Here is a 72,089-nt window from a genome sequence, read left to right as displayed (position 1 = left end):
TCACATATGAAAACATAGAACCTGCAACAATAATGTATTTCCACTAATACAAAATTAAGTATTTTAGTCAGGCATGCATGAAAAATACTGTTATTGCTAAAAGATTCATGAAGCAACATTGATTAAGGATTTTGGTGACTTTGATCAACAGCAGGAATCATTTTGCTTTGAGAAAAACAAATTCATACTGCTAGAACTTGTTCATCTCTTTGGCTATCAACATAATTAAGATACAACTTATAAGATGTTAAACAGAAGCTGGACTCAAGAAATAATAGGCAGAGGGACAAAGCAAAAATTCATCCTTTTGGGTTCAGTTATTAAGTTATTCATCTCATGTACATATCTTACAATCTTCCTGCAGAGAGAACTGGAGAAACACTGGAATTCATCAGTTTTTCTTTCAAACATTTATAGGAATTCTGACTTGAATTACAATACAAATTAGTGGAGAACAAAGAAATGTTTTATTAAATTTTGTTTCTTGATAGGTGTTAAATATCCTGTAAAGTTTTTGACATACGGCAAACACAGTATCCTAGGAGTCTCCTTCAAACTAGCTCTATGACAGCAGCTCTCAACAAGAAGCAATTCTCCCCCAGGGGACATTTGGCAATTTCTGGAGATATTTTTGATTGTTTCAACTAGAAGCAAGAGAACAGGGTGATACTAGTATCTGTTGGGTAGAGGCCAGGATGCAGCTAAACATCCTAAAATACACAGGACAGCCCCACCACCAAGAATGATCCAGTCTAAAGTATCAGTAGCATGCACTGGCTGTATATATTATGTATTTTTAGGCAAATTACTACAATTACTACATAGAGTTAATACTTCAGATCTGTCCCAATTAAAGTTTAAACCTAGAGTGCAGGCACATGATAACAAGGATAGAAATATACTCCAGCTTAATAGGGCCAGATTAAATAAAAACCTCCATCTGGCTTCCATGCTGAGGCCTGTGGAAGCCTTAAAGAATATGTTTATTATGGCTTGTGCAGGATCTAGCAGTGGAGAGCTCCAACTGAGTATTTATTGAATTTGGCACAAGCCCTAGTTTTTGTTGGATGTTTGCATATAATTTTATTAATTCCACTTTTGCCATATTCCAATATTTTTGGTTAACATGGGACTTTAAAATTAGTGGGCCATCTGCTTTAGATGTTGCAGGGTATTTGTTGCCAAAGATTTGGAAAGATGCAAAGCATGAGATGCACATATTGTCTCCGTAAAATAAATAAAATAATTAAAATGTTGCATTTACTATTGTCCAAATGAATTTCCAAAACTCTCATTTTGAATTTTTGCTAACAAGCCTTATGAGCATTTAAATGAATCAACACCAAGTACATTTTGATATGCTGTTTTCTACAAGAATCATCTGCATGTGAATTTTCACATTTATTAATTCTTCCACATGAACAATACTTTTCATTTAATGTGGATTGTAATGATGTTGACTGCATAAGATATTTTTAATTTGCTGAGACAAATATTAAAATGCAAATAATGTGCACGTGTTCAGTACAATTTACCTCCACATGTCAAGGGTACCTTATTGTTTTAAATGGGTTGACTTGATTAATGAGACCTGGGCACACCTTAGGATGTGAACACATGGCATTTTCATGGAACTGCCTTGGTTCAAGAATTCCAGTGGGACTTCATTACAGCATCCCTGGAAAAGACTCTCATGATATATAACCTGTAGGTAGTTTCAACTGGAGACACAATTCTGCTTTCATTTTTCTTTAATAATCCATGCTTGTAATTAGAGTTGGGACTGACTCATAAAGTCTGCTTTTCAGCAAGGTTTAAATGTATTCGTAGGTGAGTGTTTTCTAAGCACTAATTTCTGCTTAAGTTTTAAGACATCATGTCTCAGTAGTATAAACAATAAACTATGATTTAATTTGCTGATGGTTCAGTTTTGCTTTTCTGGTGATCCACTATATAATCCTGAAAAATCTCTCAATAAGAGAGATTTTTTTTGCCCCTTCAGGGCAACTTTCCAATGGCTTCAGATGACACATAGAATTAAAATAAAGTAATAGTTATTCATCACATGGCTGAGGGCCTTCAATTATCTACTTAAATCAGCTTTCCATTCCTTAATTGCCCAAATAGTACATATGCCTCAGGATCTTTGCACTTGCTGTTTCTTTTTCCAGGAATTTTCATCCCTCAGATACCCATGTAATTCACCTCCTCAGTTAATCCTCTGCTCAAGTATTTCTTCCACAGAAGAGATTTCTCTGAAAACCTTCTTAAATAGTACTCCTGGCTACTTTTAATCTGTCTTACTCTGCTTCATTTTTTTTTAATTTAACTTAATTTTGAGATGGGGTCTCACTCACTCTGTTGCCAAGGCTGGAGGGCAGTGTGCAATCACAGCTCACTGCAGCATTGAACGCCTGGGCTCAAGTGATCCTCCTGCCTCAGACTCTTGAATAGCTGGAACTCCAGGCGTGTTTCATCGCACCTAGATTTTTTTTTTATTTGTTATAGAGATGGAGTCTTGCCATGTTGCCCAGGCTGGTCTCAAACTCCTGGTCTTAACTCCTTCATTTTCTTTGTTGCATTTATTACATCTAACATTATGTTATATATGCATTTGCTTATTTTTGGTCATCTGTTTCCCCATTGTACATGCACAAAGTCCCTTAGAGTATAGTAGCAATTTGGCTCCAGGAACTAGAGCGTATCTGGTACTAATTAAATCTTGCATTAAAATGTATTGAATAAATTAATAAATACATTTTAGTATTAAGTTTCACAAGTGTTTAAGAACATAAACTGTAATAATGATGGTTTAAATATATTGACCACTTCCCATGAGCCAGGCACATTATGTTTGTATCTTATTTAATGCCTGTCATGACTCACTGACCTAGGTGATGTTAGTATCTCAAAATTACCCATTAAAAATACAGGCAAACAAAGTTAAGTAATTTTCCCATCTTGAACTTGCTACTCTGATTCTTGATCCTATGATTTTATCCACTTCTGCAATACTCTTTTTCCCTAATGGATGAGATTGACTACCAAGTTAGAGCTTACCTATATGTATCAAAATACTAGAGGTGATAAACACTTATTTGCTTTCACAACAAATATTTAATGAACACGGTATGAAGATCTTGTGATTGGACAGTGATAATGAATTGTGGTTGTATGTATTCTCTCTTCATGTAAAGAAAAACAACTTAGCTCTGATCACCAATAAACTTTCCAATAATGACCCTTTCGATGAAGCATACAAACACTGTGAAACTGTGTGTGTGTGTGCATATATTTTGCATCAGAATTCTCTGATATGTTTCTTTCTTTCTAAAACCTGTCCCAACCCTACTGAATTAAAGGCTTCGCAGGTAAGGCCCAGGTGATTCTAACAATATTTAAAATACTGGCTTAAAAAAAACATTTTTTGAAAGGTTACACCAGTTTTGCTGACAGACGTCCAACAAATATGTGATTGTTTTGATATTCTAGAGTAAAAATACATTGCATACTGCTTTCCAGACAATTTGGGTCAGGGGTCAATTTCACAGCTGCAAACTGTTCTCTCTGTATATATCCTTTACTAGCGTTGCTCTTAGAAACAATGGTAATACCATTAATACCTACCGTTGCAAGTGTTTATGGTCAATTCAATACTGCCAGTGCTGCCTGCCTCCCATAAACACAAGTAGCAGTTTATAGAAAGCAAGAGCATTTTAAAAACTTCTAAACTTAGTGCTATTTCTTTAAGCAAGATCAATCAGCTGAAGTTCACTCTGATACCCCAATAGCATGGTGGAGATTTAAAGAGATGGCTGCCTAAAACATGCTTGAATATTTTGACTAACACATCTAGAAAGGTTCATTTAACCCCCTATTAAATGTTCTTTTAAATACTCATTAATTTACATCAATATTTCATTGCTATAATCCCAAAATGAGTATGTCATTGCTTTTTGAATTTGAAGGAAAGTTATTTCCTTTGCTGTGTCTGGCTAGTTCAGTTTGGTACAAAAATTGCCAAGGTCCCAGTTTTGATTTGCTCCCCAGTCATAGTTCCAATTACTGGTCTTCAAAATGTGACCTACTACTCACAATGAAATTAGACAGGGGCATTAAGAGAACCTGAGAACTACCAACAGAACTGGAAGAACAATCAAAACATGTGCTGTGCAATTACTGTATCAGTAGACACTGAGTCACAGGTATGTACACAGTAATTATGGTAATAAATGAAATCAATATAGTATGATCAAACCTATTTTTATACATATTATTGAACAAATTTTCCCAGCTTCTTTTCTAATAAGTATGGTTTCTTTTTGCTCTTGGCATTACAGTATTTAAGACTTAGTTGCCTATCATTACACAACTTGCACATGGTAGAAAAGAGACTGGAAATCTTGTTGTTTTAAATCAACATATTGGAGAACTTGTTTATCTGAAAACTAATAATGTTTTGCAAAAGATAGACAGACAAGTAGATAAATAAATAAAAGTTCTTTTTTTCTCCTATCTGTAAATTCCTGCAGTAGTTGGAAGTTTTTTCGTTTGGTCAATGTTCAACTTTATCAATCAATTTTATTGAACTATGTCAAAGGAGTTAGAAAACTAGTCATTTAATCCACTTGTTTTTCTAATTAATAAAACTCATCTTTTTATAAAAACATCTGCATTAGAACAAAAGAAAAAAGTCAGACTGCATGAGTTTACATCACTCTTCCACAACTTCATATAATTTTAAATGATTTTATCATTATTTTTAACTATAGATCCAGTTGAGGTTAAAAAAAAATTGAGGGAATGAAGTTTCCAAAAGTAGCCAACTTCGTTTCTTACTATTGTAATAAACCTTACCAACTTAACTGAGGGAAGAAAGATGGTGTAATTCTAAGAATAATCTAAATTTCTTTGACCATAAGTAAAGTAAAAGTGGTGGCTGTATAGGCAGTTTTCAAAGTGGAGTCTGCAAACCCCGGCAGTGGGGGGGTCCTGGAGACACTTTCAGGGGACCTGTGAGGTGAAAACTCTTCATAATAACACGAAGATGTAATTTGCCTTTTTTCGTGTGTAGGTACTTGCCCTGGCGGTGCAAAAGTAGTGGTGGGTGAAACTGCTGGCACCTTAACATGAATCAAGGACTTGAACCCAATCTGCAGTGCTAGGCATTGTAGCCTTCATCTACATGGACCGGACAAAGAAAAGCCTGTTTCATTGAAGAACATCCTTGAAGCACTAAACATTACTTTATTAAAACTCAGCACTAAGAATATATCTTTTCAATAGTCTAGGTGATGAAATGGGGCTTACACATTAAGCATTTCTACTGTGTACTGAAATACAATAGTCGTCTCAAGAAAAATTACTTGTGTGATTTCATTTCATACTGAAGCTACCACTTTGTTATGACATTTAATTTTAATGGGAAAGAATGAGAGATAAATGGTAGTTATTCAGAGTGGAGTATTTGACAAAGATTGTCCTGAAAATGAATGAAGCAAGCGTGCCACTTCAAAGAAGGGAACCAAGAATATTTGCTGTCTATGATCAAGTTTGAGTTCTCCAGCAACCATTAGACATTTGGATAACTCGTATCCATAATAATTCAAAATAACGTAAAGATTCATTCAAAAGGCAAGATAGACCAATGGATTGCACTAAGCGATTTCTGATATGGTTTAAGATTCCATATTTCAACTAACCTTGTTAAACTGTCACTTGTTGAGTTTTGGTACAGTATTAAATCAGAAGAATATCCACAATTTTCTGAAAAAGGGGATTAAAATATGATTCCCTTTTCCATTTACATGTTATTGAGGTCAAGTTTTCTGTATAGGTTAAAACAAAACAACAATTTTTTTATTAAAAATAATCAAATTTCAATCTAATTACATAGAAATTTAATGGAGAGGGAGTTATGAGAATCCAGACACTAAAGTGATTTACGAAAGCCTAAAATGCATACATATGTTGAGGTTGGTAATGATTTTTGGAAATGTGTCCTCCTATCAAAGTAATATAAATATATGTCCTCCTGAATTCCCAACTTATATCTTGATACACCAAGTTCACCTACTTTCATATTGTTGGTGTGACACACACCATTGCATTTTAAAGATCAGCCAATCAGCAAGAAAGAGACACAGAGACAGTGAGAACCCCATACACGTAGAGGCAAAGAGGAACCATGCCTCTGGTTTCATCTATGCGAATGAATTGCTTTTGTTTTCTTAATACTCTATGAAAACGTTTTCACACACCCTCGAGTAAACCAAACAGATCCTGATTCTGTTCTGCAGAAAAGAATCACTACTTCCCTATAAAACGCAGGCATTTTGCCTTGTTTGGATGTTACACTTTGTGAGTGAATCCTGCATTGTTGTATTTCTCATCTGCAGTGATCTTAAGGAGAAGACAACTAGTCAAAAATTAGTGGTTCCAACCTAAATGTCCATGGACTGATGAATGGATGAAGAAGATGAAATAATCCAGGCACAGAAAGGCAAATACTGCACAACTTCATTAATATGTGTGTGGTAGTCAAGGTTCTTCAGAGGAACAGAACTCATAGGATAAATGTATATATGAAAGGAAGTTCACTAAGGAGAATCGGCCCGCATGATCACAAGGTGAAGTCCCATGACAGGCCATTTGCAAAGCTGAGAAGGTAGGAAGCCAGTAGTGGCTGAGTCCAAGTCCAAAGTCCTCAAAATTAGGGGAGCTGACAGTGCAGCCTTCAGTCCATGGCCGAAGGCACAAAAGCCCTTGGCAAGGCACTGGTGTAAGTCCAAGAGTTCGAAGCCAAAGAACCCTGAGTCTGATGTCCAAGAGCAGGAGGGACAGGAGGAAGCATCCAGCCCGCCAGAAAGAAGAAGGCCAGAAGACTCAGCAATCCAGCCTATCCCACCTTCCTCCCCCTGCTTTGTTCCAGGGACGCTGGCAGGCGACTGGATTGTCCCTGCCCATATGGAGGCTGGGTCTTCCTTTCCCAGGCCATTGACTCAAATGCCCATCTTCTCTGGCAACAACCTCCCCAAAGTACCAAGAAACAATACTCTACCAGCCATCTAGACATCCTTCAATCCAATCAAGTTGACACCTGATATTTACCATCACAAGGCGGAATCCAAAAAAGTTAAGCTCAAAGTAGAGAGTAGAATGGTGCTTACAGGGGCTAGGAGTGTGTGGGAAGGTCAGAAGGTGCTGGCCAAAGCATACAGCATTTCACTAATGCAAGATCAGGAAGTAACATGTACAACATGGTGGCTACAGTCAACAATGCCACACCGTACACTTGAAATTTGCTAAAAGGGCAGATCTTAAGTGTTCTCACCACTGAAGTCTTATGACTATGTGAGTTGATCACAGATATGACTGTGGTAATCATTTGTATATCAAAACCTCATATTGTACACCTTAAATATATGTACTTTTTAATTTAACACTGATTTCTCTATAAATCTGGGAAGAAATAGTGCTTAGCCAGGGCTAACAACACTGTGAGACTTAAAGACACAGAACTCAAGTCAGACTGTTAGTGTCCCTCCTCCTACCCACTTTTTTGAGTTAGTCTCACTCTGTCTCCCAGCTATAGTACAGTGATACCATCATAGCTCACTGCAACCTCCACCTCCTGGCTTCAAGTGATCCCCTCGCTTCAGTCTCCTGAGTAGCTGCGACCATAGGTACAATAATCTGGGCACCTAAAACAATGCTTACTTCCACCTGCAAAGAACGTTGACCAAAAAGTTTATATCTTTCTAGAAAACTTCCACCTAAGCAACTCCCACAGCTGTTCATTTTGCTATGAATTTGTATATGGCAGGTGGCCTTGGAATTTTTGGCTGTGTTTCCCCTCAGGGTAAAATGTGTTGCTGTTTTTACACCTCCCATCATTTGAAAATTAAAACATGTACTCAGATGCCATGAACCTGTCTTCTCATGGGTTTCTCCATTGTTTCATTGCATAGTTTGGGTCAACAGCTTACATCCTAATTCAGCCTGTGAAGACTAGGGAACAGGGCTCTCACTATTCTGCTGGCCACATCAGATACACACTGGAGGGAAACCTTTCAATCTGATTTAGGGAAACATAACTACCTAGCATCTTACCTTTGTGGGTTTTGCCACTCTGGGTTGAAGAAAATGAAAAGCAAAAGGTCCTCTGAAATCCCCCAGAATGTATGTAATGTCTCGTGTCCAGAGGAGGTAGACATATTTCAAGAATGTATTACTCTGGAAAATGTGATAATTCTGATCTATAGCCTAATGGTACACATGTGAAGTAACCAATGTATGACACATGGTTTTCCCAACAAGCCTATTAAATAAAAAAATTGTCCTACTTTGACCTGAAGATGTTTTATTCATCTTTATCAAAAAGAATGCATTTATAGGGCTTCTTTCTAAGAAAGAGGACATAGAACCACAGGTCAGGCAGCTCAGAACCTGAGCATGGACAGTCTGCACGTTACTGTCAGCTAACCTAGGTGCACACATCTGACCCAGGTTTACTAGGTGTGAGAAGTGTCTCAAACAGGGTCTGGGCAGATGCCGAGGAGCAGCCAGAAGACAGAACCCTGTGGAAGCAGAAGAGAAGAAACCAGATACAACCTCAACTACTAATCAAATAAGTATCTAATAATAAAAAGTATCAGGAGACATGAGATCAGGAGATCCGGCCGGGGGGTGTCTACAGTGGGTCTGAGATCTGGACGTGGAGTTGAGAGGGAGAGTATGAACACTGGGAGAGGCCAGAGCCTCATTTTCAGGTACATCTTGCTCTTTAGATTAAAGAGTTCAGTTATGATTGTGTCTGTTACCTTGCTACTTCTTTAAATCAGAGACAATTTTTTAACCTCCTCCAAAAGTTCTCAAATAAAATGACACTATCAAAACTCAGAATTACAAGTAACTTATTCAAGAAATGAAATTTTATTTTCTAAATGTATATGCAATATTTAAATTTTCAGAGGGGCAAGAAGGACAAAGGGATTAACTTTTGTGGCTTATGCCACTTAAGCACATCTAGGACAGGCTATGTTCCCTGTGAGTATGCGGAATTGAGTAATAGGACACCGAATTCACTCTAGGAAAACCTGCCTGAAGCTTCACTGGGGGGCATCTGTTAAGAACAAGCATCACCTTCCAATCAAATTATTAAGCACCCACTGGACTTTGTTACTTACAAAAATAATAACAACAATATTCATAATGATTAAACCTTGCCTAAAGAGATACTACATAGTCATATATTTATTTAAATGTACACTTCAATACAAATTTTACAAAGCAACAAAAAGTAAATTCAGATAAAATGTCCTTTATTTAATAAAAGATAAATGATTAATATGGAAAGTACTTGGAATCCAGGGAACAAGAGATTCAAGCTCTTGCAAAAAGATCGACTTGAGGAACAAAAACACTTGGAATAATATTTGTGGACTGAGTGAGTGACAGAGAGGTGAGTAGGAAAGAGAGACTGACACAATTCTAGTAGAATGGGATGCTCTTGGATTCACAGAGGAGGTTTTAATTGAGCTGAGACTGGAAATAGAGAAGCATGAGATTTTCATGGGCGATTGGAGTGGGGTCCCAGTGAGGAAGGAAGGGGTAAGCAAAGCCTCCTGGCCCTTCAGGTAGGAGAAACGATCATTGCAGGTTTTGTGCAGCGTGTGGGACAAAGAAAACAAGCACATGGGTGAAACATGCATGCCACGGCAAATGCACATGAAATGCCTGATTTTTTTTTTTTTTTGAGTGGCTCTAGTTAACGACTCCTCTGATTTAATATGAGCTGTTAAAAAGAATCACTGCATTTCAACCAAATTATCATGCCACTAAAAATGTTCGTCAACCTGTCAGTGTTGTGCCTGCAACTTGAACCCTCTGATGATTTAACTTTCATGCAATATTCGATCTTTTTATCAAAAAAGTGAAGATAAATAACTCAAGTGCAAACAGAAAATTCTTTCAGCTCTCTTCAGAAAGCTGCTTTAAGGGTTCAGGGCCTCTGTGACCCTGGCCTCAGTATGAACAGCTTAGCATGAGAATATTGGCTGAAAAAACCCCAGCATTCTGCACTGGCAGATGGAGTGTGTGGCCATTTTTGAAGAGGAACAAATGTATGAATTTAATTAGAAAGGGATTTGACAGCTCCTTTCCTTTAGTTGCATAATTTTGGAGACAATTGGAATAAAGTACATGTTTTCTTCTTACAAAGATACACTGTTGCAACATTTTCTCATTTCTTCCTTTTTCTCTGATTTTCTATATGCCTCCCCCAGTTTAGGAGCTCACAAATTGTATTATTTATGCATTGTTTTCTAGATTTGTGATAAAGACCGCTTATTTCTATGAGTCTTTTAACAGAAGACCCAGTTGGCATGCATGCACTTAATTTGTGGCTGGCCCAGTGCTAACAGCAGCATGCCTTTAAGACCACGTGCCTCACGCCGCCCTGAGCAGTTTATTAAGGACGTTGTGGAGCAGAGACAATGCAGTCTTTTCAGAGAGCAGTCTCAATAAATTACATTATTTTTACAGGGAATTTTAATGGACATAATCCTTGACCTCACAATATATTAAAAGAAGAACTAAGAGCAAAGAAAGTGTCCTTAATCTCAGTCCAATTCTTGATATTAAACAGCAAAAGTCCCGCAAAGGGTCAATGCAAATAAAATACTTGCAAAAGCCTGTGTAGACCGCAGCCCTTTTCTGAGGCATAGTATCCATAAAAAGATTAAATGAGAACCTTAGGGCACAGAGGTACCTTAAGCCAGCGGTCCCCAACCTTTTTGGCACCAGGGACCAGTGTAGCGGAAGATAATTTTTCCACAGATTAATGCGGGAGTGACGGTTGAGGAGGCGTTAGATTTTCACAGGGAGTGCAACCTAGATCCAACCCACGCACAGTTCACAATAGGGTTCGCGGTCCTATGAGAATCTCAGCCTAGATCCCTCCCACGCATAGTTCACAATAGGGGTCCTATGAGAATCTCAGCGTAGATCCCTCCCACGCACAGTTCACAATAGGGTTCGCGGTCCTGTGAGAATCTGATGCTGCTGCTGATCGACAGAAGACAGGGCACAGGCCCTAATGCCCACTTGCCTGCCAATCAACTCCTTCTCTGCAGCCTGGTTCCTAACAGGCCACGGACCAGTACTGGTCCACAACCTGGGCGTCGGGGACCCTTTCCTTAAGAAATAACGTTCTTGACTCTTAGGTACACCTTTAATATTCAAAATGGAGAAAATACCAACCCTACTATCAAGTTGAAGTTGATTAAATTCAATAATATATGTAGAAAACCGAAAGCTTTCCAGTGTAAAAGATTACTACTGCTACTGTGATGGACTCCACAAAGCCGTCTTTCCACTTAAGGTTACGCTATTTAGTTAAAGGGTGTTACCTGGTGAGCCTTAGACCATGGGCAGTCGCTCAGCTCTGTGCCAAATAGAATCTTAAGGTGTGCACATAGCCATGTGTCAGAGGCTCCTCAAAACCCTAAGCAGAGCCACCTGTTCTTCAAGGAGTCAGGTGCCCAAACTCCATCTAACAAGGTCTTTGTTCTATTTGTGACCTATCCTCCTTTCTTCATCTGCCTTCTGAAACCCGGTCCTTCATGGCACTGGAAGGACTAGCAGAGGTGGTGCGGATGGAGGACAGCAAGCACAGAGTTCCTGTGACCGGGTTTTCCATTTTCTCCCACATCAAGTGAAATAACAGAGAGACCAAGTGAGACACACCATAGCCCTAGTTACCCCTAAAACAGAGGTGGAGGGATCATTTTATTTATTCATTGAAAAAATATATGTCAAGTAACTGCTACATATCAGGCCCTTGTTCAATACATAACAGAAGGTGGAACACACATAATTACTACTTTTTTGAGTCAGACGTTAACAATAGACACCTACAATAAAAAAGTAAAACAACAGGTTGGGTGTGGTGGCTCAAAACGGTAATCTTAGCACTTTGGGAGGCTGCGGAGGGCAGATCACTTGGGGAAAGAAGTTCAAGACCAGCCTGGCCAACATGGCAGCAAAACCCTGTCTCTACTAAAAATACAAAAATTAGCCGGGAGTGGTGGTGCACACCTGAGGTTTCAGCTACTTGGGAGGCTGAGATATAAGAATCATTTGAACCTGGGAGGAGGAGGTTGCAGTGAGCAAAGATTGCTCCAAAGCACTCCAGCCTGGGTGATGGAGTGAGACCCGTCTCAAATTAAAAAAAAAAAAAAAAAAAGTAAAACAACAAATTCATGTGATCAGGTGAAAGCAGAGCTCCATGAAAGAGAAAGAGGCACGCGGCATGCAGGTTGGGAGTGGTTAAAAGACATCACTGTGGTAATAATTTTAAAGTTGAGATCTCAAAGTATAAAAGAAATCAGCTAGAAGAGTAAAGAGGAAGAACATTCCAGGCTGCAGACACAGCATGTGTGTGGGCTCTGGGGCAAGAAAGTGAGTCCCACATCTGAGGAAATGAGAGGCAGAACCTTGGGGCATCACATGGGCCAGAAATGCCACAGGGAGCAATGGATTCTAGGAGCCAGGTCACACTGTGCACCCTTAGGCATGGAAAGAAGATTCTATATGAAAATGCACTGGAAGGCAACTGAATTATGTTAAGCAGAAGAGTGACATGATCCAAGCTGAACTTTAAAAGATTACTCTGCCACGTGAATGATGGACTTGAATGGACCAAAAATGAAATCTGAAAGACTACTTGGGGGCTCTTGTTATATCATAGGAAAAGATGTTTTGGATTAGGGTGATGGCTATGAATTGGGAGATAATTGGAAAGATTCAAGATTTGAGGAGCATGACTAATAGGACCTGCTGAAGTGAAGGAGAGGGGTTATTTGGAAATGACTCCAAATTTTTTAATCAAATTTATTTCAAATGATTTGAGATTGGTGCCATTGTTGTTTCAGAGACAAGAAGCCTGAAGAAACAGGACTTTCAAATGGGTAATGCATGAGTGTGTTGAGGAGGGTAGAAATTAAGATTCAATTTTAGTCATTTTAATTTTGAAAATCAGTGAATTGTCTGAAGGTAATGTCCCACGGCAGCTGGACATGGACTTTGGAGTTGGATTGTGTCTGGGTATAAAATACACATTTTGGAACTGTCAGTACCTAGCTGGTATTTGAGGTCCTCTGAGACAATATAAAATGAACATGATTAAAAAGGGACAAGACCAAGCTCTGAGGAAGAAAAGCGTTCACAATTCCACTGGCTTCAAAAGTGACCAGGAAAAATTGGTCCTTGGGGAGACAAGGGAGAGAAATGCAGTGGGAAGTCAACTAGCAGAACATGAAATCATGAAATGCAAGGACAGAGAATGAAGAAAAAGAGATGGTTTTCTGTGACAGAAACTCCTGTGAGAACAGATGAGTCAGATGAGATGAAATGGTCTAAAAGAGCATTCACTGAAGTTGACGACACGTGAACGTCTACTGACTTTCACGGAAGCCCTTTCAGTGAACGCAGGCTGAAGTGGAAAGAACAGTCAAAGAGAAGTAAGGAAACGGAAAGAATTGACTGGAGAGAAATCTGGCAAAAGAGAAGATAACAATAGGAAGATCAAAATTTGGAACAGGGAAAGGGAGAGAAGTAGTCTTAACTCATGAGGATGTAAAGTCCCACGAGAGCTGTTTGGGAGGCTCTACGGTATACACTTGTTGTGCTGGTGAGAATGAACCAGTTGAGAATGAGAGGATGCCCAGCTGGGAGCAGGAAGGTATTACAAAGAAAACAAAGCAATGCTATCTTCAGCTCTTAAGGAAGAATTGATCTTTGCTCACAGGAAAGAAGAAAGCTTGCGTGGGTGCAAGTGTGAGAAGGTGAGGAGACATCCAAAGCAGTGGCTTCCAGAATTCTTGCCACCACAGAAACCCTTTTATTTTCGCTCTATAAATTCTATATACCAAAATATTTTATGTGCAACACTGTTTTAATTAATTCATTTACCCATTTTTTCAAAGACCAATGAATCAGCAATCAGTACAAAGTAATTTTTTTTTTTAACTATTGAGGTATACACACATACTTTGGATCATTTCTGGGTAATCCCTATTTCCAACTTCCCTCTCATGGGAGTATCTGTGTACTTAGAGGGCATCCAGCAGCTCAGAGCAAGAAGGATATGAAGCAGATGGACACCGGGGAAAGGTTGCAGATGCTGACTGAAGTCAGCACCCGACATTCAATACTCAAGGAACTCCTCTCACCACCCCCAGATTTGCTGCTGGCTGGCAGCCCTCAGCTGCAGAGATCTGTTTCCCTGAAGCTTTATCCCACTTTCTAGGGATGGTCTGAATTCAATGACTTGTTAACGTCGGTGGCATAATTTCTCAATCCCTTTTTCCAATTTAAGGCAATTCTGAGGGGTCATCCCAGATTTAGAGAACCCTTTCTGGTTGGCTGACACCTTTGCTGTGACTCTATTGCAGCCTAAATTCTCCCTCTGCAATCTTGAATTTTCAGAGCACTTTCAAATAAACTTCTTACATTAGAGTCTACCACCAAGAAGATCCACTGTTATTAGTTGAAATGTGTTCCCTAAAAAATATGTGGAAGTCCTGACTCTGATACCTCTGAATGTCACCTTTTTTTGGAAATAGAATTCTCACAGAAGTAACAGAGTTAAGATAAAATCATTACGGAGAGCCCTAATACAATGTGGCTGGTGTCTTTATAAGGAGAGGAAACGTGACATGAAGAGAGAGAGGCACCCAGGGAGTATATTGTATAATGATAGAGGCAGGAATTGGATGTAAGTACAAGCCAAGCAATGCCAAGGATTGACAGCTACCACCAGAAGCTAGCAAGTGGCAAGGAAAAAATCTATTCAGAATCTCAGAGAAAGCCTGGTCCTGGCAACAACTAGATTTGGGGACTTCTGTTCTCCAGAAGTGTAGGACAATAAACATATGTGGTTGTGGTTTTGAGCTACCCAGTTTGGGGTACTTTGCTTATGGCAGCCATAGAAAATGAATACTTCATTCTTTAACACTTGGTAACAATGGTGGTCAGTGAAAGCAGACACCAATATTGCATTCTAAAGCTGATGTAACTGCTGCGTGGTTGCCAATAAAGAATGCACCACTGGTGGTAGATGGGGCACAGTTAACCTCAAGTACAAGGTGAAGTACAAATGCTAGAATTGTCACTGGGGATGAGCTGTGTTGCAATATCAGTAGAAGGAAATGGAGTTAAAGATTGAATTGGTAAAATATTTATGAAATATGGGGCAGATAGTCATTATGATGACAACAGAATTATTAAATGTTACTTGAAAAAATATTATTTTGAAAAAACATAATAAAAAATTCAAACATTCAACCAGTAATTGAAAGCAAGATGTGAAAACCAAAGACCTACTTCATAGATTATGACTTTCAGTTCCCACAACTAAATGGCACAAAGAATGTATGACTTGGCAAATAACTAAACTGATATGCTTGAAAATTTCGAATTCTAGATTCTCCTGAAACTACTGACCCCAGAAGATCCCTCCACCTCCTGTTAGAGGCTAGGGCCCTCTCCCCATTTTTTGAAGAGGATGCAGAGGCCTGTGGTCTAACAGACACAACGTGTCATCATCAGAATCTTGCACAACATCCATTTCTGAGCAGACAAATAACTGGGAAAAGACAGAGACTGAAGAGAAGAACATATGGTCAATTTTACAACAAAGACAAGGCACCTGGCAAGGCATCCATTGGTGACTTCCCAGGCCACCACGCTGAAGCCTGGTGCCATCCTCTTGAGGACAACAGAGGCTCCATGTCTGTGATGATGCCCTGTGACAGTCACAGCCAGCTTCCTTGGATCTTTGCAGCATGGTAGAGATTGCGCTAATTTGCACTTCCAGTGTGCCATCTCTAGGCTCACTACCTAAAATCATGACTGTTATATGAGGCTGAGTCCCCAAGAGTTGGGCTACTTGGGTCTAGGAAACAGAGGCTGAAAGTACTAATGGCTCAGTTTTAAAATCACCGCCGGTGACCTAATTGGGAGAGGTTTTGTTTTTTTTTTTTCTTTCCTGCAACTCTAGTCTTTGCAGGGTTATAGATTCTAGCTCCCAAAGGGGGAAAATATTTCATAGGGGACACTATAGGAGACCCATTGAATTAAAAATCGATGGCTTCTACTCAGACACTTAATGTTCCTCAGGGCAAGGTACCAGCAAACAAACCAAAGAAAGGACTCATATTAGGATGACAGATTCTGAAAAATTGCCATCTCCTTTCCAAATTTTAAAACAAGTATATTTTTAACTTGTTGTGTATAATTCTTCTTCTATAAAAACTTATCTCAGAAATAAAATCAAACAGTATACTATATAGAGAGCCATTCTGCTTGAACTTGCATATAAATAAAAGAATTGGTATTTTACTTTAGACATGAGAAATATATGACCAGAATGGACTTTATATGTTTATATCTTTATATGTTCCCTTCATGCTCCAATTCTTAATATGAAGATGGTAGACTTGAGGATGTGGTTAAAAAGTTAAATGCTGTGGCTAAGCATGGTGGCTCACGCCTGTAATCCCAGCACTTTGGGAGGTCGAGTAGCTAGATCACTTGAGGTAAGGAGTTCAAGACCAGGCGGGCTGACACGGTAAAACCCCTTCTCTACTAAAAATGTAAAAATTAGGCAGGTGTATTCGCAGGCGCCTGTAATCACACCTCATCAGGAGGCTGAGGCATAAGAATCACTTGAGCCTGGGAGGTGGAGGTTGCAGTGAACCGAGATCCTGCCACTGCACTCCAGCCTGGGATACAGAGTGAGACTCCGTCTAAAAAAAAAAAGTTTAAAAAAAAAAAAGTTATATTCTGCAGTATACTATCAAAAATCACAGACACACAATACGTACATTGTTTAGTTGTGATTTTAGAAGCATATAAAAACCAAAACTATGGAAAATATTTTGTTTTTGGCATGTATTATGAAATAAGCTATTTTGGATATTAAAATGAATAAAAATTACAAAATTTTTTTAAATGGCAACTGTGAATGTATTTTTAGGTACTATTAACTGACAGTGCATCATGTTCAAAGTGATCTTTAGCAGGTGTTCTCATGAAGCAAAAGCTGTTTCTATGAAAAGTAAATAAGAAAAAAATGATTCTATTAAAACAGCATATGACAACACTGAAATATAAAAAGAAAAAAGAACCCAAGATAAGCATAATTATATTCTTTTGGTACCAGGATATATTACAATCCACACCAAAAACCATGTTTGGGGTAATGTTTTTTCCCCTAAATCTAAGTAAATTTTTTTTGAAGTTTAATGGTAGAAAATATGCAATGAAATATTATGAAAAGGAGACAAGTTTCAAAATAATGCAAATGAGATATAATTATTCCAGCAAGGAGGTGCTACTGACGTGGTGATATACAAAATGTCTTATAACTTTTTCAAACAATTTAAAGGAGAATAAAATAAGTACCTTTTTATAATTTTATTTTTTAAACTAGCACAGATGAAATAACGCCCGTCTTTACAAAAATAATTTCAACTTTTATTTTAGGTACCGAGGATACATGTGCAGGTTTACTACATTGGTATATTGTGTGATGCTGTGGTTTAGGGTATGGATCCTATTACCCAGGCACTAAGCATAGTACCCAATGAGTAGCTTTTCCACTCACACTCCCCCTTCCATTCTCACTCCTCTAGGAGTCCCCAGTGTCTACTGTTCCCATCTTTATGTCCATGGGTAACCAATGTTTAGCTCCCACTTACAAATGTGAAGACGCTATATTTGATTTTCTGTTTCTGCCTTAATTCCCTTAGGATTATGGCCTCTATCTGCACCTATATTGCTGCAAAATACATAATTTCATTATTTTATATGGCTGTGTACTCTCAACAGTGGATTGGATAAAGAAAATGTGGTACATATGCACCATGGGATAATGTTCATCTTAAAGACAGATTGATTTTCTGAGGTTGAGTTGTAGCCTCACATTCCATTAGAGACACGCACCATTACATACTTAACTCATCCCCTACACAAGGATATTTTACTCGACTTTAGCTTATTACAATGATGAACGTTGCTATACTAAAGAGATTTCTACATATAACTTTGTGCATTTCCCAATTGTTTCTTTGGCACAGGGTCTTGAACTGTTGACGTGGATGCTCAAAAAACCTTACTATGACTGCTGCTGAATGACCTTCTGTGCAGCAGTGCCTGGTGAATGGAGGCCTGAAGTTGTGCGGCATGGTAGTAAGATTGCACCAATTTACACCTGTCTATACCTTAGGTTGTGTATAGGAAAGTTTATTCCCCTACTGTGCAAAAATTAGTACAAATTGCTCTTAATCTCTACCAATTTAATAAAGAGTACTAGTTTGAAAAAAAATTTTTTTAATATTTTATTCTATAAGCAAAAGATAAAGTCAAGTCCTTAAAGAGAAAACATTTTCACTAGTAGTTTAGAGGTAATGTATAATTGTATAATATTCAACAAGCATTTTGGGTCTATTATGGATAAATGACAAGGCATTTTTATGTATCACTATCTCTCAATGTATGGCAGTTGATATGGAGAATGGCCAAATGGTCATTAGGATTTACCTTGAAGAATGTGCTTAGTTTTTTTATATTAGGAGGTTTAAGTGGCGGGTATACAGAAGTTGCCATAAATATTGACTGACATATATTATAAAATATGATTAAAATGGAAAGTATGATACTTTGTAGACTACTCTAGCTAAATGTTGTAATGACTTGAGTAAAATGACATACATGGTAATTATTGCCAATTTTGTTTGAAGATAATATTGAGCAATTAGTGAGGCTTAGATCGTCAGAGTAGAATTTTAAGAGATGCATAAAACCCTGTTTGCTAGTGTGTTTTGGGGTTTTGGTCTGTATTTTTCATTGTAAAATATTTCATTTATAAAATTTTTCAGTCTTAGAATTGGAGCTGTGTGTCTTGCAGTTGCTCCCAGATGATGCGGTCAAGTCCTCACTCAAAGCTGGTTCCGAAGTTAAGACTCACAGTGAGTGAGTAGGAACAAACTTATGTGCTGGGGTTTTCTGGAGAGAGCAGGGCACACTCCCAACCAGATCTGAAGTGGTTTGAGCAGAGGACAGCCAAGGGGCTTTGATTTGTGTTGTGCTTACGGAGTGGGGTTAAGGTGCTTTTGCAGGAGATGGGTTTGTATGGTTTGAAATCACCTACAGATGTCAAGTGGGGGAGCACATGGGCTATTTTATGGACTTGACCAGATAGGGGGCAAGAAAGGAAGGGCAAGGTGGGGAGCTTGACCACGCTCAGTGATGAAACATCAAAAGTGGAGTCAGTTTCTTTCTTATTCTGTAAAGAATCTAAGAATGGCTCTGGATCCCACTTTCTGTATCAATAAAAGGTGGAGCATGAAATAAATGATAAATGAATGTCCTTTCCTCTTTACCATTCCATGGTCACTAATTTTCAGTTCTGCTACTTTACAGTACATATCTGAGAAATGTCCATCAGTGACAGATTGGATTAAGAAAATGTGGCACATATACACCATGGAATACTATGCAGCCATCAAAAAGGATGAGTTTGTGTCCTTTGTAGGGACCATCCATATGCAGCTGGAAACCATCATTCTTAGCAAACTATCACAAGAACAGAAAACCAAACTCCGCATGTTCTCACTCATAGGTGGGAACTGAACAATAAGATCACTTGGACTCAGGAAGGGGAACATCACACACAGGGGCCTATCATGGGGAGGGGGGAGGGGGGAGGGATTGCACTGGGAGTTATACCTGATGTAAATGATGAGTTGATGGGTGCAGCACACCAACATGGCACAAGTATACATATGTAACAAACCTGCATGTTATGCACATGTACCCTACAACTTAAAGTATAATAATAATAAATAAATTTTTTTAAAAAAATGCAAATAACTGCCCATGTGATTGTTGTACCAAAGTTAGCACCAGCTGATTTGGAGCTCTCCTGGCTCCTAGTACAGTATTCCCTTGACATTCACAATTACTTTGGAATGTACTTTAAAGACATTTTCAAATATATCACCTACTGCTGAAGTGAAAACACTAATTTCTTAAATGTTCACTAATCTACTATTAAGCCTGAACTGCTGTATTCGTCGATTTTCACACTGCTGTAAAGAACTACCTGAGACTGCATAATTTATAAAGAAAAGAGGTTTAATTGACTTGCAATTCCACATGGCTGGGGAGGCCTCGGGAAACTTACAATCATGGTGGAAGGCAAAGGGGAAGCAAGGCATGACTTACCCGGCAGCAGGAGAGAAGGACAGTGAAGGGCAGGGTGCCAAACTTTTAAACCATCATGTCTCATGAGAACTCTCTCACTATCATGAGAACAGCAAGGGTGAAATCTGCCCCCATGATCCAATTACTTCCCACAAGATCTCTCTTCTGACACATGAGGATTATAATTCAACATGAGATTTGGGTGGGGACACAGAGCAAAACCATATCCGCTGTCTTTGTTACCAGAACAGCACCGTGTAGTATTCATCATTTAGAGGAAAGTGAGACAGCTCTGCTCTGGCATAACACAGAGTAAACCTTAATGCATGAGCCCTCCAACTGTCAGCCCTGCAAAACTGGGCAAAACACATGAGGCAACTCTATTCAGACAATGGAAAGCAGACAGAGCCGAACTCCAAACCCTGCGAGCAAAGAAACTCATGCAATGAAACCAAGGTTGCCCAGGTTTTTGCCTGGGGATGGGTATTTGGTCATGGTACAGTGAGCTGAAGGGTACAGAGGACCCACGAAGTGAGGTGCTAGGGATCATAAGTCAAGGCAGCCGAGAGGCGGGAGCCAGCAGAGCACAGCTGATTCACAGAGGACAGAGCTGTGCGGCAGGTCTGCTGGAGGCAGTTTTCTGACCTTTTATGATATGTTCATTCTTGTGGTTGTCTTGTGCTTCCCTAAGCCTTTTGGTTCCTTCTTGTACCATCTGATAATAGAAACTTCATGTGGTACGAGTTCTTCTTTAGCCTGGCTTCCAAAAGCCGTCCTAGCAAAATGTTAGAATAGTCTTCTGAGGGCCTTGACAGAGTGCTACATCTTGTGTTTATCTCAGGAGACTTCTCCCATATGGATAAATTATGTCTTATCCACCTTCATTTTGCACTCCTGTGATTCAGCATCCTCAATGTGCGGTCCTGTCCACGCTCTTCGGGTTCCCCCTGGTGCACCACAGCTGGGTCCTGCGGCCCTGATGGTGCATGGTCTCTCTCCTCCCCGGCAGGCTCTGCTTTTCCCCAGTGATTGGTCTGCCGGCCAGTCGTGCAGGAGAGACCGGCTATTGATGGGGATCCACATTGTCTTGTAGGGCAGAGGTATCTGCAACAATTTCAAGTGAGGGAACAGCACTATCTTCTAACAGAAGGGAGCGTGCTCTTTTCAACCACTGGACTCTGTTCTACACTCAAACCCCAACAACCACTATCTAACAGTTTCACATAGCTTTTCCCTGGCACATGCAGCTCAGCTTTCGGTGACAATGTGCCAGGTATTCCCATGGACTTAACTTTGTCTTGGAGATCCTTGCCAATTCAATAACACTGGGGACTCAGGTGATGTGCACATTAAAAATAAGGAAATCAACTTTATTTATTTGCAAATGATGTGATTGCATGCATAGAAAATCCAAAAGAATTTACATAAGAGCTGTTAGATTTAAGAAGTGTTTCACAAATTTTCAAGCTACAAGATCAATATATCAAACATCAAATGCATTTCTATATACTGCCAATAAAGAGACGAAAACTAAAATTTTAAAAATCGCATCATATATAGTACTATCAAAATCATAAGATACTTAGGTATAAATCTAATGAAAGGTATAAATCTAATATAACATTGGCATGACTTGTAGCTCTAACCTGTAAAATATTGATAAGATGAATGTTTTAAAAAGATATTATCTCTCTCTCTTTTCAGGCAGAGACAATAAATGTGTTCATGAATTGGAATATCCAATGTCGTTAAAATGTTAATTCTCCCCAAATTAATATTGACAGATTAATTCAATACACTTTCAAGTGAAATCCAGTGACCTCTATCATAGATATTGAACAGCCTATTTTAAAATTTATATAGAAATTCAGAGGACATAGAATAAGCATGGCAATTAAAAGTAAAAACAGTTTTAAAAATTTAGCCTCCCTAATTTCAAGGTTTATTATAAAGTTACAGTAATCAAGACACTGGTGTATAGGAGTGAAAATAACCACATAATACAGAAATGGACTCATACATATATGGTCAACTGAATTTTGATAAAGGCTCTGAAGTAATTCAGTAGATAAATATATTGGTGCCACAAAAACTGATCATTCACATGCAAAAGAATGAACCGCTATCAGCATCTCAGATCCTGCATAAGCTTTACCTCAAACTTAGGCCATAGGTCTAAATGTAAACATCTGTAAAAGTATAAAACTACAAGAAAAAAATAAAAAATTTTAACTTTTTCATAAATATAATTTTTTATATAAGACACAAAAGCATGAAACATAAAAGGCTTAGTGACTGTACTTAATTAAAATTTAGAAACTGCTTTTTGAAAGGCACTATTAAAAAAATGAAAAAAAAGTCATACTGAATGAAAATATATCTGCAGAAATACATATCTGATGAAGAATCTAGGGAGACTATCGAAAACTTTCAAAATTAATCATTCTGCTAAAAAAATGAAAAGGATGGGTAGATGTTTCACTAAGAAGAATTCAGATAGAAAATGAGCAGAAGAAAATATATTTAATATTATTAGCCACTAGAGATCTCAAAATGAAAATGACAACACGATAGCACTGCAGACCTATTAGAATGACTAAGATAAAATAAAGCCCTGATCATGCCAACTGCTCTTGAGGATGCAGTGCAAGTAGAACTCCCATGTGAGAGAGAGGTTAGGACACATTCTGGCAGTTTCGAGTGAAATCAAACATGCACTTCCCATATTACTCAGGATCCCATTACCAGGTGTGTACCACCTGCTAAATGAAGACAAATGTCTACGTTAAACCTTATTTACAAATAAGGTTTATACTGGGCTTTTCTACCTTGAAAATTCAATGAGTGAAATCATATTTTCCCTCATTATTAAGTTACTTTGAGATTTGGGTTTTAGATAATAAAATGGTCTCTATCATATGCAAATACCAATTACCTAATGAGGAAATTTTATGGCCGATCTTCAAGTTAAAGTGCATTCCAGCCTTTTACTCTAGCCTACATGAGAACATTGAATAACTTCTTTTTGGACTCAACATGGAGGACGTGAAAATATTTGTATAAACTTTAGAAAGTATATTTTTAAAATGCACTTTTTAAAACTTAACACATAGATCTTAAAACGTGAACATATTTGTAATACCCACAAAAGAATCTGACTTTTCCAGTTTCCCTGTTTATGTTGCCAAATATATTTTAAAACTCTGATTCAAACAATGAGGTTTTATTTGCCTTAATTTAGAGTAAATGCCAATTACACCATCTAAGGCCTGCCCTAGCAGGGTAAGAGAATGATTTGTAACGTGAAACTGGTAAAGAAGCCACCTTCTACCTCAGTCTCATGTAGCTTCTATTTCTTGCTTCCACGTCACACTTCAGTCATTGCACAAAAGCAATTTGGGGAAAGGATTGAAGATTGAAGCCTCAAATATAAACCTGCATCAAGCATTAATACTCCAAATACATTTTCTAGTGATAAGAACAGCAGCAGTTTATAAGTGCATCATTTGTAAGTTTGTTCCACATGTTTTCACCATTTCCATCATATTGATATACGACGAGCTCCAAGAAGGATAAGTGACTTATCCATCTTGCAGAGCCAATGGCAAAATTGAGGCTGCTAAGCTTGTTCTGAAGTCTGACCCTTCCACCCTACAAGAGGTGAGCTCAAATGGTGCCCACATGTTGTGTTGTTCCTCCTTCTGTCTATGACAGCTTGTCCTGGGCACCAAAGCTATTATGTGAGATATAGAAAATAATAGCCTGGAAAAGGAAGATGTGTATTAATCACGAATTATCATCTGAATTTGTATCCTCATTTCACTATTTAATTTTTACTTATGAATTGATTCAAATTATATAATATATAAATTATACTATAATGGTACCTGTAATAGTCAATGATCAAAACTGTTAATATTTTATCATATGAATGTCATTTTTCTTTTGTTATAATTATTACCTATGTAAATTTGTATCCATATATTCACTGTAATAATAACAAGTATAATGATAAATGACACCAACTAATTATAAAAATTTTGCTAGAGGAAAATACATAAATTTTGTCACTGAAAAATGAAAATGAAAGAACTCTTATTTCTGACTAGGAAAGCTTAAGATGTTTCAGGATTGCTTCTGTCCAGAAAAGAACTAGAAAACTGAAAATATTTAAGACACAACTATTTTCTGATATTAGACAATAGGCAATACAGGTCTGTGATCCCAGAAAAAGCAAGAACACGTGAATTGAATCTCAACATTGTCCTGGGTTTTGTTCCAGAGATATTTTCTGAGTGCACTGTCAGAATGGAAGGAATGAAAATAGTCTGCTACAAAATAATACTTACATATAATTCAATTCATATTAAAATCTACAAAGCACAAATCTACTCCACAATGACAGCCAGAAGTTCTGAATGTGATAGCAGAAGATTTACCAGGAAGGGAAACAAAAGCAACTTTGGTTTGTGATGGAAATATTTCATTATATAAAATGTGGTGCTGCTTAAACAGGTGTAAACTTTTGATAATTTATCAAGCTCCATTTAGAATTAAATCATTTTGTTATATATAAAGTATTCCTCAAGAAGATTTGTTAAATTAAAAAACAAAAAATGAATACATTTACAGTTAATTCAAGTACTAAACACATGTAAATAAAGACTAAGGATACATTCAAATACATTTTCAAAAAATAATAGAGAAATTAATAAGTTATAAGACAGAAAATTAATAAAACTGACAAATCCAAAGCCCATTTTCATATCCATAATAAAATACATAAATCTTTATAAGTGCAAAAAAGAATAAAATATAAACACACCATAATGAAATTGAGTAAGCATATATATAAAAAGCCTAAGATATACAGGTAATAAGAAATTTAAAGACAGTAATGTGCACAAGTAAATGTTAGCAAATCTTAAATATTGTTCTGCTAATATAAATTTAAATTAATGGAATATGACACAAGAGACTGTTAAATATTAAATGTGGCAACAAGCATAGAAATCATTTTAATAGTTTCCAAAGAAATACCTCAAAGATATGTGTGTACATACACAGTTATGAATGAATACAAATAAAACATTATAGAAGACAGAATTCCTATTCTATCTAAAAATAACTCAGAACCTTGAAAATTGGACCCCTCCTGGGACTGTTTTATAAACCATAATAAAAATATGACAAACAATAGAACACTCTAACATCGATATGAATGCAATATCCTAAGGAAATCAGCAAGTGCTGAATAGATTAAAACAATAAAACCAAGTAAGATTTATTCCAGAAATCTAAGCTTATCCAATAAAGAGCACTGCTTATCATTCACGTAATAGGTCAAAGAGGTGCCAAAACATATTCATAAAATCATCAATCATTATTTTTCCTAAAACGAACTTATTAAGATATACTTCACTAATTCTACAACTTATTCTCTTTTTTTTTTTTTTTTTTTTTTTTTTTTTGAGACGGAGTCTCGCTGTGTCGCCCAGGCTGGAGTGCAGTGGCCGGATCTCAGCTCACTGCAAGCTCCGCCTCCCGGGTTTACGCCATTCTCCTGCCTCAGCCTCCCGAGTAGCCGGGACTACAGGCGCCCGCCACCTCGCCCGGCTAGTTTTTTTTTTTTTCATATTTTTTAGTAGAGACGGGGTTTCACCGTGTTAGCCAGGATGGTCTCGAACTCCTGACCTCGTGATCCGCCCGTCTCGGCCTCCCAAAGTGCTGGGATTACAGTCTTGAGCCACCGCGCCCGGCCAACTTATTCTCTTAAAGCAGGGGTGCGCAACCCCCAGGCCACGAGGGTGCCTCTTACAGAGACCTGTCCATGGCCTGTTAGGAACCTAGCCACACAGCAGGAGGTGAGCGGCAGGCAAGCAATTGAAGCTTTATCTGTGTTTACAGCCGCTCCCCGTGGTTCTCATTACTGCCTCAGCTCCTGTCAGATCACCAGCAGCATTAGATTCTCAGAGAAGCACGCACCCTATTGTGAACTGCTCATGTGAGGGATCTAGGTATGTGCTCCTTATGAGAATCTAATGCCTGATGATCTGTCACTGTCTCCCATCACCCCCAGTTAGAACCATCTAGTTACAGGAAAACAAGCTTAGCTTAGGGCTCCCACTGACTCTGCATTATGGTGAGTTGAATAATTATTTTATTGTATATAACAATGTAATAATAATAGAAATAAAGTGCACAATAAATCTCATGTGCTTGAATCTTCCTGAAATGATCTCCCTACCCCAATCTACAGAAAAATTGGCTTCCAAAAAACCAAAGAGGTTGGGGACTGCTGTCTTAAAGTATTCAATCCAGTGTTATGTATTATGGTCACAGAATTCTGGAATCCTCATTCTCATATATTTTATTTTACTTTATGTCTACATCCTCCATATAGCTCAAAACCAGCACCAAACTTTAGAACATTTCTATTTCTCATACGGGAAATCCTGTACCATTAGCAATCATTCCCCAATCCCTCCAGACTCTCCTAGTCCTAGGCAAACATTAATCTACATTTTGTTTTACATATTCATATATACTGAATATGTTCATATAAATGGTGTCATAGGTAGTTTTGTGACTAGCTTCTTTCATTCAGCATGTTTTCAGTATTCTTTCACCTTGCAGCATGTATCTGTACTTCATTTGTTACTGCTGAATGACATTTCATAGTATGGATATAAAACATATATATCCATTCTTACTTGATGTACATTTGGGTTGTCTCTGCTTTTTGACCATTATAAATAATGCTTCAGGCCAGGCATGGTGGCTCATACTTCTAATTCCAGTGCTTTGAGAGGCTGAGGTGGAAGGATTGCTTGAAGCCAGGAGTCCTAGATTAGTCTGGGCAACATAGTGACATCCGATTTCTAAAAAACAATGGTTTTCTTTTTTAAAATTATTTCTTAATTAGTTGGGCATAGTGCTGTGCACCTGTAGTGTTAGCTACTCAAGATGCTGAGGTGGGAGAATTCCATAGAATTGCCTGAGCTAAGGAGTTGAAGGTTACAAAGAGCTGAGATGGCACCACTGCACTCCAGCCTGGGCAACAAAGTGAGATCCTGTCTTTGTAAAAATAAACAACAATTTTAAAAAATGCTGCTGTGAACAATCCTGTACAAGGTTATATCTAGATGTAGATTGTCATATTTCTTGGATATGTATTTTGGCATGAATCTAATTTCTCTTGTGATTTCTTCTTTGACTAGTTGGGTTTCTTTTTTAGTGTATTGTTAATTTTTAAATTGCCTTATATTGTGTTCTAGTTTAATCTGGTTATATTTGGAGAGTATACTTTGTGTGATGTCAGTATGTTTAAACTTATGCAACTCATTTTATAGCCTGAAGAATGTTTTACCTTGGAAAATGTTCCATGCATACTTGAGAATAATTTTTATTTTGCTGCCATTGGGTGAAGTATTGCATGGATGTCTATTAGTTGTAGTCATTTTATAGCAATCAAGTCTTCCATAGCTTGTTGATATTCTCCACAATTGTTTTATCCATTATCAAAAGTGGGATAATGAAGTCTCCAATTATGATCATCAATGTGTCTATCTCTAATTCTGTTAGTTTATGATTTATGTATCTTGGAGTTTTGTTGTTGGGTACATATATGTTTGTAACTGTTTTGTATTAATGATAGACTGTACATTTTATTATTATTAAGTACCCCTCTTTAACTCTAGAAATATTCTGAGATTTGTTGTTTTAAAGTCTGTTACATCTACTATAAGCATATTCACTCCAAGTCTCTTATGACTGTATAGTGATCTTTTTTCATTCTTTAACTTTCAGCGTGTTTGTTTCTCTGAGTCTGAAGTATGTCACTTGTAAAGCAAGCACTATTTGTTAAAATAATAAAGTTATAGTCTAGAGAATACTTCCCTTACATGACAAATGATATCTACTTCAAATAAGTAGCCAAAATCATGTTTCTTCAATAAAACACTTGCAAGCATCCCTTCTAAACACAAAACCAAGAATATAAATGGACACAAATATGACCAGTTTAAAATGCTGCTCATCATCTGCCGATATGGTAAGGCATGTGTTTCTTAAATGAGAGAAACAAAAATTATAAATTAGAAGAAAAAAAAGTTCCTCCCAATTTCTAGTACTCCTGATTACTTTCCTAATCTGTCTTCCTCAATGATTTTTATATCCATCTTACATGATACTTGCTTTCTTATTTTAACTTCTTACTTGCAGTTCTAGTATTCTCCCTCTGAAATGTTGACTTCACAAGAGCAAGTACTTTTTTCTGTTTTGTTACTTTAGTTGCCCCCCAGTGCTATAAACAGGGACGGATACATAACCGTAGCTCAATATAAATGTGAAAATAGATGGATAATTTGAAGATGAAATAAATTCTACTTTCAAAATAATGAGGGAAATCAACTACAATTCTATTAGAATTATTAGCAGAGTTCAGTAAGATGGCTGAGTTAAAATGACTATCAAAAATCATGGATTTCCTGTACATCAAAATTAACTTTTAGAAAATGTAACTGTAAAAAGCCTCATTATCAGCAGCGAAACATATATGGAACATGTCTAAGAATGACCCTAAACATAGATATGAAAGTACAGTATGAAGAAAACTTCAAATTTATATTAACAGACATCTAAATACTCAATACATAAATATATTCTCCTTATGAATGGGAAGAATTCATACTGCAATTCTCCCTAAATGATCTGTGTTATTTACCACAACCGAATTTAAAATGCTAAGGGACATTTTTTAGAAACTTGAGTAAAAGTCCTAAAGTCCACCTTTGATAATAAATCAATAAAAATATTTAAGAAAACAATTGGTTGGAGGATGGGAAGTCGTAAGCATTCCGTGTTTTGATATTATACAATATAAGGATAATAAAATGGATGTTACCATGTGAAACTGGTACAGCATTAAGCAAACAGATTTTAAAAAATGAGCTAGACTATCCCTTAGCAACCCCACCTACACAGAGAAATCTAATATACAACAAGGGTATTCTCTCAGATCAATAGGAAAATATGAATTCTTGAGTGCCAACATGATGCTCAAAGAAAATGCCTATTGGAGTGTTTCAAATTTTGTGTTTTCAAATTAACGATGCTCAACCTGTACCAAAATCTGCAGATGGTCAAGTCTACGCTATAAAATGGTGCAGCATTCGCATATAACCCTGCACACCCTCCCATGTAATTTAAATTATCTCTAGATTACTTATAATAGCTATACAAAAAATGGTATGTAAATAGTTGTTATATTGTATTATTTAAAGTATAATGACAAGAAAAAGTCTATATATGTTCAGTAGTGACAGAATTGTTTTCAAATATTTTTTACTCAAGGTTTGGGAATCCATGGATGTAGAACTCACAGATGTGGAGAGCCAAGTCTACTTACAGATGAATTAAAAGTCTAAATGTATCACATAGGAAACCATAAATTATGTTTTTCAGTGTAGGCGGAGATTTATTTAGTCTTGGGAAAGAAGTTTCTAAACACAGCTCCAAAACAGAAACTATAAAGACAAACATTTTTCTTTATACTAATACTTTCACATGTATGCAGAATTATGAATGTCATGTGGTAAAGCACACCTTAAAATATTGAAAGCCAAATGGACTAGAATATATGTGTATTATACATAATTAAAAGCTTATAAATATACCTAAAATATATAGCATTTTCCAAAGTACCAAGATAAATATGATCACACTCACAGAAAAACACCAGAAATATGTTGTGAAGCCAATTTCAGTAAGGGTAGAAGAGTGCACGTCCTGGTGGAACTCCAAGGGCACCTGAGTTCAGATTCTTTGATACATTCATTTACATGAGAATTAATAAAACATAATTTTTTTAATGTTCAAAAATATAGCCAGAAGAATATTAATGGTACAAATAGCAAAACTTTGATCCAATTTCTCAAATGTTGGACAGTGAGAAGTATCAGGTGAGATGTAAGATGGGGCAACCGTAAAATAGAATTATCAAAGTCATCTCTAACAGTGCCTTGTGAATTAACATTTTGCCATCTCTTGGAAATAATTTTATTTGTCATTGGACAGGGTTACATGAAGGTGGAATATTCACCAGATATGGTAGCACACCTCAGGAATACTTTTTTGAAAACCCCAGCATTTGAAGAATTTAACAAAAATAAAATAAACTGATGTTTACACAGTACACTGCCATTTAAAGCATGTTCCTCATCTATTATATAATTTGAGCTCTTGCTTCATATAGTGACACTTTACTGTTAACCAGATACTATATCCAAGGAGTAGAGATGAGGACCCAGTTCACACAGATGGTAAGTGGCAGAGCAGGGATTAAACTGTGAAGATAAATAATATCTCTCTTATTAATTAAAACTGAGACCCAAAGAGATACCTCACCTGTCAAAGATCACACAGGCCCTCCAGCCTGATCTATATCCCATGCCACTGTTAATATTCCCTGCTTCTTGTCATGTATGTGGCCATATTAGATGATCTGACAGTTAGTGGAGAGCAGGTCAAGACATCAAACTAAAGATAACTAATTTAACTCACATGGGTGCAGGAGTTTGAAACAGAGGAAGGAAGTATGAGCGAAAAAAATTCTTGCAAGGTGTGTAACATCTATCATTGTGATAAAAACAAAATACATTAGAATATGATATACTATGTGGCCTAATGGCAGCATGTAAAAAAAGTAGGGTCTGTGCAGAGGATGTATCTCATTTACACACCCATACCCTCCACACTCACACTTATACACCCACGCTCACACACACTGATAGACACGTTTCCACACACTCATACCCACACATGCCATGTACACCCATTCCCACATATGCCCACGTACAACCACATGCCCATGTTCACTCACATACACTCACACAACCATTTCATGTGCACACATATTCATACACTCACTCAAACATGCCTACACTCACACACGCACTCAGACACAAACATCTCCATTCTTATTCCATGACAAGCAAGGAATACTTCCGAAAAAGGCTTTACAGAGATGGTGAAATGTGATAGGTCTTGAAAGAAGAGGAGTGTTTCTCCCTTTAAAAATAGAGATGGTCACTCTCAGAGGGAATGTGTTTCAACAAAAGAGCTGAATGTGAGAGCAGCTCACCTTCACCTTCCTTATGTGAAATTCCAAGAACAAGAAGTGAAGGCCTATGGAAGGCCGACGGGCACAGGATCTTAAAGTGACAGAAGTGCTGAGACATCCTCATCTCTCTGCAACTCCTCACCTTCTCCCTGCCCCACTTTCTCCTCACAACTCCCCACCGTGTTGAATGATTGTATCATTGTCTCTTACCTTTTTTACTCACTGAAATGTCAGTTCCACCAGGGCCTTTGTCTTGCCATTTTGTTCATTAGCAAATCCCTAGTTTCTAAGACAATGCCTGGCATGGAGGAAGTGCTCCAAAAGTGCGTTAGAAAACTAAGAATAAAGGAAAAGAATAAATGTTTGCTTTGGGCCCAAATTCTGGCTGAGTGTCATTAAATAGCTGCATGACCTTAGACAGGTAAATCCATCTGAATTTTGGCTTTCTCACTTTAAAAATAGGAACACTAATAATAGTTGAAACACTAAGATTGATGAAGGAGTAAATCATAGATGCAGACCATTAGCAAAATGAGTACCTAGTAGTTGTCAAGGCAAGCATGGTGGTGGTGCTGGTAATGCTAATGACACTGATGAGATTAGTAAGACTCATAGGATTTTTGGTTCTGGTGGTAGTGGTCATACGGTGGTGCTATCATTCTCTCCAGGGACTAAATCAACTTCTTGGTTGGTGACAGTGCATCACCCTGTGTCCCATTGGAGCACAACAGTGACCAACACCAGATAAACAGGAACCAGAGCTACTCATTTTCAAACAGTCACTCCCACTCAAAGATCTTAAACATCTTAACTTGAAATTAATAATGTTACTCATTCATACTGACATCTGTCATGTAAAAATCCTGCCTGAGGTGCTGTGTACACATCTAAGTGTGTGCATGTTCCTCCAAGATCCTGAATGTAACATATTGTATTACATAAATTATTGTATTAAACGGTGGTGGGATTATGATAGTCTCTTTATCATTAGCATTTGATTACAGTGTGTAATGATTAGAAATCTTTGTTTTGTGATATATTTTGAGTAATAACTACAGTCATTGCCATTGATCTCTACATCCCAGAGTGGGAACCCATCAAGTCATGCAACAATCTTTGCTCCCTTTCATATCTAATTTGAGATAAACTACAAAATGGATTCTCTTTCAAAACCCTAAAATAAAAATTTTAGGCAAAAATAAAATGAGCTTGTTCCAATAACAGGCTCACCAAAAATGAACAGTTCACATTCTAAAACTCATCTAGCAGAAGATGCTTGACCCAAGTGAGTGGCACTCCTTCCGACCAAGGACTTACTTCGTGAAAGGAGCAAACAGGCCCCGCTCTCTGCCCACCCATGGGTAGATCTCTGGAAGGTATTGTATTGCCCATCTCCAAAATCATTATCTCATTACCCCTCATAAGCTCACCTTGTGTTATTTCCACTAGGATATCTTAAGCTTCTGCATTGCTTAACCTGCCTTTTAGCAGAGAGGTAGGCGTTCAATGAGACACATCTGAGTGCACTAGAGCACAAAAGATAATGAATAGCTTAACCATCCTGGGGCCATTGAGAGCTCTGTAATTTAGGAAACACGGCCAGGAGATTGCTCATAACATCCTGGGAAGTTCACTCATTTGGAAAAAGGTAGAGTCTGAGTATGCACACTCTGTTCCTCCTCTTTACATCACTTTAGGGTTTGCCTGAGAGGACGTTTAATCAAGTAGCTGATTGTATGTGCAAAGAATGTGTCGTATTCTCAGGTGGCACAGAAGAGTTCCTGAGATTATAACCCATTATAAAGACAGAGGCTTCCACCATCGTTTTGACAGCAAAGTCCGTATGTATTTCAGGGCAGAGTTCTTTGTCTAGCATCTCGAGCTCTCAGCCTGTGGGAAGCACAGTGTCACTTTGAGTATATTCTCTGTCTCTTCTCCCTGTAAGGTATTTCCTTCTTTTCTTCATCTTCGCTCATTGCACCTCTCCCTGCGCTTGTAAGAGGCACAAGCGCACGCCAGCGTGGAAATGACATTTCGCTGCTGTGGCTGCAAGACGGCTCTCAAAAAAATGTCCCTAGAGTCCGACTGGCCACCTCCTAATTGGCCACCGTGGTTCAATTTCCACTCACATTCTGCGCCAAAATTAGAAGGATTTAACGCACACGAAGCTCCTCCAATCCCACTTCCTGACACCCCATCATTCTAAGAGACACACATAGTCGCAGATAAGCAGCCTCTTTTCCAGCAGTTACTCAAAGGTCAGAAAACTCTATGAGAATCAGAGAAAAGAAAATGTCAACCTGGGAATTACTGGATGTGTGCATGTGCAGAAGGCCAAATCTTTTAAAAGATAAATATCATAGACAGAGAGTGCGCTGAGGGACCTTCGGGTTTTCACAGTTTACCGTGAGATTTATAACATCCAAGCTGCTCAAGACAGCACTCCATGTAGCATTCAAAGATCTCCAGGAGCTACTTTTATTTGTTTTTCAGCCTTACGCTTGCTTCTTTCCATTCCTTTTTCCTCACATTTCTGGGGATTGGAACGTATATTGACCCAGGTTAGATTAAATGTTCACTACTACATCACATAACTATAGCCGGGAAGTTAGCGTTATTTTCTTAAAAAAAAAAAAAAAATTAGCAGCTGCCTGAAATGCTTAAAGAAGAAGACTGGTAGATGGTTTGTTTTTATTATCTATGACCAGAATAAAACAAACAAAAAAGTAGATCAAGGATTCTACTACTACCAGCCTCATCAATAACAGCAAGAAGAAAAATACATTGCTGAGGTACATCTAGTGACAGAAATTGTGGAAAAGGTAAGCACAAAAGGACTAGACCTGAATATTCATGAGAAGGTTGCTCACAAACCCTCTTCTATGTGGGTGCTTGCAGCCCTGTGTCAGGCAACCCTTCTCTTCCTTATCTTGCCCTGGGAACCCTGGAGATACAGTGACAAGATGTGAATATGCTTTTATAGCAAGACAGTTCAGACTTTGGAGTCATACTGAACACCAGGTGTGACTTAATGCCACTATTTCTAATCCATGTGATCTTGAGTGTGGTCACTTAGAAATCCCTTAACTTCCCAAAGCCAAACTTGCCTCACTTTTAAAATGGGCATGGGAGCAATGTCTGGGACCTGGGAGAGTTGAGGATGCACGCAGCACACTAGGCCCAGTGCCCATCCCGTCTTCAGCTCTGGACTCCACTAAGAGAAATCAGACAATGGTGAAACGTGGTCCTGAGGATGATAGCTGCGATTCACTCCCAAGCTTCAGACACTTCAGTGTCACCAAGACAACTGCATTGTTTCAGATGCAGCTTCTTAGGGGCCTGAATTAGCCCAGAGCATGAACCAGATTCCCTTAGTACTAAATAGTCCTGCGAGCACAATGGGGACTTTCTGTAAAAAGCAGTATTGTTGTCGACCCTTAGGGTCTACAGAATGCTCGGTTATAATTATACGGTATTATGGATAGAAGTGTTTTAGGTTTTAAAGACTAACCAGGAGATAACACATAAAGTAGGATTTTAGTGTAAAGCTTCTTAAAATGTATTTCCATGTGATAAAAGACCAGATAAATGTGTTGATTCACTTTGTCCTAAAAAGAAAAACATCAGTAAAAATGAATTCTTGTTACTTCTGTGTTCAAGTTAATAAAAACACTGCAGTACTTTGAAGCACTTGAGAACTTACTGGTTTTAAAACAATGATAACCTCTACAAAATCGTTGGTTAGAGGCAGTGTAGAGTGAACTAGATCCATACATATAATTATGAAAAGCTTTGGTGACGTTTCACGAGTTGCATTTTTTACAGATTTATCCAAAATTTTAGTTGTATTTTGGTTTCTATTCTTAGGTAAACCAGACAATGATATTATACTTATCTTCAGGTTTAGAGAAATTGTGATCATTTTGGCTCTTCACATTCGAAAGGAAATCCTTGTGGTAGGTGGAAATTATCTGTCACATCTAACTTTCTAGAAGGGCGACGTTTTAAAGGTTAGATAATTTTTTGGAAAGAAAAAATAGTACCACATTGCCTTTAACATGTTGCTTTACTGGTAAGTAGTGATACTTCCCGGGGCAGACGCGATCTCTGTACCGCAGGGCACCAGCAGGCACGGAAGTGCAGCCCTCCCCAGCCGCTCCGCAGTGAGCTCACCACAGCCTCTTTGATTGCTCTGGGGCTATGTGGGCCCCCAAACACATTCTTTTTTTTTTTTTTTTTTTTTTTTTTTTGAGACGGAGTCTCGCTCTGTCGCCAGGGCTCGAGCGCAGTGGCCGGATCTCAGCTCACTGCAAGCTCCGCCTCCCGGGTTTACGCCATTCTCCGGCCTCAGCCTCCTGTGTAGCTGGGACTACAGGTGCCGCCACCTCGCCCGGCTAGTTTTTTGTATTTTTTTTTAGTAGAGACGGGGTTTCACCGTGTTCGCCAGGATGGTCTCGATCTCCTGACCTCGTGATCCGCCCGTCTCGGCCTCCCAAAGTGCTGGGATTACAGGCTTGAGCCACCGCGCCCGGCGGGCCCCCAAACACATCCTTAATGATCAGTGGACCATGAGATCAGAATCTTTGTTTCATGGCCCCCATCAACAACTGATCTGTAATTTCCATACGATGAAGACAAAAATGTCTCTTTAGTAAGGATGTTGCTTTACTTCCTAAAGAGACATATATAAAACATACAAATCAAGTTACGGAAAATTTAATTTTCACTGCTCCAGGTAGAGGAAAGAGTCAATCATCCCTATTTAAAATACGTGATTTGTATTTTCTCCCAATATATTAAGAAAAATGGAGAACTCTATTTGCCTTCTGATTCCAGTTCTCCTCTCCTAGGTGCAGTCATACACCTTTGCAAAAGTTCATATGCCTTCTTTTTAACCAAATCCCAATTGCTAGAGAAGTTTATAAAAACTTCCTTTTATGGGAAATACATACCATTAATGTCAGGACTATATTCTATTGTTTTGAGGCAAGATATTCAAACAGAAATGTGTAAGAATTTCCCCAGAGACAAGTGCAGGAGTATCTCGAGGAGAACATGATACAAATCTCCAATCTACTGCAAAAGCCCTTTAGCCTAAAAATCATTTTTGTGGGATCTGTGTCCATAAAAATTAGAAGAAACTTGCCCTTTGCTGTCCAAAGTAAGGTTAAGAAGACTGCGATTGGGTGTCATCATAGTCCACAGCCATTGCTCTGATGGAAATAATAAAGGGGGAGGACCATACTTTCCCATCCTACACTGGATAGGCCTAAGGTGAAGCTACCCACGTTCGACTGACTGGCAGGTGCTGTGTGATAGAAGTTTCCTGGAGCCCACAGACCCCAGGCCTTTTGGAAAGTATGTGAACCCGTCTTCAGGCTAAGCTCAAAAGCTGTGTGGGTAATGGGTTTTTTTTTTTTAATTACTTGGCATTACATTTAATATGGAAAAAGAAATGGTAAAACAACCTGTCGTTGTCTTAATGTGCTGTAATTTACCTCTCTCACTAAGTATTTTAAAATCGAAAGAGAATATTGCCCATAAATATAAGACTCACTGATTTCTTTCAGGCCAAGCATGTAACCTTCCTTGGGCCAAATTTCCTTCAACTACAGAAAGACAACATTTGAATGACAGTCTTTCTTTATGTTACAGACTGTCAAGTGCTCTATAGAGTTGAAGGGTTAGATGTAAGTATTAATAGTTTTATTGAGAATTCCCTTTTGATACACACTTCTACAAAGAAAAGGAATAAAAAAAATACGCTATAAGCAATAAATGAATAAATTGGAAGCAAACACACACACATTGCCAATTTGTCAGTCCCTCACCAATATATTACTGTCCTTTTTCTCAGTGTATAGACCGACTACCAACAGAGTTATTCATCTGTACAATACCTGGCTTTTGTTTTATTGTAGAAATGGACAGGAAAAGCAGGAGCAAGCTTCCCCTGTCCTCTTTCTTACATACATAGGACACATAGTGGTTTTATAAAAGTGCCCATGGATGCACTAAACAAGCTTTTGTTAGATTCCCTTGAAAAAGAGGGTTTTCTGGCAATTTGTTCCATATTTGTTCAGAGATAGACTTAAGGCACCTAACTTATACTGAGGATGGGTCTGAGGTTTCGCAAATGTATTTATTTATTTTATTTTTAACTGCCTCTGCCCCTGAGGATCTCATTAAAGTGAGAAATCGACATAATGCAGTTGTGGATTGGTTGTGCGGCTCTTCCGTATTCTTGATAGTACCTATATTCTTCCACTTGTTCCTATAAACCAAGGCGGATCCGACAGGCATTGTGCAGTCATAAAACCAGAAAGGATTCCTTGCAGCAAGGGTCACTGAGAAGGCTGAATGCTTATCTATATTTCCTTCTTTTTACCTTGGAGCCTGAGGTTCAGTATGAAAAGACAGAGGCTCTGCACAATACTGAATGGGATGCAGTTAGACAAAGAATAATTTGAGAGTTTCATGTAACAAACAGTGATGCACCTTGATAAGAAATACATATACATACATATATTTTTACATACATACATTTAATATATATTTATATATATTATATTATATATAAGTTAAATTACTTGGCATTACATTTAATATGGAAAAAGAAATGGTAAAACAACTTGTCTTTGTCTTAATGTGCTGTATATATTATATGTTATATATTAAATATATGTATGTAAAACTTTTTAATTATATTAAACATATATATACATATATATACATTTAAAATTGATAAACTCTACAGTTCAGACATAAAAGTAAGCTAAGTTACAGATTGTGATATTTTAGACTTGTAGAATCTGGAGCAGTCACTAGTAGCACTAGTAGCCTGCTGTCTTACTATTCAGAAGCATCAGTAAGGCCTGGGTGAAGAAATGGTAATATATTAATAATGGTAGATATGGTCCAAGTCAAACCTTATCTCTGCCAATGAAGGGTGATGAGAGGTCAGGTTGAGAGAGAGGGCATAGGGCGGCAAGGGAAGGGGTCTATCATACGTAATTCTTTCACCAGGACAGAGATTACCTGTCTGGGTGAAGAATTATCTGGCAAGGAGAAAAAGGGTGGTTGGGAAAATGCGCTACTTGGGTTGAAAGTGAGTTCTACTTAATGCTATATGACTTTGTTCCCATGGGCATTTCCTTTGCCCTCATCTCCAAAAGTATAAATATAGAATAAAATTTAGAATATCAGAAATTTATTCAGAACGTTAGTAGTCAAGAGCTTCATTTACTGGATTTAATAATTGTGTTACATGTGGATAATGTGGCCTCAGTATTCATTTTAACTTTTCTCTTGAGGATTAAGGAGCTCCTCTGTGACCGATGAGGGGGTCCAGACGGTTCTCCCAGGTCTCATGCTGCATGGAGAACCTGCCCTGTCTGGGGGGTCATGGACGGGAATATGGCTGTGAGCATTTCACAAATTGCATTGGATTTGATAACAAAAATTTCATTTGGGAAAATCTCCTTCCTGGATAAACTGATCTGGACGAGTTCCCACATAGCGGCAGGTCATGGTGGACTCACCTTGAGAATTACAACTATCAGCGAGTCATTTTACAGAAAGAGTTAATAAATTTGTTTTTGGATAAAACAGCTGGGACCTCATACAGCTTGACTGATTGGATCGTTTTGAGATACAATCCTGTTCAGATGTAGGTACTATTTTGGAAGGAGAGTACTCTTTGAGTTTATACCTTACCATTCTAGCCAACTCTTAATGGAAGGCCAGATGGTTTATTAGTATTAGGTTTTAATATGGAAACAGCATACCACTATTTTCTCCACTCCTAGGAATCAATCTGGCCCAGAAAACTAGACTGAGATATTGATCCTCCTTTATTCTTAGAGACTAAAGAGGGTAAAGTAGAGAAAATTCTGATAATTAAGAGGAGACGTCCCAGAAACCTGGGCTTCATCCTTGACTGTGTTACAAACTAGTGTGTGACTTTGAACAAGTCTCTGAATGTTAATTCCCTCATCATTAGGGGATCATAGACTTGATTTTCTGTTCCAGGACACCATGAAAGTGAACGGGGCTACTGTGAAGTATCCTAATAACGGCAAGACAGTAAGCATAAACCAGAATGGCTCCGGGCAAGCCAGAATTACGAGCCCCCTGTGTGTCCATAAACTGACATTAGTTCATGTGGAAACTTTGCCCCTTGCACTCAGGAGAACAACTATCTCTTTTACATATTGTGATTCCAAGTATGATTTCATTTGGAACAAAACTTTCCCCAGGGAGAAGGATAAATCTGAAAATCACAAATCCAGTGATCTAGAGAAAAATGGCCTTTGTTTCTAGAAGCATTGTGGATGTCTCTTGAACACCATAGCATGTAGAAAGAGCAGAAGCCAAAGTTCAAAATGTGGGCACCTACTTGGTGGTACCTGAATAGTGTGCAAAACTAGTGGTATCCTGGCATCCTACACAGCGTAGTGAGAACGACTGCGAGGTGGGAAACCCAGTGTGCATGCATCCATCACCCACCAGTAGCGGGGAAATGCAGTTGGCAACAGAAAATAATTTGTCCCTTTCTCGGTCTCCACTGAGAGAAAGAGAGAGAGAGAAAGAGAAGGGGAGGAAGAAAGAAAGGAAGAGGAAAGAGAGATCACTCATAGATGTAGGATTGAATTCAGTTCAGGAAATCCTTTACTCACTCAGTTTGGAAATAGTCTGCTTGGAAAGAGAAAGATAGCCTTGGCTTATTTCCACCAGTCTTATTTTTTTCTCTTTCTGCTTTGCTTACATTTCCATTTTTGTCCTCACGTGCTTCTCCTATGTGTATACCTGGGGCATAGATCAATGCAAAATTCCAGAAATATAAGCCCCTTCAGGCCAGGAAACTTTTCTGATATGTTCAACATGAGTACTTAGAACACCATTTGGCACATAATAGGTTTTCAAAACATAGTTACTGAGTCAGTAAAGGATTAGCTCAACTGAAAAACCCAATAGACAAGAAGTCTGGCTGCCTGGAAAGGACGAAGGCTGGGGCATGAGCAGACACGGGTGCAAGTGCATTTGCCATCTGTGGTCCCTGCTCCTGCCACCCCAGCTGGGCTTCTCAGATGGTGCTTCTGTCACACACTCACTCTCTTCCCACTTTAACCTGCCGTTTTACTCTTACATCTAGATTGTTTAACCAACTTGCTATGCAGGAACCTCAAAAACCAAATTAGAGAGGTTTATCTTCATTTCTTTTAAAATGGAAACAGCTTTGGAATAAGCTACCAGAAGACTGTGATATGAGTGTTTTTAAGGGGCAGGATTTAGTAGTACGTGAGTCCTCGTACTGAAACTCCGTGGAAATTTTGAATGCATGGTTGCTGCTTGAGATTTTCTACAAGCTTCCATAGAACTCTGAAGAATGTTAATTTGGTACCACATGTTCTCATTTATAAGTGGAAGCTAAATGATGAGAACACATGGATAGAAACAGGAGAACAACAGACATTGGGGCCTACTTGAGGATGGAGCGTGGGTGGAGGGAGAAGATCAGAAAAAATAACTGTTGGGTACTAGGCTTAGTATCTGGCTGAGGAAATCATCTGTACACAAACCCACATGACACCTATATAGCAAACCTTCATATGTACCCCTGAACTTAAAATAAAGTTAATTTAAAAGAAGAGAATTTTAATTTAGGTCAGCCAATATGTCAATGATAGCCAGTGGTGATAACAACAATAGTTCACATTTGTTTTAGTTCTTATTGTATGCCAGATATTGTGGAAGGCCCTTTATATGATGTAACTCATTGAATTTTTGCAATCATCCTATGAGTTAGGCAAGCTATCACCACATGCTCGGGATAAGGAAGCTGAGACAGGGCTTGCATTTTCACGGGAAAGATCTCAGTGGAATGAGACAAAGCACTATAACCTGTAGAGGACTGTTGTGTGATTTAGTAGACAAAGGAAGGAACTGTGTGATAAGAGCTGAAGATGAGTGGCCTCTGTTTGTATCAGTCCTCTTTGTCCTTCTGTGTCAAGGTAAATTATGCCTCTTGGAATTAATTCTTTGATTCTCTTACCTTGCACTTACTTGTCTTGCTTAAATCATGGAATCATAGCTCAGAATAAGGTCCATTAATGTCAGCTTGTCTATATTCCCAAACCAGGTAATACTAAATCAAAATTACATAAGAATATGTTCTAAAACAGCTATGTGCTCTGCATGTTCTAAACAGAATGCTTGGCAGAAATAGTAGGATAATTTAATCCCCCAAACAATTCCTCAAGTACTTTGTATGTTATGTGATTCACTCTAAAATTGAAGAAAAAATAAAGAGAGAGACTGGTAGAGGTTTTTTTTTTTTTCACAGTAAACCAGAAAGTCAGTAAGAGAGCAATGGATGTCACCAAGACATATTATTGAAAAAGTCAAGTAAAATCCTTTGCTTTCTAGTTAATGCCAATATAGAACTTTTAAAAAATGCAATCTTAGTTCACAGTATTTTAAAATAACATAGAGATATATCTTTAAATCTATGTGAATTTAATTCTGTAACTCTTGTACAAAATTACAATGACTCTTCTTTTTTTTCTATTTCCTCATTAGCAGATGCTTTACTCATTTGATCTTAATATTAAGGTTAAACAGAACTTGACTATCACTTCAACCTCTATGTGCCCAAGGTTAGATGTAACATATGCTCTATTCTTGAGCCCTATTTATTCTTTTAATCATTTGTCTCATGTATTATAACTCCCATATACACCATGAAAGGAAGAAATTGGAAACTTAACAATTTTTGAAAGAATCAAAATCCAATTAGATAATCATCTGATTCATATGCTAAATCTGCAAGGAAAACACAATGTAAAAATGAGGTATAATTGTTTTGGGAAATGTTCCAGAGACAACAGCATCACTTGCAATAAATTATTGTGGCTTTCTTTTTCTTGTGTTTCTTTAGCTATTGTAATTACAATATTGATTACCTCTGAAGGATTAGTCCTTGACTAAGTGAACATAACTTGCTTTGCCTGGTTAAATCAGCAAACACTGCACATTATTGATTACTAACATTTACTACCAATTAGTAACCAGAGAATAACCAATCACATATCCTAGGCTTTAGATATTTTGGATTTATGAGAATGGCTTCGTGCTAATGTGGAACACTTCTTTCCCAATGCAGGTGGAATGTTTCATTGAATTAACAGAGGTCACTATCAACATTTTAGCTTTTCTTGTTTGCTAAAGAAAAAAAGCAGGGAAGACCTACAAATGAAATAGATTTAGCATTCATGCCCCAGCTCTGCTCAAGTACCTTAGAGCTTCAAGAATAATTCTATTAACTCACTTAGTGTTACACTTAGTATTACACTCCAGAGTTTCCCGGAGAAGAATACAGAATAAGAAATATTATTGATATACCACTGTTGCAATAAAATAATGGACTAACCCGAGGATTGAACACTGTGGACCAAGCTGAATTTTGCATTTTCAGGCCCACCAAGAGCTCATAAATGCTCAGCCATGTGTTTCGTTTGCATTTACTCTTCTGCATGATCCTTCATTCTTTTTTTTTTTTTAAGATAAATTCAACTTCAGGTGAATGGAATAGGCTCAGATCAACCAGGTGAATCTAGTATTTAATACAGAGACCTCCTTTAAGGTAGGAAGAACTTTCCACAGTCCAGAGATCATGAGTGGGAAATCCAGGGGCCCATGGAATGCTTTTATTCTTCAAATAGTTCTACTACGACCTCTTACTCACCATTACTTACTCTTCTAACCATTTACTCAATGTTCTAAGTCTTTTAAATTCATATATTTTATTTTATTTAAGTTCACATATTTTATTATTTTAAATTACCTTTACAATAAACTTAATATACAACTTAATTAAAGGCATCAGTGAATTCATTCAAATGCTTTAGAGTTTGAGATCATGTTTGCTTTTATAGAGAAATGCACTGTTTATTTGAATAAGAACGGGACAGAGCTGCCCTGCTGCACAGTGTAGATTTTACCCTATATCCTCCCAACTACAATGAGCTTTTCCATTTAAATTATTATTATTATCTTTTTAATGATGGAAGATGGAATAGAGCAATAACTCTCTGAAGTACTCTGTGCAGCCTCAATAAGTCCGGAAGATATCACAAATCGTTAGTTTTGGGGATAAATAGAAATGGATGCAATTTGGCCCTGCCCACATTCACTTAAACACACAAGCACACACCTATAAACCTGTTGGCCTTTGTTCATGGCTGTATACATTGATGTTATTCTTTTGAAAAAAAATCAACAAATGGCAAAAATCATCTATATTTTTACATAATTGCAGTCCGACAAATGTCTTCAGAACTAATCATTTCATAGAAATATAAATATATCCAATGGATATGTTCTTCCCCCACTATAACTAATAATAAAATTTGGAATATTGCACAAACATCAATGTGACTATTATAGAATCTATATAGAAAAGTAGCAATTATATCATATTTTTCAAGAAAAGAGAAAATAGGTTCCTATGATTTCAACTATATAAATATGTATAAAATATAAACATATATATATAATATAGATACACACAAAATGTAATAAAACACATAGAAGAAAAAGTCTTATATTTGGATGGTAAAATGACATTAAAATTTTTAAAAATATTATCTCATTTTGTCTTCAGTTAAAATAAAATCATTAATTTTAAGATCAATGTTAAAACACTGTTATTTTGCAGCTAACCATTATTCTAAGTCAATAATATTAGAAGATACTTATTTAAAGCACCAGCATCATCAACTTTAAGTTATAATTTGGCATTTGTATTACTCGACTGTTTCTGGAAATTTATTCCTAAAAAAATGTTAGATTGAAAGAAAAGAGATGAGACAATGACATCTGTGTGAAGATGAAATTTGGGGTGATGAAGGGAGCAGTGGAGCCCCTATTTCCTTTCTGATAGGCCACAGATTTCAGAATCTATTACGCAGTGACATTTCAGTGCTGTGAAGCCTGCTCGCCCTGGCACACAGTATCTGTTTGACGGTCCATTGTATTCAGCATGGTGAATCAGGAATTCGGGAGTGTTAGTAATTCGATATAAGCAGCAGGACCCTGGGGCATCCGATATCTCCAAGGACCATCAAAGAGTGCACTGTTCAGGAGGAGGCCATTTGAATGGTGGAAATTAGGTCAGTGTGTTAGAGAACTAATTAGAATTATCTTTTTATAAGAATCAGAAGATATGTCCTAGAGGCATTTCAGTGATTGTGGATAAGATTTAAAAAAACGAACAGAGTTGTGATTTGGATGAGGAACCCGCTTAAAGGGAGAGAATCCCACTTCGGCTCTTAGGAGATTTAGCCATATTTGTTTAATTGGGGCAACAGTGAGTTACTAAAGTTATCCCAGAACAAAATCCCTTTCCTCACTAATGATGGGGGTGAACTTAGGTGTCATGTGGCAAATAGCCATTGCCAGCCCCACTTGTAGGCATGGGATATGTTGCTCAGGATGATCAAATTTTTATTTCATAATGAGGAGACAGAAGCCTTCTCCGTCTGCTGAAGCACCACTGATTGCCTCAAGCATCTGAGGGAAAGATGGGTCTCAGCTTGTCCCACACTAGGGACCAAATCAAACCCTCGGTGATTTTCATCAGCTTCAGGAGCAGGCAGATATTTTTGCAGGACCAGACAGGAAATTAGGCTATTAAATTACAGCCTTTCTCCGAGAGGCCCTGTCATTCTCCTCCCCCTTCCTACAGATGTTCTATCAAAGCAAGTCATTGTAGCCATTTATCTTGCCAAACTTAAAATACCTTCTCCAGAACTAATTTTTCCTTCAGTACTTGAGGTCTTTGTACTCTCTGTCTTGCTTCCCTGATCTTGTATGGATCTAAGATTAATTTGCACTAGCTAGGAGTTCAACAACAAAATCAATTTCAATTGGGTCAGACGGGGTCACTCCAGGCTCAGTAGTGTGAGGAAAGAAATAGATGATTATCATTCCAGGAGTACAATGCTAAGGTCCAGTCTGAGGGAAAAGAAGAAGCACATTCCCATAAAAGCAATAAATAATTCTTTCTAAACTGTCAGAAACAAATAGGAATTGGCTTATTTTCCACCAGAGTTTCCAAAAACTATATATAAATAGGTAAACTATGCCCTTCAAAGGAAGCAGGGGAAATTAGCAAATGCAATTTGGCATATTCTTTGTAGAACTGCTTTAGAAACATATTCCAGCATCACTGATGGTCTTACTTTCCTAAGCTCACATTTTCCATATAAGAATCTTCTCTGGCATTCTGCACAAACCAACTTAGGCATGACTTCTGAGCATACTTTCTGAGAAAAACAGTCAAACAACGATTATATTTATTACCCTCTGTCATTGAAGTGTGTTGTCAGTAGACAAGGCACTCATTGAGTAAACTAAAATCAAGCTGTGTATCTCATTACTCTTTTTTTGCATTTTACTTGATTATTGAGGTAAAAAATTGAGACTAAAAACAAAGTTTTCTCTGTTTCTTCTTTAAAAACTGTAGAATCTATAATGGTTCTTGACAGTTTAATTGGTATAAAAACATATCAATCACAAGGGAAACAATTCTTATTAGCCTCTACTCCTCTTAATTCAAAATGTATTATTGGTTGCCGGCTATGTAGAAATGCATCCTGTTGGCTATTGGGACAGAGAAAAGATTAATCAATCACGGGTCTTATTCTCAATGAGCTTATGTCAAAATGATCCTACAACTAAGAAATGTGGTGTTAATAAAGTAGGATTATTTTTAACTGGAAAAGGATGATAATGCATTTACTATGTGTAAGTGATTATTTTAGGTAGTTGAACATATTATTTCATTCAATTGCAACAGGCACACTGGAAGATTGTTGTATGGCTCTGACTTTAATTGCACAGATAAAAATCTCCTCTAGCTAATTTAAGCAAAAAGAGATTTATTACAGTTATTGGTTGCCAGAAGGACTAAAGAAAAGCAGCTCTAGACTGAGATCTGAATGTGGACGGTCATAATCAAATGTAGACCTGAGCCATCCGGGGAGCCACTGGCCCTCCCAAAATCAGGACATCTCAGCTGTTTCTGAAAGCCAACGCAGCTGCAGTTCCCAAAACACGAAAACAGAATGGGTTTCTCATACACCATATTTACCCATAGGATGTATTTACAAACTCCAAAATTCCAACTAATTCTGGTTGGTAGAACTGACAATACATCTAAAATTTTAATTTCAGCTGAGTCTGAAAATTGCTGTTTTTGGCTTTCTAGCTTCTACACCCATGAATGGGGTTGGACCGATCAACAAACCAACAGTATCTGTCACAGTGGTTATTATCCCATTTTTCACAGGAGAGATGAAATTTAGGGAGGCTCTACATATAACAAATACATGACGCAGCAGGGCTGTGAGTCAGATATAACCCAGATATTGATATCACCACTCCGTTCCATTACTCTGCCACTGGACAAACAATTATATTCTTAGTTATAAAATACTTAAGTCCAGAAGACAGAGGCAGAGTATTTGCGGATTAAAGGAGTGTGGATTAAAGGAGCAAAACGTGCTAAGGCTGACGGGGAAGGGGGAAAGTCCTAATGCTGAGAGTCACAAAGACTTTCTTAAGGACACAGCCACTTACCATATTCTGTGAAAGACACGAAGAATTTAAATACATGTATCCAGAAAAAGAAAGGCCTTACAGAAAGAAAAGAAAAAATGGAGTAAAGACATAAGGCAAATGATTATGATGAAGTACAATTTTTGGTTAAGATACAGGTAAATGGCCAGGCACGGTGGCTCACGCCTGTAATCCCAGCACTTTGGGAGGCCAAGGCGGGCGGATCACGAGGTCAGGCATCTCTACTAAAAATACAAAAATACAAAAAATTAGCTGGGCATGGTGGTGGGTGCCTGTAGTCCCAGCTACTCGGGAGGCTGAGGCAGGAGAATGGCATGAACCCAGGAGTCAGAGCTTGCAGTGAGCCAAGATTGTGCCACTGCACTCCAGCCTGGGTGATACAGCAAAACTCCGTCTCAAAGAAAAAAAAACAAAAAAATATATAGGTAAATGAGGAAGAGTAGGGGAAAAGAAATTATAAAGAAATGTGTTTTCTCATCATGTTGGGCTTTCTCATCGTGTAGGCATCTGGGCTTTAGAATGTCATTTGTGGGTTTTGCAATGGGAAGTGTTATGGTCAGGTTTATGCTTCAGGAAAATCAATCTCTTTATCAGTGTACCTTAGTAATTGGATAAGAATTTTCCATACAAATGTACTTACAATAGAATCAGAATTGGTTACTGACACAGTTATCGTGACAAGGCTTGACTCTCCTTTGACCTGGACATTTAGAAGGGGGCTATGAGAATGAAAGTTGGAATCAATGGGATACACACAGGCCTTCATTCAATATAAAACTAGTAGTGTTCTGCTATTCACAAAACATTCACATTCTATAGACATTTTTATTATATAAAGAGGTAGGGAAGGAAGCCTTTGACAGTTACCAAAGGAAGAAAAAGATCATTGAAAAGTAGATGTGAATATAAATACTTACAAATTTCTTCATAAAAAATACCTAAAAGGGCTTTAGTCCTGTGTTTGGAAAATTTTAAAAACTATAAATGGTACAAAAAGAGTCCATCATATAGCCTACTTGGATATACACAGACTCACTAAAATGGGAGAAAAACATTCTCACATTTCATGTGACTGATAAAGTGTGAGGAGATTCAGAATAAAATAAGAATCCACTCCATGGGAAGCCAGCCCCAGATGGGAGGCCTGGACTAAACTGTCTAGCCTCATGACTATAAATTTTGCAGAAGCAAATCCTACAGTAAGGGCAGCAAAAAAGGAAGTGAACCCACTCTAATTGAGAAATGCTTATTTTGTGATAAAAGTACTTGCTCTGAATATGATTTTGGCACAGAACTTGGGTTTAGGCCCATTGTTCCACTGGAAACAGACCCATGCACACACACACACACACACGCACACACACATGCACACACACACACACACAGGCACACAGGCTGTCTAAAAAAATCAATGGTATATCTGTTATTGTAACTAATGAAAAGCCAGGGCCCAGGCACTTGTCCCTCGCCCAGCTTGTAATGGAGGTTTGCAGAGTGCACGTACAGAAGCGTGTCTCCAGGGCTAGTCTTGGTGAGGGAGAATTTCTGCCATCCTAGCCCTACTGGCAAAGCAACATTTAGAATAAGAGAAAAAAAATGAGAATTCACATTTATGGGCACGGTGTTAGATGAGATCAAGTAATAATTCAACGTAGTAACTGCAACAGGCTTTTAAAAATAGACATTGAAGACAATAGAAGTTCGCTATTTCCCACAAGATCATTGCTTTCTAATGAGCTGCGTAAGTGTGAATTTTGCTCATCCGGGTGGCGACCAGGAGGATGGGAGTGGGAGAAACTGAGAGTGGAAGTGTCCTTGGTCTGGGGAAGGGTAGGCACAGGGGGAGCTGGAGAGGGCAGAGGGCCCCATGGCTCTGCTGCAGGATTCAAGGAGAGAGGGCAGGAGGTGCCTGCAGATTTGAAATGAATTTATAATTTAAAAAATTTTTCCAATATAAATTATTCTTCTCCTTTTTCCCTCCAGTTGCTGAATGAGACCCATGTGATTGTTAAGGGCGTAGCAAACGTGGATCTCCTTGGGCGAGCAAGGGGTTTGCTGTAGCTCCAGGGACCCGTGTAAGAGGAAAACCTGGAAGGGAAGCTACACATTGGATTGCATATTCACAAATGATAATAACAGTAATAATATTTCTTTATCAGAGAAAAATGAAAACATTCTCATGAAATTCAGGAGAAATACCTAACTTGGCAGCTCTACTTGAAAATCTGTGTGGCAGGTAGAAATGTTTGTATTCTACGCCGTGGTCTGATGGAGTGGGACCACAGACCCGGGAGCCTTGTGCTGTCCTTCTCAGTGCTGAAAATGATGTTCACATGAGGTGGAAAAGGCATCTCCACTACATTAATGTTCACTATGAGGCAAAGTGTGGCACTCTTTAAAGCATGTGGCCTCAAAGAGCTAAAGCACACACACACGCCTATGCATGTGCAAATGGGCAAATATGTACATATATACTCATATAATCACACATGCATCTACACATTCACTCAGACACATGCATATATGTGCAGGCATATGTGTGTGTATATATATGCAAATACATATACGTGTGTATACGTGCAGGCATATGTATATACATATGCACGTATATACATATATGTACACACATGCACATATATGTATACACATAGAGTCCAATAGTCCAATATATACACATACACAGATACGCACAGACATATACATATATGGCTTCAACCAAACTTCTCATATAAAACAAGACTGCATTTTTTCCTGGTAAATGAACAGAGTGAAATGATGTTTGACAACAGCAGGAGAGCACAGGCAGCCGGCACGCAACACGCCGTGCTGCTGATAGAAATGCGCGTGAGCAAACACCATCATGGAGGATCATCTGACATTATTTCTGTGCATGGTGAGGTTTTCTGTTATTGCGATTTTATACTAAAGATAAATAAAAATTTACATGAATACTTACCGACAAGCACATTTATTGTATCAGAAATAAAAAATAAAATACATATTTAATAGTACAGATTTGGTGAAGTAAATGGTGGTGCATACTTAAAATGAAAGAGCAAGCAGTCATTTAGGATGATGTTATATTAATAAATATAGTTATGTATGAAGATAGAGTGAAATAAAAGTAGCTTATAAAACAAGTTATACACTATGAGCCATTTATATAAGCAGTGTTTAAAAATCAGAGCAGTAAATATAATAGTTGCAGTTATTTTTGAAGTGGAGAGAGTAGAGGTGATTTTTGTTTACATTCCCTTTGCATGTGTTTTCAAAATATTTCTGACGTATGATTGTACAATAAATATATGTACATGTACTCTGTCCTTCATATTGAACACTGCTGTTTGTCTCTGGGAATTTCTTCTAACTTTTCTATTTTCATTATGCAATGTCCTTCAGACCTGGTCATGATTTTTTGATAGTTTTTAATGTTATTTTCGCTCAATATTTTGATGATATATTTTTAGCAACCAAATGTTATGAGACAAATTAGTAAAACAATAGGAAATCAAACTATGGTCTGTAACGATCTGTAAAGTCCAACAGTGAATTTATTAAGGTGTTTTACCAGAAGAAAAATTAGACTGCCAAGTGCTGTCATGAGAGAGGGAGGTATCATTGCCAGTCCTAGGTCACAAAGCTGTTTTGTTGCTAATGAGCTGAAATTCTCATTGAGCATGTTTGCAAGTATGTGCGTATATGTAAATATGTATTCTTCCTATTGTATATTTAATCATCTATTCGCTTTGCTCAGTAGCCCTCCACTTCTGTTAAGATAATGCTTGAGAGAGAGAAATTTCCTGAGGTTTAGGCATTTTGTGTTTAGGAACCATGTGCTCAAACACTATTTCTTGATGAATTTCAAGTCTGAACTTCTAAGATTAAGGAAATGTGACACCTCATCTAAATAAAATGTAGGCAAGAGGGTGCCACATGGGGAAGAATCCAAGAAGACAGGATTTCAGTCCCAGTTCCATATTGGAAAATGGTTTCATTGTGTACCTGTTTCTTAATCTCTCTGAGTCTTAATTAACCGGCTACCAAATGAGCTTCAGAATGTTTTCTCTATTTCGGTCACATCCGTTGTCATAAGAACCAACTTATGCCAAGTTTCATGACAATTTCACCAGTGTAAGCTTTTGTTGAAATCATAAATATTGAATTAACAAATAAAAGTAAGAAATAATGAGTTAATAAAAATAATTTAAGTATAAATATAAGATGATCCTATTATTATTACCTCCATAATTCTCTGTTTCCTTATTCGGAAATGTTGGCTACTTCACAACACAACTCTGCCTCTCTCAGAACTAATCAAAGCCTTGATATAAAATAAGCAGGACTAAGAGGAGCTACTGACATCTACCCGCCCCCCATGAAAATGGAGTAAAGACCAGAGACAAAATTTTCAATCTGACACACAAAGCAAAATTAAAACAATAATAAACAAAAATAATGATAAAAAAATGCACAAAACAAATAGATCTTTATGCTGGTGTTAAGCAGTGTCATAAATATTTTCTGTAGATCAATTTATGGAATCCACACAGCAATCCTATTGTTGATACTATTAGTATATATATGAGGAAACTGAGACTGATTAACTTGGCCAAGATTACACAGGTAGGAACATATCCTGCGGATCTGTCCCCACCAGCAATGCACTTAGCCATTATCCTGTGCAACTTCTATCTTCAAATTATTCTGAAGAAAACCCAGGGGGAAATAGAGCTTTTCTTAATATGCTGCTCTCAATGGATCCTGTGTTCCTGCTATGACTTTTAGAGCACAGCAATGCCTTGATGAAAATGGGAAGGGTTTCTACAAATATCATTTCTCTCAGGAAGGGTCTGAAGTCAGGTGGACCTGAGTGTTTAAATACACATCCTGCCTCTCGTTAGCTTTGTTGCTGAGCTCTTGCCTTTTCCAAGTCCCATTTTCTTCAGATTAAATATAGAGAATAATGAGTATTTCATGGGGCTATTGTGAAGATTAAACAAAATATCTATAAGTAGTCCTACTACAATGCCTTTCAGAGAAGGAAATTCATATATGTGTTATTCATTCTCCTCCATATCAAACAGGATCCCCCAGTCTATTGCGGTGTAGACTTTGCTCAGTGGGCACTAATTGGAATGCCTAACTGGTCTCCACTTTCTGGTCATTCTTTCACTTAAGTCTCTTCAATTTTTCATCAAAACACTGACCACCATTTATCAAGTTCTGCCATGTTCCTTTTGTTTACAATTTGTACCAAAAAGCATAGAGACATGAAATTGAAGGTTTAAGTTAATGGTAGGGCTCAGAGTCAAAGTCAACAGACTCAGGGAGAGCTTCGTTTCTTTCCTTAGGTTTATCTTTTATTCCTTTTTCTACTTATAAAGAAATTGTTGTTCTTCTCATTAGCTTGTTTAAGGCTCGCCCTCGTTGCTTTCTGTTGCTTGCAAACCAAGAACTCCAAGAGGCTCTTCTCAGCCCCTGAAAACTGCCACTTCCGCGTTTTTTTTTTTTTTTTTTTTTTTTTATCAAAGGGGCAGTGTTACAGCAGTGTTACTGCTCTGTGACTGCTCCTGAAGAGCAGGGATACCCCATAAGCAGAGTAGCAGCTCAGGGCAGTTTTCAGTCATATTTATATCTACTTTTAATTGCATGCAGATTAAGGGACAGTTCATCCAGAAATTTCTAGGAAAGCAGTAGGAATCACTGGGCTATTGCCAAGGAAAGGGATGGTAATGCCCAAGTGTTGCCATGACAATGGTAAATTGACATGGCACACTGGTGGGCATGTTTGACTGAAAGATGCTTTTATCCTTGTCCTGTTTTAGCTAGTCCTCATTCTGGTCCACTGACTAAGTCCTGGCTCTGGATTCCTGGCCCCGGAGTCAAGTCATGTCTCCTACATTATAATTGGTAGGAAAAATTAAAAGGAAAATACTTTTGAATTGATAAAGTACTCAAGAAAATGTCAAGTATATTTAGAAAACCCCATTGTCTCAGCCGAAAATCTCCTTAAGCTGATAAGAAACTTCAGCAAAGTCTCAGGATACAAAATTAATGTGCAAAAATCACAAGCATTCTTTTTTTTTTTAATTATTTATTATTATTATACTTTAAGTTGTAGGGTACATGTGCATAACGTGCAGGTTTGTTACATATGTATACTTGTGCCATGTTGGTGTGCTGCACCCATCAACTCGTCATTTACATCAGGTATAACTCCCTATGCAATCCCTCCCCCCTCCCCCCTCCCCACAATAGGCCCCGGTGTGTGATGTTCCCCTTCCTGAGTCCAAGTGATCTCATTGTTCAGTTCCCACCTATGAGTGAGAACATGCGGCGTTTGGTTTTCTGTTCTTGTGATAGTTTGCTAAGAATGATGGTTTCCAGCTGCAGCCATGTCCCTACAAAGGACGCAAACTCATCCTTTTTTATGGCTGCATAGTATTCCATGGTGTATATGTGCCACATTTTCTTAATCCAATCTGTCACTGATGGACATTTGGGTTGATTCCAAGTCTTTGCTATTGTGAATAGTGCTGCAATAAACATACGTGTGCATGTGTCTTTATAGCAGCATAATTTATAATCCTTTGGGTATATACCCAGTAATGGGATGGCTGGGTCATATGGTACATCTAGTTCTAGATCCTTGAGGAATCGCCATACTGTTTTCCATAATGGTTGAACTAGTTTACAATCCCACCAACAGTGTAAAAGTGTTCCTATTTCTCCACATCCTCTCCAGCACCTGTTGTTTCCTGACTTTTTAATGATCGCCATTCTAACTGGTGTGAGATGGTATCTCATTGTGGTTTTGATTTGCATTTCTCTGATGGCCAGTGATGATGAGCATTTTTTCATGTGTCTGTTGGCTGTATGAATGTCTTCTTTTGAGAAATGTCTGTTCATATCCTTTGCCCACTTTTTGATGGGGTTGTTTGTTTTTTTCTTGTAAATTTGTTTGAGTTCTTTGTAGGTTCTGGATATTAGCCCTTTGTCAGATGAGTAAATTGCAAAAATTTTCTCCCATTCTGTAGGTTGCCTGTTCACTCTGATGGTAGTTTCTTTTGCTGTGCAGAAGCTCTTTAGTTTAATGAGATCCCATTTGTCAATTTTGGCTTTTGCTGCCGTTGCTTTTGGTGTTTTAGACATGAAGTCTTTGCCCATGCCTATGTCCTGAATGGTACTACCTAGGTTTTCCTCTAGGATTTTTATGGTATTAGGCCTAACATTTAAGTCTCTAATCCATCTTGAATTAATTTTCGTATAAGGAGTAAGGAAAGGATCCAGTTTCAGCTTTCTACTTATGGCTAGCCAATTCTCCCAGCACCATTTATTAAATAGGGAATTCTTTCCCCATTTCTTGTTTCTCTCAGGTTTGTCAAAGATCAGATGGCTGTAGATGTGTGGTATTATTTCTGAGGACTCTGTTCTGTTCCATTGGTCTATATCTCTGTTTTGGTACCAGTACCATGCTGTTTTGGTTACTGTAGCCTTGTAGTATAGTTTGAAGTACAAGCATTCTTATACTAACAAACAGAGAGCCAAATCATGAATGAACTTCCATTCACAATTGCTTCAAAGAGAATAAAATACCTAGGAATCCAACTTACAAGGGATGTAAAGGACCTCTTCAAGGAGAACTACAAACCACTGCTCAGTGAAATCAAAGAGGACACAAACAAATGGAAGAACATACCATGCTCATGGAAAGGAAGAATCAATATCGTGAAAATGGCCATACTGCCCAAGGTTATTTATAGATTCAATGCCATCCCCATCAAGCTACCAATGAGTTTCTTCACAGAATTGGAAAAAAACTGCTTTAAAGTTCATATGGAACCAAAAAAGAGCCCGCATTGCCAAGACAATCCTAAGTCAAAAGAACAAAGCTGGAGGCATCATGCTACCTGACTTCAAACTATACTACAAGGCTACAGTAACCAAAACAGCATGGTACTGGTACCAAAACAGAGATATAGACCAATGGAACAGAACAGAGTCCTCAGAAATAATACCACACATCTACAGCCATCTGATTTTTGACAAACCTGGGAAAAACAAGAAATGGGGAAAGGATGATGAGATCACTTGGACTCGGGAAGGGGAACATCACACACTGGGGCCTATCATGGGGAGGGGGGAGGGATTGCACTGGGAGTTATACTTGATGTAAATGACGAGTTGATGGGTGCTGACGAGTTCATGGGTGCAGCACACCAACATGGCACAAGTATACATATGTAACAAACCTGCACGTTATGCACATGTACCCTAGAACTTAAAGTATAATAATAATTTAAAAAAAAAAAAGAAAGAAAATATCAAGTACTCTGAGTATATTCACAGCACTCTAAAACTGACTTGTAATTGGGTACAGTTTATACCGCTCCAGTGATGGGTGCACCAAAATCTCAGAAATCACCACTAAAGAACTTATTCATGTAACCAAACACCACCAGTTCCCCAAAAACCTATGTAAATAAAACATAAAAAATAAAATAAAAGACTTGTAAGATGCAATACATACACATTCTTAGGTCAAAGAATATACATACACTTGTTTTATCTTTTTGATATGGAATTTTCTTAAGTGTTAACTTTTGATTGTTCTGTCAAAGTCATTTTGGATACCTGTCATAATGCAATAATGTCTTTAAAACACATATTTAAACCGTAAACTTTAAAAAACATTTAAAAGATCTTAGATTTATGGTGCTGTAACTGTAAGGCCTTGAGGATTCCAACCATATACAGAAATTTTGATCTCTTCCAGACTGGATGTGAGTTCTAGGACCAGGGGCTGAGTGAAAGCCGTGGCTTCCAGCCAATTACAACAAAATGCAAGGTTCACTGGCATTGTGTTTCCAAACAGAGCCAAGTTAAACTGCATTATTATACTGGTAGCAACACTACAACTTCCCAGAAAATTGTGTGTTTTGTTAATACAGGAACACGCTTGCAATTAGCAGATGTGCTTGATTTAAAATGGGAATGTGCTTATTCAGTGTAAATACTGTATGACATTATTCTGTATCATTTGGCTTGCAGTTTCCTTGCATTGGAACATCTACTGGCAGGACAAGTTAATGATTGACAATATTGACAATATACGCAATTAAACTGTGTAAATAGAAACAAAATTTGTTTCGTTTTGTTTGAATTAGAAGGCGCATCTCCCTAATAAAATATGCCTACTTATAACAGGAATAGCTTTGCCTCAAAAAGAAATTAGTAGACGGATAGGCTAGAAGCGAGCACTTCTCCAGGGAGAATAAAAGGTGCACAGCAGTGAAGAGGCTGGCGCAGAAAGGACCACACCCACGACCTGAAAGGAGTAGAGTTGTTTTTCTTTTCAAGTTGCCTTTTGGATGAATACACGCAGTTCTCTGGCAAATGCCACGTCAGTATGTGGAAGAATCAAGTACGCATGCTTGGGATCATCCAACTCTATTTGTACTAGCCCACAAATGCAAAGGAAAACTAAAAAGCTACCATAAAACTCCCAGCAAATCCCTTTTCCTCGTGGCTCTAATTCCTACAAGCAACATAGTAAAACCAGCACCTACCGAGGGAAGGAGCTGAGGTCGCCAAACTGGCACGTGTGTCCCGCCAGGGCTCAGGGTGTGTGCACTGCGGGTCCCAGGTTCTGCCAGCGATGGAGATGGACGGGGTCTTCTCCTGAGAACAAACGACGGCCCAGCAAGAGGCGGTCATCTCAGGACACCAACGGTGGGCCTGGGGGTTGCTCAGTGAGGCCTGTGGGCGCTGAGGCGGGCGCTGAGGCGGGCGCTGCCTGGGGCCTCCGGGCCAGGGCGGGTGAGGCCCCCGGAACCCCCGAGACTGCACAGCAGGGGGCCAGCCTGGCCGGGCTCCTCGCCGCCCACAGGGGTTGAAGGCAGCTGTCACACAGCCTGCCTAAAATAACAATCAGTCAAGCAGCGCCAGGGGAAGGCAGTTTCCCTGCAGATAGAAAAAACCTGAAGCTGGTGATGAGCAGCTTCCCCATCAGATGTGGGGAGTTGGGCGAATGGGTTCACGCAAGCGCAATAAGAGGCAAAATGGTGGAGTCCGAGATTTGACCTTCCAGGGCGCTCCAGGGAAAAGAGAGGAACGTGCCAGGTTAGCATGTGTACAACTCCAGTAATCACACTGGCCATGCTCCCCTCCCAAGCCCTAGCAGCTCACCACGCAGGTGGGCAGCCCACCCTAAGGGAAGGATCAGGGGAGAAGGGACGCAAGACCCTGGAAGCATGTCAACATGTAAAACCCAAGCCAGAGTCAAACCCTGCACTTGTCCTTCAAGTCTCCCGCTTGGGCCTCTTCCAAGTGTACCTTCCTTCCTTTCATTCCTGCTCTAAAGCTTTTCAGTAAACTTTCCCTCCTGTACTAAAAGTTGCCTCAGTTTCTCCTTCTGCCTTATGCCCCTCTCTTGAATTCTTTCCTCTGAGGAGGAATTGAGTTTGCTGCAGGTACAGCTTCACCGCCAAAAAGACAAGCAGTTGGATTTCAACTTCCAAAGTCCAGTGTGAGAGCTGGCTAACATAAGTCACTTCAAAGTGATATGGAGATATTTTTATTCATACTTATTTTATAGACAGAAATGTGAACATGTTGCATTTATAGACAGAAACGTGAATATGTTACTTTCTTCACAAATTTAAAATAATTAAAGAAAACATCATTTGGGGTTGTTGACCAGTTTTTACTTTTTATTCATCAAGTGAGTAAAAGTATCAGACAGCTCTAATTTAGACTGATATTTTCATAAAGTGAAAAATCTTTTTAAAAAGTTATATACTGCATCTTCTTAAGCAACCATGAAGAAAGAAATCTATTTTCTTTGGAAGACAATTTTTAAATTTTTTCTAATATTTTAGCTAATGGCAGTATATGATCATTTCTAAAAATTTAAAATGCAAATACCCCTTAAAATTACATTGATCATATCACACCCCAAAAAAATGGTGTTAATATTTGTGATATATGCTTTCAAATACTTTTGACCAGGTGTATGGGTAACAAAAAATGTCATACATATGACATAGTTTGATTTTTGTATAGCTATGTCTATCCATATACATACTAAGCATATAGATATTCCAAATGTTACATGCTTCTGGAGTGCATGTGTAGTGAAATATTCTATGTGTTTTTTAATGTTGTATGCTTTTTAATCTTTTGAATATATCCCAATGTTTTGAAGTGTTTTTCAAATGCATGAAAATGGCTGCACAGCATTCTGTCATTTGAGTGTGTAATATATAAAACACTTATTTAAAATGGTCGTGCTTATCTCGTAATGTTTTCACTTTTAAAATCTAGACATGAAATTCCAGGATAAACTGGTAGAGTCATGTTCAGGGTCGTGGGCTACTTTTCACAAGTAGCTCTCAGAAAGCTATGACCAACTTAGCTTCTCCCAAGCAGTGTATCAGTTCCTTTTTCACTGCACCCTTGACAAACCTGGAGGCTTAAAAAAACATGTCAGCGTGACATGTGAAAGATGTCTTTACTTGTTGGGATTTTTACTCATTTGTTTTTTTGGAAACTACATTGACTCTTCACACTATGATGTGAGCTGTTTATCTCCTTGCTGTGTTCTTTATTGTAAACACATTTTTCATAATCAATATTTTTATTCATGTATAACATGCCTCTTAATTCTATTTATGATGCTATTCAATGTAAAAATGTCATGAAATGTTTATGCTTGCAAGTTTTTAAATTCCACTGTTCAATTACTGACGCTTTCTCCTTATATTTACTTTTTTAACAAATAAATCTGATTAGTCTGAAATTTAAAATAATGAAAATTAGTATTATAATTGTCAAGTTGCTAGCAATTTCCCCTTTATCATTTAATATGTCCATCTTTGCCCCCCTGATTTGTACTGTACTAATTTCTTCAATGTGCTATTTTGTTTCTCTGAAATAATTCCATTCTTTGTCCATTGTTAGGTAAATACCACACTGCTTTACTTATTTCAGAGCTAAAATGTACTTTCATGTCTCCTAGCCCCATTATGTCTATTTTATTTTACCTATAGTTTCCTGTATTCCTCTTCAAATAAATAGGAATATTTCTATGATATTCCAAAAAATAGGGGATTTGGCTTCTAATTTCATTAACTCACTAATTCATTTTGAGAAGATTACACATTTTACAGGACTAGTCTTTGCCTCAAGGAAGTATATGTGTCCTTTTATGTGCTTCTAATTTTGCTTGCTTCATCAGTTATATTTTGTAAATTTCTCGCTATGCTTCTAACATATGTATCTTTAAATTTTATATTTATACAAAATATAAAGTATGTTTATATTAAAAAATGGCATTTAAACAGGTTTAAATACTTATATCTTGGTCTCCAAATCCCACTCTTCACTAGAATGAACCGAAGTTCCTGGAAGAAGCAGTTGGCCAGTTTGGAGACCAGGAAAGTACAAGCGAGTGCAGGACATCTCATGCTGGAGAACAAGAAAATATTCAAACATCAATGGGATGTGGGGTGTGGCTGAAGGGGAGGAGGAGAGGGCTTCTGCAGGGCCTGCGATTTTCTACCTCCTGACCTCAGTGCAGGGTACACAGGTGGGCTCACATTGTGAAAATTAATTGAGCCTGTAGAGAGTTTCAGTAAGTCCTGTGTGTGTATGCGTATGTGTGCATGTGTGTGTGTAGAAAGCTTCAACAGAAGGTTTGAAAACTATGAATAAGAATGTCAAAAAGATAATTCTAAGGGGCTCCTCCTGGTTAAGTTTGGAACAATTTCACCATGAAGTTACTAATGATACCAATGAATAATAATAGATTGAAAATAAAATGCATGTAAATCAAGATTTTTTAAAAAATGAATATATGGGGAATGGTTTAAACTCTATTTCACAGAAGAATGTCAGTTAGTAAATATTGAAATATAGAAAGAATAAAATAACTACAAAATAAATGCAATAATTGTTTCAGGGAAGAACAATCAATAAGTGAAAAAAATCATCAGATATTATTGTTACAGATTACTTATTAATTGCAAATGAACATGTATCTTTATAGTGAACAAATCTAGCAGACAATACCTTAAGTTGTTAAATTTAGCATCACCAATATTGGAGCAACCTGACATCAAATTTCCTCTGATGGAAGGTGATAGGAATTACAAAAAAAAAAAAAAATTGACTGAGGAGTATGTTACCTAAACTAGTTAACATAAATAAAGGGGAAATAATCAGACTAATCTAGATTGTAGACATTCTCCAAAATGACAAGCACTTATCCTTTAAAGTTATCAATAACATGAAGCTTTAAAAATGCAAGTGAAATATTTGAAAAGAGATAAAGAGAAAAACTAAATTCAAAGGGTAATCCTTGGTTGAATCCTTGGTGGGGCATGTGTGAAAACACACTAAGTTCTATTTCCACAGGCCCTCCTGCTAAAACCTGAGGGCAGTGAGATGTTGCAGCCACATCCTTAGCTAGGAGCATTAAAATGTATTTATTTTCAAATGAAAATTCTGTTTTATTTTACTACAATACATAAATGTATCCTTAATTTAGTAAATATAAAAATACAAAAAATGAAGAAATGTAACCATATTCCTTCTTTGCAAAAGACAAAGCCTGCATTTTGGTCTATTTTTGCCCATACTGGTTTTATGCATAGAGATTATTTTTATTCCTGCTCTAATAATTATGGGTTTATTTTTATTTCTCAAATATTTATTAATCCCCTTCAGTAAACAGAATATAGAAGCAGGTTCTGCTAATGGGATAACACTTAAACTTTTAAGGCATAGGATGTACATGCTATGGTTCTAGTTGACATTTACATCCAAGCTGTTCAACCTCCCTACACCTAAATGTATACTTTAACTTCCTTCCAACTCTATCATCATTCACAGAAAAAACAATCTTTTTTCAAAACACTGGACAGAAATAATGGTGGTTTACACTAGGGTAGTAAAATATGAGAATAAAAAGCATATTATTTAATACAAATGTTGAATTAAAAATAAACCATAAAACATGGGATCAATTCAGAAAAAAATAGAGATAATTTTGAAGGTTGGCATGAATAGTTTATTTGGTTGCTAATGTGAATTCCACACATAGGAGAGCTAAAAGGTGGTCATTGGTTTTCATGATGATATTAGTGAGAACAGATTTGGTTTAACAGTAGAAGCTGAATTCAAATTGAGGGAGTATCTGAGTCTATTCTGACTGCCATAGCAAAATACCTTAGGCGGGGCACTTCATAAATCACAGAGATTTACTGCTCACAGTTCTGAAGGCTGGGAAGTTCAAGATCAAGGCAACAGCAGGTGTGATGTCTTACGAGGGCTCACCCTCTGCTTCAAAGATGGTACCTTCCTGCTGTCTTCTCACATGGCAGAAGAGGCAAACAAGGTCCTTGGGGCTTCTTTTATAAGGGCTCTGATCCCATTCATTAGCAAAGGCCCTCATGACCAAATCATCTCTAAGGGGTCCCACCTCTTAATGCTATTGTATTGGGGATTCGATTTTAACTTACGAATTTTGGAAGAACACAGACATTTAGACCATAGCAAGGGGGTTGAGGAATAAAAAAGATGTAAGAAAATGGAAGATTTTATTTAGAGAAAAACACTTTTGAAGACAATGACCATAAGAGAAAGAAGATCTGAGAGAAAAAAAATCAGAGGGTATTATGGAATCAAAGAAAGGCTTCTAAAATGAAAGACCTTTAATGACACTGGGAGAGAATAAGGAGTGATCCATCCTGGAGTTATTGGAAAGCAGACATGACTAACAGTCATTAACAGTATAAAGGCCCTGAAAATGAAGGCAATGGGATTTGGTGAACATAAAAAGAAGCTGGCTTTAGGAGAAAAAACAATTTGTTTTTTGTAATAGAGGTTAATGAAGGATTTTCAGGTATACAGTCATATTTACTACAAATATTGTTTCTGCCCATGTATTTATAAAATCAGTAAGTTCTCTTTGTCTTATTTAATTTCCTTAGCTAGCACTGCCAGAGCCATGTTAAATGTTCCCTTTATGGGAAACATGTAAGTTTAATCATGTTGGTAATGTGCAAATCTGTTTCTGTATTATTATTACCATTATTTATTCGGTAATTATGTAAAATAACATTTTTGTTGTCAATATATTTAAATAATTTGAATTATTATGTTTATTATATCAATAATTGATACCTGAAAGTGGCTTGCTTTCATATTAAGTAACCTCTCAGAGACATATTGTATGCTTAATACAATGGTATTAAGAGGTGGGACCTCTCAGAGACAATTTGGTCATGAGGGCCTTTCAACCTCTAAGTAAAAGCTATATAGATTTTCTTAACAATTAGAAAATGAGAAATGAGGAAACAAATAATACAGATACAGAACCTTTGTTATACCATGAAAATAAATTTACTTAAAACTGTAATCTGTAATAACCAGGGAGGTATTTCATGTTTCTGTAGTGAAAATAACTGCAGAAGAAGCAAAGGGGAGGACCTAAAATATTAGTATCTGTTATTTGTTCCTTTCTGATTTTGGCAAGTTTTTGCAAGAAAGAGATGAGCTTAAGAAAATAACGGTGATTTTGAAAACAAAGATGTATGGCAACAGAGTCGAGCTGGAATTAGACTCTCAGATTTGGAAAAGGCAGTTGCTTTTCTATCAGCAGGAAATATGAATATAGTTAATGCTTTTTGTCAAGTTCTTTCATTTAGGTTTTTCTTGTCAAATATGTGGTAATAGGTGTCTCAAAAACTTCTAAGTAGCTACTATTAAAATGAAGAAAAGAAGAATGAGCCCAGCATTGGAGTATATAAATAAGAAAATCATTTTTCAAAAGCAAATCCAGGTAAGAATGTGGAGGGTTGCTAACTGGCACAGAGTATAACCAAAATAAATAAAACAAAACCCAATCAATTTTTGCAATATTTAATGAATATTCACTTTAATCTTTGAATCAACCTCTATACTCCCAGATTCACCATAGCAGGAAGTAATCTACAAAAGTAGCATGTCCTTCACAGAGGGAACACTGTATGAGATCCTTTTCAAATAGGGCCAGGTGGGGTAACAGACAATGACGAGCTCACAGATGACAAAGCCAGTGACCCACACCACCTGGGACAAGGAAGCCCTTCCCAGAGGGTAGAACTAGGGTCTCACCAAGGAATATACACTAATGCCTGGGCTTTGGGGTTTGGAGCTCCTCCCAAACAGGACTTACTGATTCTATGAATTGTGGTATTTTATATCTCACATTCTTTACTTTTTTCCATTGGAGATTTTTATTGTGATACTCTTGTTCCTGATCTGCCATATATCTTGGTTAGTAGTGAACAGATCATTTACGTCTTAATCTAAAGATCACAAGACAATGGGACTCTATGTTCACAGCTTGCAGAGAAAACTCTACATTCTTCAAAATCCTGGACTTTGATCTGGATGCAGTGTAATGAAAGTTCAGGTTTCTTGCCTCGGGGTAAGTGTATTAGGTACAGGAAGAAAAGTTTGCACAGCTATTTTATAGGTCATTAGTTGTTTCTTCCTTCCTGATTACACAGCCACCCAGCTAGAGATAACCTTTTCTAGCTTCCCTGCTAGGTAGGTGGAGCCGTGTGAGCAGGCTTTTGCCAATTGAATGTGACAAGAAACTAGGTATAAAGCAGCCACTGCTCTTGTGATGAAATGTTTCCCCTCTCCGCAGCCTGGAACCATATACCTGGTGGTGGCATCTTCAAGTCTACAAATGGAAGACAAAACCTGGGAGTGAAGCGGCTAGAAGAGGAAATAAATTTGGAGTTCTACGTGGCCTTAAGAGGAATTACTGCCCACCAAACCTGAATCAGTTGTAACATTAACTGAGAAACAAATTCCGTATTAAATGTCTTGCACTTGAGAGCTCTTCAAGCATCTTAACCTTTGCCCTAATTAATACACAGTCCTTTCATTAGTGAGACTCAAGCCCACTTGGTTATGTTCTATGATCTTTTGACATGGCACTGGAATCATCATGCTGATATTTTGTTGTCATTGTGTAAATTCTATATTAGTTTTTTTTTTTTAATCCCCTGGGGATTTGCTGCCTACAAATTGCCTATAGACAGGCAATACAAACAATCTGAAGCTACTGTATCTTCAATCGGCAATTCAGAGACACTGAAGTTTGCCTCTTCAAGTTGATCTTGGGTAATGACTTGAGGATAAGCATCAGCAGGGCATTTATTTTAAGTCTCAGGGACTGTCTAGTACAGAAAAGGTGGAGTTTTGCTAGTCTTCCTAGAAACTAAAACAATATTGCCGTAGCGGATGATTAAAACAAGAAGGAATTTAGATCAGCCTGGCCATCAAACTAAAACCCCATCTCTACCAAAAAATACAAAAATTAGACAGGCATAGTGGTGTGCACTTGCAGTCTTAGCTACTTGGGAGGCTGAGGCAGGAGGATTCCTGGAACCCAGGAGGCAGAAGTTGCAAAGAGCCAAGATTGCACCACTGGGTGACAGAGCAAGACCCTGTCTCAAAAAAGAAAAAAGAAAGTAAAGAAAAGAAAAAATTTAGGAAGTCTGAAAAGTGTAGAAAAATACATTAATATATTGAGCTTTTCAAGTCAGTCTTTATCACCACAGAAAACAAAAGTCAGCCGGGCATGGTGGCTCACACTTGTAATCCTAGCACTTTGGGAGGCCAAGGCGGGAGGATCACGAGGTCAAGAGATGGAGACCATCCTGGCCAACATGGTGAAACCCCATCTCTACTAAAAATACAAAAATTAGCTGGGCGTGGTAGTGTGTGCCTGTAGTCCCAGCTACTCAGGAGGCTGAGGCAGGAGAATCGCTTGAACCTGGGAGGCAGAGGTTGCAGTGAGCCGAGATCACGCCACTGCACTCCCGCCTGGCAACAGAGCAAGACTTCGTCTGAAAAAAAAAAAAAAAAATCAAAACAAAGGCATTTAATAAGCAAATGTCAACTGAATTAAAACATTCATAAAGGTAGACCTCTGAACTCAGGGAAGGAAGGGCACAGTGCGCAAAAGCAGGCAGCTTTAATCATTATGTACAAAAGGTGAGGTGCAGGGCTACGTACTACAAATGAAATGATAGATCTAATTTATAATAACTTTTGTGAAATAGTTATTTTATTTTCACTATGGAGAAATAGTTACTGACAACTATTAATACATAGTTCTTTTCAAGGAGCAGAACAAAGTACTAAAAAAGACATTGAACTAGAGTCTAGCAGTTCAACATTTTGTTCATCTGCCTCCACTGTCTTATCTAGAAAAAAGTGAGAATAAACCACTTGGCCCTCCTATTCAAAAAAATGTGCTGAGAATCACATGTTTTGATACCTACATAATACTCTGGAAAATCATAAAACTAGAATCAATTTATCTCTTTTAAATTGTGTGAAAATATATATAACATAAAATTGTAGGGCTGGGCACAGTGGCTCATGCCACTAATCCCAGCACTTTGGGAGGCCGAGGCAGGTGGATCACCTGAGGTCAGGAGTTCAAGACTAACCTGGACAACGTGGTGAAACCCAGTCTCTACAAAAATACAAAAATCAGTTGGGCATGATGGCAGGTGCCTGTAATCTCAGCTACTCGGGAGGCTGAAGCGGGAGAAGAGAATCACTTGAACCCGGGAGGTGGAGGTTGCAGTGAGCCTAGATGGCACCACTGCACTCCAGCATGGGTGACAGAGCAAGACTCTGGAAAAAAAAATAATAAAATTGCCATTCTAACGATTTTAAGTGTATAATTCAGTGACATTGTTTACCTTCACAATGCTCAATTTGCCTTCGTAATCTATGACATTGAAATATGAGGTACGATATATCTAGGAAATCAAAACATCATGTTTATCTTATTTGAGGCTTAAGGGCAGGAAATAATCAACTACTTACAAGAACCATATAGTTCAACTGAGGTATAAACAGATAAAAAGCCATACAACGCCACGTTTTAGATGGCAGGAAATGTGCGATCAAATTTTGTGATATATCTATAAATTAATCACAATTAAGTGGACTTCGTATCACTGTTTATTAACAGTCATATACATCTTGGGCTTGGGTAACCATCATGCATCAAGGGCAGGAGAAAGGAACACAGATCAATAGACTGTTCACACAAACCCGGGACACTTTTTAGAAAAGAGTATTTTAAAGTATGTCTACAGTAGTGAAATGTACAATAATTGGATACCATTAGTAGAGTTTTTTGTTGTTGTTGTTGTTGTTGTGTTTTTTTTTTTTTTTTTTGAGATGGAGTTTTTCTTTTGTTGCCCAGACTGGAGTGCAATGGTGTGATCTTGGCTCACTGCAACCTCCACCTCTAGGATTCAAGCAATTCTCTTGTCTCAGCCTCCCGAGCAGATGGGATCACAGGCGCACACCACCACATCGGGCTAATTTCCGTATTTTCAGTAGAGATAGGGTTTCATCATATTGGTCAGGCTGGTCTTGAACTCCTGACCTCGGGTTATCCACCTGCCTCTGCCTCCCAAAGTGCTGGGATTATAGGCGTGAGCTGCCGCACCAGGCCTCGTAGAGCTTTTAAAAAATGGTTCTAGCGTGGCCGGGCGCGGTGGCTCAAGCCTGTAATCCCAGCACTTTGGGAGGCCGAGACGGGCGGATCATGAGGTCAGGAGATCGAGACCATCCTGGCTAACACGGTGAAACCCCATCTCTACTAAAAAAATACAAAAAAAAAAACTAGCCGGGCGAGGTGGCGGGCGCCTGTAGTCCCAGCTACTCGGGAGGCTGAGGCAGGAGAATGGCGTAAACCCAGGAGGCGGAGCTTGCAGTGAGCTGAGATCCGGCCACTGCACCCCAGCCTGGGCGACAGAGCGAGACTCCCTCTCAAAAACAACAACAAAAAAAAATGGTTCTAGCTTTTCTGCAACTGATTTTTTAATCAAAGCTTCACAATTGTTTTACTGTTTTAACTTTATGGAAACATTTGCTAGCCTTGCTTCTCAACACCAGGTCTGGCCTTATGCAAGGACAAGCTGTGAAGTCGCACCAGGCTCCACACTCAGAAGGACCTCATGCTTGGTTTAATGCTCCTCTGTCTTGAAATTCTTAATAATTTTACCTTTGAATTTGTGTGAGTGATGTCCAATGAGACAGGGTAGCAGGCATATGAGCAGAGGCGATGCACACAATGCAGGAGCCAGCTCCGTGTCTTGCTGCCCTGCAAGCAAGCATCCATGATGCCATCATGAGCACAATATTCCACAGGACCCACATGTGATGCATGAGAGATGCCTTAGACCATTTGCACTGCTATAAGGAATACCTGAGGCTGGGTAATTTACAAAGAAAAAAGGTTTATTTTGCTCATGGTTTTGCAGGCTTTACAGGAAGCATGGCGTCAGCATCTGCTTCCAGTGAAGGCCTCAGGAAGCTATCGTTCATGGCAGAAGGGGAAAGGGGGCCTGTATGTCACATGGTGACAAAGGGAGCCATAGAGAGAGGAGAGGACGGTGCCAGGATTTTTTAAACAACCAGTTTTCGCTGTAAACTAACAGAGCAAGAACTCACTCAATAGCTCGGGGGAGGACAACCAGCTATTCATCAGGGATCCATCCAGGACACAAACACTTCCCACTAGGCCCCACCTCCAACACTGGGGATCACATTTGCACATGGGATTTGGAGGCGATGAATGTCCAAACTACATCAGGAGGCCAGTGAGACTCAAAGTAATGCAGCCTAACCATGGTGTGTCCTCTCCTGGGTAAACAGGGCCAACCGACAGCCCCAAGTGGTCATGCTTTATAATGAAACCAGAGCCTTCTTTTCTCAACACTTAGAAGGTAATAAAGTTCTAAGAAAAACAAATGACCGAAGAGCCCTATCATGTTCTTTCTTACTCATTCTATTTCTCTGTGTTACTAATGACTAACAACAGAAGAGCATAGAAGGAAAGGGAAAGGAAGGCAGCCCACAGATCCTTTTCCTCTTCAAGCCTGAGATAGAGATTGTTGGCAGAATACAAGGATACCAAGAAGTGAAATAAAAATACTTGAGGCAGTTTTGTGCTGAGTTTCCAATGATTTGGTAAGAACAACATACGTCTGCCTGTGTGAGCTACGGAATGTGAATCAGGCCATTTTGGTGATTCCATATGTAAGTTAAATGCTCCAGAATTTTTATTTGAAATTAGTTTTGCGAATGATAAAACACATAAAAATGATTAATTTTTTTTTTTGCTGAGAAACACATTAAATAGCAAATTTTTTAACGTCACAAGTTAGAAAACAGACCAATGAATAAAGAAAAATGCTTTATATTTTAATTTCTTTAATGGCTTTTTTTTGCTTTTGAATACATTTTTATTTTGCACTAAGTTTTGCAAATTATGTACTGGCTCTGCTCAAAGCAACCTCAATGTTGATATTGTGAAGCATTAAATGTTTAATCAGATGAAAAATCTGATTCTAAGTTAAAGGTCCAAAATTGTACAAGATTCTAAACTATTTCTGCATTTGATTAGTGTTTGAGTGCAGATAAACAAAAAACATATGAATTAAACTTACTTTTAATACATCAAACAATAAGAATTGGGATACAATTTCAATTAGTTCTATTCTGATCTTGTTATTTATTTTCTTCTGCTATCTGTGGTTTGGGTATTTTTTCTTTTTTTGTAGTTCCTTGAGATGTGACATTAGGTTGTTATTTTGTGATCGTTCTATTTTTTTTGATGTAGGTATTTAACAGTATAAACTTCTGTCTTAGCTCTGCTTTTGTGGTATTGCAGAAATGTTGGCATGTTTTGCTTCCATTTTCATTTGTTGAATTTAAAATAATTCCTGTCTTAATTTTGTCATTTACCTAAATATCACTCAGGAGCAGAATGCAATGAAATGAAAAGTTAATTCCTTGAAAAGATAAAATCTATAGACCACTAGCCGGACTAACCAAGGAAAGAAAAAAGAAGATTCAGATAAGCACAATCAGAAATGAAAGTGGAGACTTTACAGTTGAAACCACAGAAATCCAAAAGATCATCAGAGACTACTATGAACATCTCTGTGATCATAGACTACAAAATCTAACAGAAATTGAGATTGAATCAGTAATAAAAAAATTACCAACCACAAAATGTTCAGCTGCACAAAGAAGAACTGACACCAATCCTACTGAAAGTGTTCCAAAAAAACCAAGGAGAGGATCCTCCGTAATTCATTCTACTAAGCCAGTATCACACTAATACCAATGCCAGCCAAGGACACAACAGAAAAAGAAGACTGTAGACCAACATCCCTGATGAATATAGATGCCAAAGTCCTCAGTAAAATACTAGCAAATCAAATACAACAGCATATCAAAAAGATAATACACTACAATCAAGTGGGTTTTATTGCAGGGATGCAAGGATGGGTCGATACATGCGAATCAATAAATGTGATTCATCATATAAACAGAAATAAGAATAAAAATCATATAAGCACCTCAATAGATGCAGAAAAATTATTTGATAAAATTCAACATCTCTTCCTGATAAAGACCTTCAATAAACTAGGGATAGAAGGACCACACTTCAAAATAATAAAAGCATATATGAAATACCCACAACTAACAGCATACTGAAAGGAGAAAAGTTCAAAATATTCTCCCTAAGAACTAGAACAAGACAGGGATGCCCACTCTCGCCACTCATATTTAACATAGTACTAGAAGTCCTAGTTGAAGTAACCAGGCAAGAGAAATAAATAAAAGTCATTTAACTTGGAAAAGAGGATGTCAAATTATTCCTGTTTGCTGATGATATAATCTTATACCTAGATAATCCTAAAGATTCTTTTCAAAGACTTCTACATTTGATAAATGAATTCAGTAAAACTTCAGAATACAAAATTAGCATTAAAAAATCAGTAGATTTCTACACACTAATAATGAGCAAGTTGAGAATAAAATTAAGAAATCAATCCCACTTTTAATAGCTATGAAAATAAAAATAATATACCTAGGAATATGTTTAACCAAGGAGGAGAAAGACCTCTACAAGGAAAATTGTAAAACACTGATGAAAGGTATTGTAGTTGACACAAACAAACGGAAAAACATTCCATGCTCATGGATTAGGAGAGTTAATATTATTACAGTAATCATGCTGCCCAAATCCATCTACAGATTCAATGTAATAATACCAAAATATGATTCAAATATATAAAATGTATCTGGAACCCAAAGAAGATACCATATAGCAAAAATAGGATGATTTTTCAAACAATTAAAAATAGAACTACCATTCAATAGAGAAATCTCACTACTAGGTATTTACCCAAAGGAACAAAAATTATTATATCAAAAACTACCTTCACGTGTGTGTTTACTGAAGCACTATTCACAACAAAGATATGGAATCAACCTATGTGTCCATCAAGGGATGACTGAATAAAGAAAATGTAGTGTGTATGTGTGTGTGTGTGTGTGTGTGTGTGTGTGTGTGTGTGTGTGTGTGTGTGTTTAATATACTCAGCCTTAAAACTAAAATCTAAGTAGGGTACTGCACACACACACACACACACACACACATATAGATCGATGTGTGTGTGTCTGTGTGTAGTATCCTACTTAGCCATAAAAAAGAATGAAATCATGTCTCTTGCAGCAACATGGATGGAAGTAGAGGTCATTGTCTTAGGTGAAATAACTCAGAAATAGAAGATCAAATACTACATGTTGTCATTTATAAGTGTGAGCTAAGTGCATACAAATGGACATAGAGATTGGAATAGTATATGTTGGAGACTAGGAATGGGAGTATGAGAAGGGATGAGGAATGAGAAATTACCCAATGGATACAACGTTTACTATTCAGCTGATGCTTACACTAAAAGCCCAGACTTCTATGCCATATATCCATATAACACAACTGCACCTGTACCCCCTAAATCTAAAAAAATGAACATTTTAAAAAATCATGAGAAAAGGACCATTCAAAATCTGTTTTTATTATAATAAAAACAGTTTGAAATTGCCATTCTCCCAAAATACCTAGGGTCATTAATCTTCCATATAAATGTAAAGCATGGTCCCATTTAGTTATGAAGGAGCCTTTCGTTTCCCAGTGTATATATTTTTGTAATACCGAGGTCACGTCCACTTCAGTCATCCATGCACCACTCCCTTGATTTTCACCTTCTCTTTGCATCACTTTGTCCACTTCGTGATAACTCAGTTCATACTCATTTTCAGGCATCACATTTCTACCTTCAGCCTCAATCTAAGCAAAAATATCTGTGGAAATAGTTTTGATGTAGTAACTAGGTTTTTGAAATGTGTCAACTACTTAGCTTTCAAAAAAAATTTAAAAGAAGGTGCATGGTGTGTGCAATTTAGGAAATCCCTTTTCCCACTTGATTCCTTGTGAATACTTACACAGGATGAGAGGCGATAACATTTAGTTTGGTGACTTTCTAATTGTGAGTTTTTTTAACTAAAAAAATTAATTAGAGTTGCCATTTAGAAACCCACCCCTCATTAGTTTAAACTCCAATGAATATTTCAATACAAAATATTTTATGTTGATAATTTGTTGAAACAAAACCTAAATGTGATTGACTCTGAAGAACAGCCCTGAGATATTATTCCCATCTTACATGACAGAAAGCGAGAAGTAGAGAGAATGGGTCACTTGCGCCCAAGGCCACACAGTGGAATTTTCTGAAGAGCCAGGACCTGAGAGCCTTGGCCCCCCAACTCCCAGCCAAATACAGCATGAGAGAATCTTTAATAAAAAGTGTCTTTTAAAGAAAGTGTTAAGAGTAGTACCCAGGGCACTGCCACCTTCCCGCCTCCCATGAACTGTTCCGCTTGGGCTCTCTCCTGAGTGTCACTGAGTGACTCTGTGCCTTCCATCCTCTCTCTGTTCCATTCTCACCTCCTTTACCCTCAAAAGGCATTCTCTACCACGAAGTAGCCTACCGCGTGTTTCAAGGAAATCATCTCTACCTCTTCCTTGAGCTAAGAGTTTCTCAAGCGGTTCAATTCATCCATGGGCAGCTCTTTGGAAGACTCAGTTTTGTCTTCAACTGAAATA

The sequence above is a fragment of the Macaca mulatta genome, chromosome 13 (genome assembly GCF_049350105.2).
Source record: "Macaca mulatta isolate MMU2019108-1 chromosome 13, T2T-MMU8v2.0, whole genome shotgun sequence".
Classification (NCBI taxonomy): domain Eukaryota; kingdom Metazoa; phylum Chordata; class Mammalia; order Primates; family Cercopithecidae; genus Macaca; species Macaca mulatta.
This window is presented reverse-complemented; position numbering follows the sequence as displayed.